General features: G+C 31.2%; 1 pseudogene across 1 annotated transcript; it reads right to left on the bottom strand.

Moving 5' to 3' along the window:
- Positions 1–34,803: 34,803 nt before the first annotated feature.
- LOC114169646 (protein BREVIS RADIX-like) lies at positions 34,804–40,274 on the bottom strand (annotated as a pseudogene). The gene is made up of 5 exons (XR_014986592.1): positions 39,816–40,274; positions 39,255–39,651; positions 38,847–38,976; positions 38,287–38,355; positions 34,804–35,021 (listed from the first exon to the last, which is right to left on the bottom strand). The product of XR_014986592.1 is annotated as a protein BREVIS RADIX-like (transcript).
- Between the last annotated feature and the right edge of the window lie 22,247 nt (positions 40,275–62,521).

The following is a 62,521-nucleotide window of genomic DNA, read 5'->3' on the forward strand; positions in this document are numbered from 1 at the left end:
TCATCAGGTGCATTCGAATGGTTAAGCGGATCATCAGTAATCCTTGTAATCTCATCTTGTGAGCAAAAATTTTCACCTGGTGTTATTGACTCTGTTGCTTCATCATTAACCAAGTCAGTTATAATAGTAGATGCTTCAGCTGCATCTTCGAATATTGTTGGCTCTTCAACTGCACTTGGTTCCTCCATTGTATTGTTCTCACAACTTTGCTCTTGAAAATGATCATTTATACTCATATCCTCATCAACGGGTACAACTTTATATTCACATTGAGCATCGTCAACATATCCATCAGTAGATATGTTTTTGTGAGAATCTTTAATTTTTTCATCAACTTCAGCAACATCCTTAATATGTTCATCAGTAGACATATTACTATGACAATCATTATATCCATCAGTAGATATATCAATGTGATGTGATTCCGCTATTGGTTTTTCAGACTGACTCTGCAAGCTTTGTGTAGCGGCATTCATCATCTCTTTCTGATCTGTCTGATTCATCTTCATCATTTCAGTTATCATATTCATCATATCTTCCAAAGTGACCTTTCTCACTACATCATTCATTAGCTGACTCAAATCTTCAGACATTTGTTCAGCTCTGATGGCCAATTTCAGAAGCACATCTTTGATTTCATGACGAAGTGTATTAAAATCTGGATTTTCAGGAAATCTCTGATGGGGTTGAGGGGTGGTATTAACAGTTACAAGTAATTCTATGAAGTTGTTCTTACTTGCATCCCTCAACATATCAGACAGTATTTGCTTATTTTCATACCACTCTTGCTCAATATTTCTGCATCGTTGATCAACTCGCAACCTTTCATCGATGGACTCTAATTTCTCTATAACTTCACCCATTAGTATCATAACTTCCCTGTAGGATGGTCCATTGGTTGCTTCAACTTGTTGTGGTGGTACATATTGTTGCTGAAAACTATTTTGAACATATGGTTGCTGAGGTGGACACTCAGAATATGGTTGTTGCTCATATCCCAAAAAAGATGATCTAGGATATAGATAATTAAATTGTCGTAAAGTTAACCCACTTATATCAGGTGCAGAAGTAGGTGTGACAATTTGTTGTTGATAATCATATGAATCACGTGGTTGTTGTGGATAGTAATCATAATTCACTTGAAAATCACACTGTTGATTATTTTCATATGAAAAACTATTTTGCATTTTTGAAAGAGGTTTTCTGAGAAGAAATAAGTTGAAAACTTGTTGCGTAGACTTCCAGGAAAGAGAGGTGCGTCTCAATGGACAACTTAAGTACCTTGTCTTTCCTTAGCCAAAGTGTTTCCCAACTAGTTTCACAAATTTCCCAACAAAATCCCTCAAACAAAAATTATGCTTAAAAAAAATAAAGTAACTAAAAAAAATAAAATAACTAAAGAAAATAAAATAAATGTTAGGAAAAAAATGAGAGAAAAAAAATGTTAGTGATAAAAAAATAAAAAATAATAATAATAAAAAAATAAAAAATAAAAAATAATAAAATGAAAAGAACAAAAATAAGAACTAAAATGATAAAAATTCTAACCGTGTTCCCCAGCAACGGCGCCAAATTTGATAACGCTATCGTTAACGCGTTCAAATTAATACTACTAAACTATAGCAACTTCAGTATTGCTAAGATAGTAGTCAAGAAAATAGAAAGGGTAAAGTAACCCTAAGTCGTCTCCCAACGAACACGGAATTGATTTTTAACAAATTAGTTCTTATAAAACTATACAAATGAGTTAGTCAAATAAAATAAAAAATATAGGGGATTAATATAAACAAAGATAGAAATAAAGTTTAAAAGATAAAAAGAAATAAAAACAATAGTAAAGAAAATAGATTGATTCCATTGCTTTTTTCAAAATAGATTCATCATCGGTTATCTAAAGATTATTGCTCAATTAATTATTGTTATAGATTTACAAATTAATCAATGTAAAGTCTCAATGAATTTGTTGGCGTTCTCACTTTTAACCAAAGTACAGTCTCAATTAAAAGTGAGAACTTTTAGATTATCCACAGTAAATTCAACCAAAGTACAGTCTCAATCAAATTTTACTATGCCTAATCATGTCTATTCTTTTATCTCCTCACCAAATAAAAAGCTTAATTAATCAAAGTAAAGTCTCAATTAATTTTCGTTAGAGTAAATACCTTTAATCAAAGTAAAGTCTCAATTATTGGTAAAAACTCATTTAATCATATGAAAGTTTCTAAATAAAATCAAAGTAAAGTCTCAATTAAATTTAAAAACCCTTGAACTCATATGATCAACATGCATATAGATTTTAAATCATTACTTTTTACGTGATTCAAAGATAAAAGACATAGATGAATTAAAACCTCAACAATAATAAAAAGAACAAAGAAATTAATTCATTCTAACCTCAAAATCCATAATGAAATTACAATAAAATCAACCCAAGAAGTTTAGCAATTCATGCAATACAAAATAAAAAGAAGAATAGAGAGAGAAAGGAAACGAAATTAGGCACCCCTAAGGGTTCCAAGACTCCGAAGTCTCGAGCTTGTCCCTTCTGCTTCTCCCTTGGTCTCTTTATATAGGAATTGGACTGGGCTTTTCTGTTGCTAAAGCCTCTCAAATATCTTTTAAAATAAAGATAAAGATAGTTGGTTAATAATTTATGATATAATTAAATTAATTAATTATTTAAAGATATCTTATAAATTATCACCAAATAATATTTGTATTAATTTTCTAAATAGCCTATTTTCAATTTTGTAGTCCAATTTTGCAAAGGCATCCAAAAATATCAATATTTGCAGTTAAACCCTTCTCCTTTGACCAGTCTTTGACCAGAGTTGACTGTTTGACCAACTTTTGAATGCTTGACCAGATTTGACCATTTGACCGTGCAATAGCAGACTGACACATGGCAGCTCCTTCTCTCTTCAGAATTAGGGTTTCACTCTCTTACTCTTCTCCAACAAAGCTACTACCTGATGACGGCTGCGGCTGCCGTTTTCCGGTGACGAAGGCGCGGTGGTGGAAGTGATGAAAGCCTGCTGGTTCAGATGCGCGCTGGTTCTGTTTCGCCTTCGCAGGTTAAGGTTTTCGCTGCTATGGCGGTGCGGAGACGTTGCTGTGACGACGTGAGGAAGTGGTGCTCGTCGCGATGCTGCACGTTAAGTGTGGTGGTCGGAGGCGCGCTGCAGTTGCGGATGCGCTGGTCTCGCGTCTCCAATGGTGATTGGATGCGTGATGTTGCTGTGATGTGCAGATGCGAAACGGAGAGGCAACATATGCGTGAAGAAGAGGACACGATCTGCATGGAGATGATGAGGGAACTGTGGTGGCTGACGGTGGTTCGGCGACGGAAACATGGTGAAGATGGTGGTGCGGAGCAGTGGCTGCCGGCCATGGTGCAAGAGGAGAGATTAGGGTTTCAAGAGAAGATGATGATGTGTCAGTGTTTCATTGGTGTAGATGTGTTTGCAAGGATTAATGCCATGTGGCTTGTTCTGGTTGGCCAATTTTAAAAGTTAAGGATTGCCACATGGCAATATCTGGTTACATCTAATTTAAATGGTAGGAGGGGGTGTAAATAGACATATTAGGGGGTCCATAATAGGTTTTTTTGGTGAGACCCATTTAGAAAGATGGGAGTGTATAAGTAAAAGCTGGGGTGCAGAAGTGATTTTTCCAGAACTTGCTAATTTTAGCCTTATTAAAAGGTGTTTGTAATTTCAATCAATTTATTTTCCCACCTTTAATGAGCTTAATCTTAACTTCAGCTGCATCAACAAACGTTAAAATATCCAAAAATAATTTATGCAGCTAAAAATCACTTTTTAATACATTTTTATCACACACGCTCAAAGAGCTTAATTATCAGAATTATCAATTAAATCACTCTTTAAGCAGATAAATTCAATTAAACACCCAGAATTAAACACTGAATGAGGGCAAAAATACGCACTCATCATACCCACACACTTATCCTTTTGCACTCCTTGGCAAAATCAAGCAATTTCAAAACTTCTTCTGAGGTATTTTATTTCACATCAACACTGGATTAAAGGAATGAACCTTACTTGAGACAATCAATATTCTAGAAATTAAGTTACCATGCATAAACAAACGGAAAGATTCTATTTTTCACACATGAGTTAATCTTTTGAATTCATAAGACAATCAATTATGAAAAAAAACACTCACATTAAATGTGTATTTTATCACCAAAATTCTCTCAAGTGTTTTGGCTTGTGTTTTCACTCAAAATACTCATGTAAGTAAAGTCTCATATACTTAACAAGACTCTAATATTCACAAACTTTCAAAAAATATGCAATCAAAGATCATGAGGACTTTTCACAGGTTATAATGGGGCTAAGGCAAAGGTAGGAAAAATTTTAAGATTTTTGGGTTTTTGAAATTAAAATATAGAAAGAATAATGGAGCATAATTTCAAAAACAACTCTTTTTCGTTTATTGCTTTGTTGCTCTCTCTTTTTTTTAGAAAGCAATTATTTCAACACTTTTTCATCAACAATTTTTCCTTTTGCCATTTTTATTAATTTGTGGGTGAGGTACTCACCCACACACTTTATTCCTCAACCATTCCTAAACACAATCCATTAGCTCCTTCTTTCTTCCTAAGGTAGAATATGGTCTTTTTCTTTTCAAGGTTATGCAATAGGCTTAAAACAAGAAAAAGAGGTTTAAAAGCTCAAAAGGGCTACCAATGGATTAATATCAAGGTGGGCTTATTTGGCCAAGTAGCTAAAAACAAGAAATGCCTCAATCATATCAAATCATGCATATTCACCTAAGATGAAAAACAAAAGAGTCAAGCTAAACATTTGAGTATAAACAAACATGAGCAAGTCACTCAAGAAAAAATAGGAATGGCACATGATAAACCATCCTTTACATTAAGGCTCAAGACTCACAAGGTCAAACCCTTTCACAAAAGATTTAATCAAGAAATTCTCAAATGAACTCAATTAGCAAATCATAGAAACAATCCACTCATATCAACATGACTTTTATTTTTCTAGAATTATGATCATCCCAATTACTGAATCAAATCCTAAAAATCCAATGTCAATATGTTTTATTGAAAACAGGGAAATATTTTTAGTGGATTTCTTATGAGACATATTGTTTAAAAGTTTCACTTAGTAAAAAGTTAATACTTTCACAATTTTCTCAAAAAGAAATCACAATTTTTTTCTTTTTAAAGGAAAATAAAAACAAAAAATTGAAAAATAGAAAAAAGAAAAAATCCTACCTATAGTTTGTCTCCCCCACACTTATATAAAAAAAATGTCCTTAATGGACTTATTTTGGGGAGGAAACGAAAAATCTTGTGACTATTGGCTCAATCTGGCCATATGTCAAAATTTATTTTCTTTAATTTTATAAAGTACAAGTCATCTTGTACAATTTTATTAAAGAAAACAAAAACACATATTTTTGAAATTTTTTTAATATTTTTAAAATTAAAAACAGAAACAAAAAACAAACATGCATGCAAATTAACTTTTCTATCAACAATGATTTCAAAAGAATTTGAATCTAAGCTTTTTACCTGTTGCAGCAACCTTTCTTCTTTTTCTACAGCCATGTCAACAAAGATAACCACTGAAAACTTATTTGCATCATTCACATCAACAAACTTGATGTGTGGAGTGTGTGGCTTCAACTCAACTTGAGCATCATCAGGTGCATTCGAATGGTTAAGCGGATCATCAGTAATCCTTGTAATCTCATCTTGTGAGCAAAAATTTTCACCTGGTGTTATTGACTCTGTTGCTTCATCATTAACCAAGTCAGTTATAATAGTAGATGCTTCAGCTGCATCTTCGAATATTGTTGGCTCTTCAACTGCACTTGGTTCCTCCATTGTATTGTTCTCACAACTTTGCTCTTGAAAATGATCATTTATACTCATATCCTCATCAACGGGTACAACTTTATATTCACATTGAGCATCGTCAACATATCCATCAGTAGATATGTTTTTGTGAGAATCTTTAATTTTTTCATCAACTTCAGCAACATCCTTAATATGTTCATCAGTAGACATATTACTATGACAATCATTATATCCATCAGTAGATATATCAATGTGATGTGATTCCGCTATTGGTTTTTCAGACTGACTCTGCAAGCTTTGTGTAGCGGCATTCATCATCTCTTTCTGATCTGTCTGATTCATCTTCATCATTTCAGTTATCATATTCATCATATCTTCCAAAGTGACCTTTCTCACTACATCATTCATTAGCTGACTCAAATCTTCAGACATTTGTTCAGCTCTGATGGCCAATTTCAGAAGCACATCTTTGATTTCATGACGAAGTGTATTAAAATCTGGATTTTCAGGAAATCTCTGATGGGGTTGAGGGGTGGTATTAACAGTTACAAGTAATTCTATGAAGTTGTTCTTACTTGCATCCCTCAACATATCAGACAGTATTTGCTTATTTTCATACCACTCTTGCTCAATATTTCTGCATCGTTGATCAACTCGCAACCTTTCATCCATGGACTCTAATTTCTCTATAACTTCACCCATTAGTATCATAACTTCCCTGTAGGATGGTCCATTGGTTGCTTCAACTTGTTGTGGTGGTACATATTGTTGCTGAAAACTATTTTGAACATATGGTTGCTGAGGTGGACACTCAGAATATGGTTGTTGCTCATATCCCAAAAAAGATGATCTAGGATATAGATAATTAAATTGTCGTAAAGTTAACCCACTTATATCAGGTGCAGAAGTAGGTGTGACAATTTGTTGTTGATAATCATATGAATCACGTGGTTGTTGTGGATAGTAATCATAATTCACTTGAAAATCACACTGTTGATTATTTTCATATGAAAAACTATTTTGCATTTTTGAAAGAGGTTTTCTGAAAAGAAATAAGTTGAAAACTTGTTGCGTAGACTTCCAGGAAAGAGAGGTGCGTCTCAATGGACAACTTAAGTACCTTGTCTTTCCTTAGCCAAAGTGTTTCCCAACTAGTTTCACAAATTTCCCAACAAAATCCCTCAAACAAAAATTATGCTTAAAAAAAATAAAGTAACTAAAAAAAATAAAATAACTAAAGAAAATAAAATAAATGTTAGGAAAAAAATGAGAGAAAAAAAATGTTAGTGATAAAAAAATAAAAAATAATAATAATAAAAAAATAAAAAATAAAAAATAATAAAATGAAAAGAACAAAAATAAGAACTAAAATGATAAAAATTCTAACCGTGTTCCCCAGCAACGGCGCCAAATTTGATAACGCTATCGTTAACGCGTTCAAATTAATACTACTAAACTATAGCAACTTCAGTATTGCTAAGATAGTAGTCAAGAAAATAGAAAGGGTAAAGTAACCCTAAGTCGTCTCCCAACGAACACGGAATTGATTTTTAACAAATTAGTTCTTATAAAACTATACAAATGAGTTAGTCAAATAAAATAAAAAATATAGGGGATTAATATAAACAAAGATAGAAATAAAGTTTAAAAGATAAAAAGAAATAAAAACAATAGTAAAGAAAATAGATTGATTCCATTGCTTTTTTCAAAATAGATTCATCATCGGTTATCTAAAGATTATTGCTCAATTAATTATTGTTATAGATTTACAAATTAATCAATGTAAAGTCTCAATGAATTTGTTGGCGTTCTCACTTTTAACCAAAGTACAGTCTCAATTAAAAGTGAGAACTTTTAGATTATCCACAGTAAATTCAACCAAAGTACAGTCTCAATCAAATTTTACTATGCCTAATCATGTCTATTCTTTTATCTCCTCACCAAATAAAAAGCTTAATTAATCAAAGTAAAGTCTCAATTAATTTTCGTTAGAGTAAATACCTTTAATCAAAGTAAAGTCTCAATTATTGGTAAAAACTCATTTAATCATATGAAAGTTTCTAAATAAAATCAAAGTAAAGTCTCAATTAAATTTAAAAACCCTTGAACTCATATGATCAACATGCATATAGATTTTAAATCATTACTTTTTACGTGATTCAAAGATAAAAGACATAGATGAATTAAAACCTCAACAATAATAAAAAGAACAAAGAAATTAATTCATTCTAACCTCAAAATCCATAATGAAATTACAATAAAATCAACCCAAGAAGTTTAGCAATTCATGCAATACAAAATAAAAAGAAGAATAGAGAGAGAAAGGAAACGAAATTAGGCACCCCTAAGGGTTCCAAGACTCCGAAGTCTCGAGCTTGTCCCTTCTGCTTCTCCCTTGGTCTCTTTATATAGGAATTGGACTGGGCTTTTCTGTTGCTAAAGCCTCTCAAATATCTTTTAAAATAAAGATAAAGATAGTTGGTTAATAATTTATGATATAATTAAATTAATTAATTATTTAAAGATATCTTATAAATTATCACCAAATAATATTTGTATTAATTTTCTAAATAGCCTATTTTCAATTTTGTAGTCCAATTTTGCAAAGGCATCCAAAAATATCAATATTTGCAGTTAAACCCTTCTCCTTTGACCAGTCTTTGACCAGAGTTGACTGTTTGACCAACTTTTGAATGCTTGACCAGATTTGACCATTTGACCGTGCAATAGCAGACTGACACATGGCAGCTCCTTCTCTCTTCAGAATTAGGGTTTCACTCTCTTACTCTTCTCCAACAAAGCTACTACCTGATGACGGCTGCGGCTGCCGTTTTCCGGTGACGAAGGCGCGGTGGTGGAAGTGATGAAAGCCTGCTGGTTCAGATGCGCGCTGGTTCTGTTTCGCCTTCGCAGGTTAAGGTTTTCGCTGCTATGGCGGTGCGGAGACGTTGCTGTGACGACGTGAGGAAGTGGTGCTCGTCGCGATGCTGCACGTTAAGTGTGGTGGTCGGAGGCGCGCTGCAGTTGCGGATGCGCTGGTCTCGCGTCTCCAATGGTGATTGGATGCGTGATGTTGCTGTGATGTGCAGATGCGAAACGGAGAGGCAACATATGCGTGAAGAAGAGGACACGATCTGCATGGAGATGATGAGGGAACTGTGGTGGCTGACGGTGGTTCGGCGACGGAAACATGGTGAAGATGGTGGTGCGGAGCAGTGGCTGCCGGCCATGGTGCAAGAGGAGAGATTAGGGTTTCAAGAGAAGATGATGATGTGTCAGTGTTTCATTGGTGTAGATGTGTTTGCAAGGATTAATGCCATGTGGCTTGTTCTGGTTGGCCAATTTTAAAAGTTAAGGATTGCCACATGGCAATATCTGGTTACATCTAATTTAAATGGTAGGAGGGGGTGTAAATAGACATATTAGGGGGTCCATAATAGGTTTTTTTGGTGAGACCCATTTAGAAAGATGGGAGTGTATAAGTAAAAGCTGGGGTGCAGAAGTGATTTTTCCAGAACTTGCTAATTTTAGCCTTATTAAAAGGTGTTTGTAATTTCAATCAATTTATTTTCCCACCTTTAATGAGCTTAATCTTAACTTCAGCTGCATCAACAAACGTTAAAATATCCAAAAATAATTTATGCAGCTAAAAATCACTTTTTAATACATTTTTATCACACACGCTCAAAGAGCTTAATTATCAGAATTATCAATTAAATCACTCTTTAAGCAGATAAATTCAATTAAACACCCAGAATTAAACACTGAATGAGGGCAAAAATACGCACTCATCATACCCACACACTTATCCTTTTGCACTCCTTGGCAAAATCAAGCAATTTCAAAACTTCTTCTGAGGTATTTTATTTCACATCAACACTGGATTAAAGGAATGAACCTTACTTGAGACAATCAATATTCTAGAAATTAAGTTACCATGCATAAACAAACGGAAAGATTCTATTTTTCACACATGAGTTAATCTTTTGAATTCATAAGACAATCAATTATGAAAAAAAACACTCACATTAAATGTGTATTTTATCACCAAAATTCTCTCAAGTGTTTTGGCTTGTGTTTTCACTCAAAATACTCATGTAAGTAAAGTCTCATATACTTAACAAGACTCTAATATTCACAAACTTTCAAAAAATATGCAATCAAAGATCATGAGGACTTTTCACAGGTTATAATGGGGCTAAGGCAAAGGTAGGAAAAATTTTAAGATTTTTGGGTTTTTGAAATTAAAATATAGAAAGAATAATGGAGCATAATTTCAAAAACAACTCTTTTTCGTTTATTGCTTTGTTGCTCTCTCTTTTTTTTAGAAAGCAATTATTTCAACACTTTTTCATCAACAATTTTTCCTTTTGCCATTTTTATTAATTTGTGGGTGAGGTACTCACCCACACACTTTATTCCTCAACCATTCCTAAACACAATCCATTAGCTCCTTCTTTCTTCCTAAGGTAGAATATGGTCTTTTTCTTTTCAAGGTTATGCAATAGGCTTAAAACAAGAAAAAGAGGTTTAAAAGCTCAAAAGGGCTACCAATGGATTAATATCAAGGTGGGCTTATTTGGCCAAGTAGCTAAAAACAAGAAATGCCTCAATCATATCAAATCATGCATATTCACCTAAGATGAAAAACAAAAGAGTCAAGCTAAACATTTGAGTATAAACAAACATGAGCAAGTCACTCAAGAAAAAATAGGAATGGCACATGGTAAACCATCCTTTACATTAAGGCTCAAGACTCACAAGGTCAAACCCTTTCACAAAAGATTTAATCAAGAAATTCTCAAATGAACTCAATTAGCAAATCATAGAAACAATCCACTCATATCAACATGACTTTTATTTTTCTAGAATTATGATCATCCCAATTACTGAATCAAATCCTAAAAATCCAATGTCAATATGTTTTATTGAAAACAGGGAAATATTTTTAGTGGATTTCTTATGAGACATATTGTTTAAAAGTTTCACTTAGTAAAAAGTTAATACTTTCACAATTTTCTCAAAAAGAAATCACAATTTTTTTCTTTTTAAAGGAAAATAAAAACAAAAAATTGAAAAATAGAAAAAAGAAAAAATCCTACCTATAGTTTGTCTCCCCCACACTTATATAAAAAAAATGTCCTTAATGGACTTATTTTGGGGAGGAAACGAAAAATCTTGTGACTATTGGCTCAATCTGGCCATATGTCAAAATTTATTTTCTTTAATTTTATAAAGTACAAGTCATCTTGTACAATTTTATTAAAGAAAACAAAAACACATATTTTTGAAATTTTTTTAATATTTTTAAAATTAAAAACAGAAACAAAAAACAAACATGCATGCAAATTAACTTTTCTATCAACAATGATTTCAAAAGAATTTGAATCTAAGCTTTTTACCTGTTGCAGCAACCTTTCTTCTTTTTCTACAGCCATGTCAACAAAGATAACCACTGAAAACTTATTTGCATCATTCACATCAACAAACTTGATGTGTGGAGTGTGTGGCTTCAACTCAACTTGAGCATCATCAGGTGCATTCGAATGGTTAAGCGGATCATCAGTAATCCTTGTAATCTCATCTTGTGAGCAAAAATTTTCACCTGGTGTTATTGACTCTGTTGCTTCATCATTAACCAAGTCAGTTATAATAGTAGATGCTTCAGCTGCATCTTCGAATATTGTTGGCTCTTCAACTGCACTTGGTTCCTCCATTGTATTGTTCTCACAACTTTGCTCTTGAAAATGATCATTTATACTCATATCCTCATCAACGGGTACAACTTTATATTCACATTGAGCATCGTCAACATATCCATCAGTAGATATGTTTTTGTGAGAATCTTTAATTTTTTCATCAACTTCAGCAACATCCTTAATATGTTCATCAGTAGACATATTACTATGACAATCATTATATCCATCAGTAGATATATCAATGTGATGTGATTCCGCTATTGGTTTTTCAGACTGACTCTGCAAGCTTTGTGTAGCGACATTCATCATCTCTTTCTGATCTGTCTGATTCATCTTCATCATTTCAGTTATCATATTCATCATATCTTCCAAAGTGACCTTTCTCACTACATCATTCATTAGCTGACTCAAATCTTCAGACATTTGTTCAGCTCTGATGGCCAATTTCAGAAGCACATCTTTGATTTCATGACGAAGTGTATTAAAATCTGGATTTTCAGGAAATCTCTGATGGGGTTGAGGGGTGGTATTAACAGTTACAAGTAATTCTATGAAGTTGTTCTTACTTGCATCCCTCAACATATCAGACAGTATTTGCTTATTTTCATACCACTCTTGCTCAATATTTCTGCATCGTTGATCAACTCGCAACCTTTCATCCATGGACTCTAATTTCTCTATAACTTCACCCATTAGTATCATAACTTCCCTGTAGGATGGTCCATTGGTTGCTTCAACTTGTTGTGGTGGTACATATTGTTGCTGAAAACTATTTTGAACATATGGTTGCTGAGGTGGACACTCAGAATATGGTTGTTGCTCATATCCCAAAAAAGATGATCTAGGATATAGATAATTAAATTGTCGTAAAGTTAACCCACTTATATCAGGTGCAGAAGTAGGTGTGACAATTTGTTGTTGATAATCATATGAATCACGTGGTTGTTGTGGATAGTAATCATAATTCACTTGAAAATCACACTGTTGATTATTTTCATATGAAAAACTATTTTGCATTTTTGAAAGAGGTTTTCTGAAAAGAAATAAGTTGAAAACTTGTTGCGTAGACTTCCAGGAAAGAGAGGTGCGTCTCAATGGACAACTTAAGTACCTTGTCTTTCCTTAGCCAAAGTGTTTCCCAACTAGTTTCACAAATTTCCCAACAAAATCCCTCAAACAAAAATTATGCTTAAAAAAAATAAAGTAACTAAAAAAAATAAAATAACTAAAGAAAATAAAATAAATGTTAGGAAAAAAATGAGAGAAAAAAAATGTTAGTGATAAAAAAATAAAAAATAATAATAATAAAAAAATAAAAAATAAAAAATAATAAAATGAAAAGAACAAAAATAAGAACTAAAATGATAAAAATTCTAACCGTGTTCCCCAGCAACGGCGCCAAATTTGATAACGCTATCGTTAACGCGTTCAAATTAATACTACTAAACTATAGCAACTTCAGTATTGCTAAGATAGTAGTCAAGAAAATAGAAAGGGTAAAGTAACCCTAAGTCGTCTCCCAACGAACACGGAATTGATTTTTAACAAATTAGTTCTTATAAAACTATACAAATGAGTTAGTCAAATAAAATAAAAAATATAGGGGATTAATATAAACAAAGATAGAAATAAAGTTTAAAAGATAAAAAGAAATAAAAACAATAGTAAAGAAAATAGATTGATTCCATTGCTTTTTTCAAAATAGATTCATCATCGGTTATCTAAAGATTATTGCTCAATTAATTATTGTTATAGATTTACAAATTAATCAATGTAAAGTCTCAATGAATTTGTTGGCGTTCTCACTTTTAACCAAAGTACAGTCTCAATTAAAAGTGAGAACTTTTAGATTATCCACAGTAAATTCAACCAAAGTACAGTCTCAATCAAATTTTACTATGCCTAATCATGTCTATTCTTTTATCTCCTCACCAAATAAAAAGCTTAATTAATCAAAGTAAAGTCTCAATTAATTTTCGTTAGAGTAAATACCTTTAATCAAAGTAAAGTCTCAATTATTGGTAAAAACTCATTTAATCATATGAAAGTTTCTAAATAAAATCAAAGTAAAGTCTCAATTAAATTTAAAAACCCTTGAACTCATATGATCAACATGCATATAGATTTTAAATCATTACTTTTTACGTGATTCAAAGATAAAAGACATAGATGAATTAAAACCTCAACAATAATAAAAAGAACAAAGAAATTAATTCATTCTAACCTCAAAATCCATAATGAAATTACAATAAAATCAACCCAAGAAGTTTAGCAATTCATGCAATACAAAATAAAAAGAAGAATAGAGAGAGAAAGGAAACGAAATTAGGCACCCCTAAGGGTTCCAAGACTCCGAAGTCTCGAGCTTGTCCCTTCTGCTTCTCCCTTGGTCTCTTTATATAGGAATTGGACTGGGCTTTTCTGTTGCTAAAGCCTCTCAAATATCTTTTAAAATAAAGATAAAGATAGTTGGTTAATAATTTATGATATAATTAAATTAATTAATTATTTAAAGATATCTTATAAATTATCACCAAATAATATTTGTATTAATTTTCTAAATAGCCTATTTTCAATTTTGTAGTCCAATTTTGCAAAGGCATCCAAAAATATCAATATTTGCAGTTAAACCCTTCTCCTTTGACCAGTCTTTGACCAGAGTTGACTGTTTGACCAACTTTTGAATGCTTGACCAGATTTGACCATTTGACCGTGCAATAGCAGACTGACACATGGCAGCTCCTTCTCTCTTCAGAATTAGGGTTTCACTCTCTTACTCTTCTCCAACAAAGCTACTACCTGATGACGGCTGCGGCTGCCGTTTTCCGGTGACGAAGGCGCGGTGGTGGAAGTGATGAAAGCCTGCTGGTTCAGATGCGCGCTGGTTCTGTTTCGCCTTCGCAGGTTAAGGTTTTCGCTGCTATGGCGGTGCGGAGACGTTGCTGTGACGACGTGAGGAAGTGGTGCTCGTCGCGATGCTGCACGTTAAGTGTGGTGGTCGGAGGCGCGCTGCAGTTGCGGATGCGCTGGTCTCGCGTCTCCAATGGTGATTGGATGCGTGATGTTGCTGTGATGTGCAGATGCGAAACGGAGAGGCAACATATGCGTGAAGAAGAGGACACGATCTGCATGGAGATGATGAGGGAACTGTGGTGGCTGACGGTGGTTCGGCGACGGAAACATGGTGAAGATGGTGGTGCGGAGCAGTGGCTGCCGGCCATGGTGCAAGAGGAGAGATTAGGGTTTCAAGAGAAGATGATGATGTGTCAGTGTTTCATTGGTGTAGATGTGTTTGCAAGGATTAATGCCATGTGGCTTGTTCTGGTTGGCCAATTTTAAAAGTTAAGGATTGCCACATGGCAATATCTGGTTACATCTAATTTAAATGGTAGGAGGGGGTGTAAATAGACATATTAGGGGGTCCATAATAGGTTTTTTTGGTGAGACCCATTTAGAAAGATGGGAGTGTATAAGTAAAAGCTGGGGTGCAGAAGTGATTTTTCCAGAACTTGCTAATTTTAGCCTTATTAAAAGGTGTTTGTAATTTCAATCAATTTATTTTCCCACCTTTAATGAGCTTAATCTTAACTTCAGCTGCATCAACAAACGTTAAAATATCCAAAAATAATTTATGCAGCTAAAAATCACTTTTTAATACATTTTTATCACACACGCTCAAAGAGCTTAATTATCAGAATTATCAATTAAATCACTCTTTAAGCAGATAAATTCAATTAAACACCCAGAATTAAACACTGAATGAGGGCAAAAATACGCACTCATCATACCCACACACTTATCCTTTTGCACTCCTTGGCAAAATCAAGCAATTTCAAAACTTCTTCTGAGGTATTTTATTTCACATCAACACTGGATTAAAGGAATGAACCTTACTTGAGACAATCAATATTCTAGAAATTAAGTTACCATGCATAAACAAACGGAAAGATTCTATTTTTCACACATGAGTTAATCTTTTGAATTCATAAGACAATCAATTATGAAAAAAAACACTCACATTAAATGTGTATTTTATCACCAAAATTCTCTCAAGTGTTTTGGCTTGTGTTTTCACTCAAAATACTCATGTAAGTAAAGTCTCATATACTTAACAAGACTCTAATATTCACAAACTTTCAAAAAATATGCAATCAAAGATCATGAGGACTTTTCACAGGTTATAATGGGGCTAAGGCAAAGGTAGGAAAAATTTTAAGATTTTTGGGTTTTTGAAATTAAAATATAGAAAGAATAATGGAGCATAATTTCAAAAACAACTCTTTTTCGTTTATTGCTTTGTTGCTCTCTCTTTTTTTTAGAAAGCAATTATTTCAACACTTTTTCATCAACAATTTTTCCTTTTGCCATTTTTATTAATTTGTGGGTGAGGTACTCACCCACACACTTTATTCCTCAACCATTCCTAAACACAATCCATTAGCTCCTTCTTTCTTCCTAAGGTAGAATATGGTCTTTTTCTTTTCAAGGTTATGCAATAGGCTTAAAACAAGAAAAAGAGGTTTAAAAGCTCAAAAGGGCTACCAATGGATTAATATCAAGGTGGGCTTATTTGGCCAAGTAGCTAAAAACAAGAAATGCCTCAATCATATCAAATCATGCATATTCACCTAAGATGAAAAACAAAAGAGTCAAGCTAAACATTTGAGTATAAACAAACATGAGCAAGTCACTCAAGAAAAAATAGGAATGGCACATGGTAAACCATCCTTTACATTAAGGCTCAAGACTCACAAGGTCAAACCCTTTCACAAAAGATTTAATCAAGAAATTCTCAAATGAACTCAATTAGCAAATCATAGAAACAATCCACTCATATCAACATGACTTTTATTTTTCTAGAATTATGATCATCCCAATTACTGAATCAAATCCTAAAAATCCAATGTCAATATGTTTTATTGAAAACAGGGAAATATTTTTAGTGGATTTCTTATGAGACATATTGTTTAAAAGTTTCACTTAGTAAAAAGTTAATACTTTCACAATTTTCTCAAAAAGAAATCACAATTTTTTTCTTTTTAAAGGAAAATAAAAACAAAAAATTGAAAAATAGAAAAAAGAAAAAATCCTACCTATAGTTTGTCTCCCCCACACTTATATAAAAAAAATGTCCTTAATGGACTTATTTTGGGGAGGAAACGAAAAATCTTGTGACTATTGGCTCAATCTGGCCATATGTCAAAATTTATTTTCTTTAATTTTATAAAGTACAAGTCATCTTGTACAATTTTATTAAAGAAAACAAAAACACATATTTTTGAAATTTTTTTAATATTTTTAAAATTAAAAACAGAAACAAAAAACAAACATGCATGCAAATTAACTTTTCTATCAACAATGATTTCAAAAGAATTTGAATCTAAGCTTTTTACCTGTTGCAGCAACCTTTCTTCTTTTTCTACAGCCATGTCAACAAAGATAACCACTGAAAACTTATTTGCATCATTCACATCAACAAACTTGATGTGTGGAGTGTGTGGCTTCAACTCAACTTGAGCATCATCAGGTGCATTCGAATGGTTAAGCGGATCATCAGTAATCCTTGTAATCTCATCTTGTGAGCAAAAATTTTCACCTGGTGTTATTGACTCTGTTGCTTCATCATTAACCAAGTCAGTTATAATAGTAGATGCTTCAGCTGCATCTTCGAATATTGTTGGCTCTTCAACTGCACTTGGTTCCTCCATTGTATTGTTCTCACAACTTTGCTCTTGAAAATGATCATTTATACTCATATCCTCATCAACGGGTACAACTTTATATTCACATTGAGCATCGTCAACATATCCATCAGTAGATATGTTTTTGTGAGAATCTTTAATTTTTTCATCAACTTCAGCAACATCCTTAATATGTTCATCAGTAGACATATTACTATGACAATCATTATATCCATCAGTAGATATATCAATGTGATGTGATTCCGCTATTGGTTTTTCAGACTGACTCTGCAAGCTTTGTGTAGCGACATTCATCATCTCTTTCTGATCTGTCTGATTCATCTTCATCATTTCAGTTATCATATTCATCATATCTTCCAAAGTGACCTTTCTCACTACATCATTCATTAGCTGACTCAAATCTTCAGACATTTGTTCAGCTCTGATGGCCAATTTCAGAAGCACATCTTTGATTTCATGACGAAGTGTATTAAAATCTGGATTTTCAGGAAATCTCTGATGGGGTTGAGGGGTGGTATTAACAGTTACAAGTAATTCTATGAAGTTGTTCTTACTTGCATCCCTCAACATATCAGACAGTATTTGCTTATTTTCATACCACTCTTGCTCAATATTTCTGCATCGTTGATCAACTCGCAACCTTTCATCCATGGACTCTAATTTCTCTATAACTTCACCCATTAGTATCATAACTTCCCTGTAGGATGGTCCATTGGTTGCTTCAACTTGTTGTGGTGGTACATATTGTTGCTGAAAACTATTTTGAACATATGGTTGCTGAGGTGGACACTCAGAATATGGTTGTTGCTCATATCCCAAAAAAGATGATCTAGGATATAGATAATTAAATTGTCGTAAAGTTAACCCACTTATATCAGGTGCAGAAGTAGGTGTGACAATTTGTTGTTGATAATCATATGAATCACGTGGTTGTTGTGGATAGTAATCATAATTCACTTGAAAATCACACTGTTGATTATTTTCATATGAAAAACTATTTTGCATTTTTGAAAGAGGTTTTCTGAAAAGAAATAAGTTGAAAACTTGTTGCGTAGACTTCCAGGAAAGAGAGGTGCGTCTCAATGGACAACTTAAGTACCTTGTCTTTCCTTAGCCAAAGTGTTTCCCAACTAGTTTCACAAATTTCCCAACAAAATCCCTCAAACAAAAATTATGCTTAAAAAAAATAAAGTAACTAAAAAAAATAAAATAACTAAAGAAAATAAAATAAATGTTAGGAAAAAAATGAGAGAAAAAAAATGTTAGTGATAAAAAAATAAAAAATAATAATAATAAAAAAATAAAAAATAAAAAATAATAAAATGAAAAGAACAAAAATAAGAACTAAAATGATAAAAATTCTAACCGTGTTCCCCAGCAACGGCGCCAAATTTGATAACGCTATCGTTAACGCGTTCAAATTAATACTACTAAACTATAGCAACTTCAGTATTGCTAAGATAGTAGTCAAGAAAATAGAAAGGGTAAAGTAACCCTAAGTCGTCTCCCAACGAACACGGAATTGATTTTTAACAAATTAGTTCTTATAAAACTATACAAATGAGTTAGTCAAATAAAATAAAAAATATAGGGGATTAATATAAACAAAGATAGAAATAAAGTTTAAAAGATAAAAAGAAATAAAAACAATAGTAAAGAAAATAGATTGATTCCATTGCTTTTTTCAAAATAGATTCATCATCGGTTATCTAAAGATTATTGCTCAATTAATTATTGTTATAGATTTACAAATTAATCAATGTAAAGTCTCAATGAATTTGTTGGCGTTCTCACTTTTAACCAAAGTACAGTCTCAATTAAAAGTGAGAACTTTTAGATTATCCACAGTAAATTCAACCAAAGTACAGTCTCAATCAAATTTTACTATGCCTAATCATGTCTATTCTTTTATCTCCTCACCAAATAAAAAGCTTAATTAATCAAAGTAAAGTCTCAATTAATTTTCGTTAGAGTAAATACCTTTAATCAAAGTAAAGTCTCAATTATTGGTAAAAACTCATTTAATCATATGAAAGTTTCTAAATAAAATCAAAGTAAAGTCTCAATTAAATTTAAAAACCCTTGAACTCATATGATCAACATGCATATAGATTTTAAATCATTACTTTTTACGTGATTCAAAGATAAAAGACATAGATGAATTAAAACCTCAACAATAATAAAAAGAACAAAGAAATTAATTCATTCTAACCTCAAAATCCATAATGAAATTACAATAAAATCAACCCAAGAAGTTTAGCAATTCATGCAATACAAAATAAAAAGAAGAATAGAGAGAGAAAGGAAACGAAATTAGGCACCCCTAAGGGTTCCAAGACTCCGAAGTCTCGAGCTTGTCCCTTCTGCTTCTCCCTTGGTCTCTTTATATAGGAATTGGACTGGGCTTTTCTGTTGCTAAAGCCTCTCAAATATCTTTTAAAATAAAGATAAAGATAGTTGGTTAATAATTTATGATATAATTAAATTAATTAATTATTTAAAGATATCTTATAAATTATCACCAAATAATATTTGTATTAATTTTCTAAATAGCCTATTTTCAATTTTGTAGTCCAATTTTGCAAAGGCATCCAAAAATATCAATATTTGCAGTTAAACCCTTCTCCTTTGACCAGTCTTTGACCAGAGTTGACTGTTTGACCAACTTTTGAATGCTTGACCAGATTTGACCATTTGACCGTGCAATAGCAGACTGACACATGGCAGCTCCTTCTCTCTTCAGAATTAGGGTTTCACTCTCTTACTCTTCTCCAACAAAGCTACTACCTGATGACGGCTGCGGCTGCCGTTTTCCGGTGACGAAGGCGCGGTGGTGGAAGTGATGAAAGCCTGCTGGTTCAGATGCGCGCTGGTTCTGTTTCGCCTTCGCAGGTTAAGGTTTTCGCTGCTATGGCGGTGCGGAGACGTTGCTGTGACGACGTGAGGAAGTGGTGCTCGTCGCGATGCTGCACGTTAAGTGTGGTGGTCGGAGGCGCGCTGCAGTTGCGGATGCGCTGGTCTCGCGTCTCCAATGGTGATTGGATGCGTGATGTTGCTGTGATGTGCAGATGCGAAACGGAGAGGCAACATATGCGTGAAGAAGAGGACACGATCTGCATGGAGATGATGAGGGAACTGTGGTGGCTGACGGTGGTTCGGCGACGGAAACATGGTGAAGATGGTGGTGCGGAGCAGTGGCTGCCGACCATGGTGCAAGAGGAGAGATTAGGGTTTCAAGAGAAGATGATGATGTGTCAGTGTTTCATTGGTGTAGATGTGTTTGCAAGGATTAATGCCATGTGGCTTGTTCTGGTTGGCCAATTTTAAAAGTTAAGGATTGCCACATGGCAATATCTGGTTACATCTAATTTAAATGGTAGGAGGGGGTGTAAATAGACATATTAGGGGGTCCATAATAGGTTTTTTTGGTGAGACCCATTTAGAAAGATGGGAGTGTATAAGTAAAAGCTGGGGTGCAGAAGTGATTTTTCCAGAACTTGCTAATTTTAGCCTTATTAAAAGGTGTTTGTAATTTCAATCAATTTATTTTCCCACCTTTAATGAGCTTAATCTTAACTTCAGCTGCATCAACAAACGTTAAAATATCCAAAAATAATTTATGCAGCTAAAAATCACTTTTTAATACATTTTTATCACACACGCTCAAAGAGCTTAATTATCAGAATTATCAATTAAATCACTCTTTAAGCAGATAAATTCAATTAAACACCCAGAATTAAACACTGAATGAGGGCAAAAATACGCACTCATCATACCCACACACTTATCCTTTTGCACTCCTTGGCAAAATCAAGCAATTTCAAAACTTCTTCTGAGGTATTTTATTTCACATCAACACTGGATTAAAGGAATGAACCTTACTTGAGACAATCAATATTCTAGAAATTAAGTTACCATGCATAAACAAACGGAAAGATTCTATTTTTCACACATGAGTTAATCTTTTGAATTCATAAGACAATCAATTATGAAAAAAAACACTCACATTAAATGTGTATTTTATCACCAAAATTCTCTCAAGTGTTTTGGCTTGTGTTTTCACTCAAAATACTCATGTAAGTAAAGTCTCATATACTTAACAAGACTCTAATATTCACAAACTTTCAAAAAATATGCAATCAAAGATCATGAGGACTTTTCACAGGTTATAATGGGGCTAAGGCAAAGGTAGGAAAAATTTTAAGATTTTTGGGTTTTTGAAATTAAAATATAGAAAGAATAATGGAGCATAATTTCAAAAACAACTCTTTTTCGTTTATTGCTTTGTTGCTCTCTCTTTTTTTTAGAAAGCAATTATTTCAACACTTTTTCATCAACAATTTTTCCTTTTGCCATTTTTATTAATTTGTGGGTGAGGTACTCACCCACACACTTTATTCCTCAACCATTCCTAAACACAATCCATTAGCTCCTTCTTTCTTCCTAAGGTAGAATATGGTCTTTTTCTTTTCAAGGTTATGCAATAGGCTTAAAACAAGAAAAAGAGGTTTAAAAGCTCAAAAGGGCTACCAATGGATTAATATCAAGGTGGGCTTATTTGGCCAAGTAGCTAAAAACAAGAAATGCCTCAATCATATCAAAATTTATTTTCTTTAATTTTATAAAGTACAAGTCATCTTGTACAATTTTATTAAAGAAAACAAAAACACATATTTTTGAAATTTTTTTAATATTTTTAAAATTAAAAACAGAAACAAAAAACAAACATGCATGCAAATTAACTTTTCTATCAACAATGATTTCAAAAGAATTTGAATCTAAGCTTTTTACCTGTTGCAGCAACCTTTCTTCTTTTTCTACAGCCATGTCAACAAAGATAACCACTGAAAACTTATTTGCATCATTCACATCAACAAACTTGATGTGTGGAGTGTGTGGCTTCAACTCAACTTGAGCATCATCAGGTGCATTCGAATGGTTAAGCGGATCATCAGTAATCCTTGTAATCTCATCTTGTGAGCAAAAATTTTCACCTGGTGTTATTGACTCTGTTGCTTCATCATTAACCAAGTCAGTTATAATAGTAGATGCTTCAGCTGCATCTTCGAATATTGTTGGCTCTTCAACTGCACTTGGTTCCTCCATTGTATTGTTCTCACAACTTTGCTCTTGAAAATGATCATTTATACTCATATCCTCATCAACGGGTACAACTTTATATTCACATTGAGCATCGTCAACATATCCATCAGTAGATATGTTTTTGTGAGAATCTTTAATTTTTTCATCAACTTCAGCAACATCCTTAATATGTTCATCAGTAGACATATTACTATGACAATCATTATATCCATCAGTAGATATATCAATGTGATGTGATTCCGCTATTGGTTTTTCAGACTGACTCTGCAAGCTTTGTGTAGCGGCATTCATCATCTCTTTCTGATCTGTCTGATTCATCTTCATCATTTCAGTTATCATATTCATCATATCTTCCAAAGTGACCTTTCTCACTACATCATTCATTAGCTGACTCAAATCTTCAGACATTTGTTCAGCTCTGATGGCCAATTTCAGAAGCACATCTTTGATTTCATGACGAAGTGTATTAAAATCTGGATTTTCAGGAAATCTCTGATGGGGTTGAGGGGTGGTATTAACAGTTACAAGTAATTCTATGAAGTTGTTCTTACTTGCATCCCTCAACATATCAGACAGTATTTGCTTATTTTCATACCACTCTTGCTCAATATTTCTGCATCGTTGATCAACTCGCAACCTTTCATCCATGGACTCTAATTTCTCTATAACTTCACCCATTAGTATCATAACTTCCCTGTAGGATGGTCCATTGGTTGCTTCAACTTGTTGTGGTGGTACATATTGTTGCTGAAAACTATTTTGAACATATGGTTGCTGAGGTGGACACTCAGAATATGGTTGTTGCTCATATCCCAAAAAAGATGATCTAGGATATAGATAATTAAATTGTCGTAAAGTTAACCCACTTATATCAGGTGCAGAAGTAGGTGTGACAATTTGTTGTTGATAATCATATGAATCACGTGGTTGTTGTGGATAGTAATCATAATTCACTTGAAAATCACACTGTTGATTATTTTCATATGAAAAACTATTTTGCATTTTTGAAAGAGGTTTTCTGAAAAGAAATAAGTTGAAAACTTGTTGCGTAGACTTCCAGGAAAGAGAGGTGCGTCTCAATGGACAACTTAAGTACCTTGTCTTTCCTTAGCCAAAGTGTTTCCCAACTAGTTTCACAAATTTCCCAACAAAATCCCTCAAACAAAAATTATGCTTAAAAAAAATAAAGTAACTAAAAAAAATAAAATAACTAAAGAAAATAAAATAAATGTTAGGAAAAAAATGAGAGAAAAAAAATGTTAGTGATAAAAAAATAAAAAATAATAATAATAAAAAAATAAAAAATAAAAAATAATAAAATGAAAAGAACAAAAATAAGAACTAAAATGATAAAAATTCTAACCGTGTTCCCCAGCAACGGCGCCAAATTTGATAACGCTATCGTTAACGCGTTCAAATTAATACTACTAAACTATAGCAACTTCAGTATTGCTAAGATAGTAGTCAAGAAAATAGAAAGGGTAAAGTAACCCTAAGTCGTCTCCCAACGAACACGGAATTGATTTTTAACAAATTAGTTCTTATAAAACTATACAAATGAGTTAGTCAAATAAAATAAAAAATATAGGGGATTAATATAAACAAAGATAGAAATAAAGTTTAAAAGATAAAAAGAAATAAAAACAATAGTAAAGAAAATAGATTGATTCCATTGCTTTTTTCAAAATAGATTCATCATCGGTTATCTAAAGATTATTGCTCAATTAATTATTGTTGTAGATTTACAAATTAATCAATGTAAAGTCTCAATGAATTTGTTGGCGTTCTCACTTTTAACCAAAGTACAGTCTCAATTAAAAGTGAGAACTTTTAGATTATCCACAGTAAATTCAACCAAAGTACAGTCTCAATCAAATTTTACTATGCCTAATCATGTCTATTCTTTTATCTCCTCACCAAATAAAAAGCTTAATTAATCAAAGTAAAGTCTCAATTAATTTTCGTTAGAGTAAATACCTTTAATCAAAGTAAAGTCTCAATTATTGGTAAAAACTCATTTAATCATATGAAAGTTTCTAAATAAAATCAAAGTAAAGTCTCAATTAAATTTAAAAACCCTTGAACTCATATGATCAACATGCATATAGATTTTAAATCATTACTTTTTACGTGATTCAAAGATAAAAGACATAGATGAATTAAAACCTCAACAATAATAAAAAGAACAAAGAAATTAATTCATTCTAACCTCAAAATCCATAATGAAATTACAATAAAATCAACCCAAGAAGTTTAGCAATTCATGCAATACAAAATAAAAAGAAGAATAGAGAGAGAAAGGAAACGAAATTAGGCACCCCTAAGGGTTCCAAGACTCCGAAGTCTCGAGCTTGTCCCTTCTGCTTCTCCCTTGGTCTCTTTATATAGGAATTGGACTGGGCTTTTCTGTTGCTAAAGCCTCTCAAATATCTTTTAAAATAAAGATAAAGATAAATATTCAAAGATATTTGGAGAGATATAGACTATTTAACAAATATAGTTGGTTAATAATTTGTGATATAATTAAATTAATTAATTATTTAAAGATATCTTATAAATTATCACCAAATAATATTTGTATTAATTTTCTAAATAGCCTATTTTCAATTTTGTAGTCCAATTTTGCAAAGGCATCCAAAAATATCAATATTTGCAGTTAAACCCTTCTCCTTTGACCAGTCTTTGACCAGAGTTGACTGTTTGACCAACTTTTGAATGCTTGACCAGATTTGACCATTTGACTGTGCAATAGCAAACTGACACATGGCAGCTCCTTCTCTCTTCAGAATTAGGGTTTCACTCTCTTACTCTTCTCCAACAAAGCTACTACCTGATGACGGCTGCGGCTGCCGTTTTCCGGTGACGAAGGCGCGGTGGTGGAAGTGATGAAAGCCTGCTGGTTCAGATGCGCGCTGGTTCTGTTTCGCCTTCGCAGGTTGAGGTTTTCGCTGCTATGGCGGTGCGAAGACGCTGCTGTGACGACGTGAGGAAGTGGTGCTCGTCGCGATACTGCACGTTAAGTGTGGTGGTCGGAGGCGCGCTGCAGTTGCGGATGCGCTGGTCTCGCGTCTCCAATGGTGATTGGATGCGTGATGTTGCTGTGATGTGCAGATACGAAACGGAGAGGCAACATATGCGTGAAGAAGAGGACACGATCTGCATGGAGATGATGAGGGAACTATGGTGGCTGACGGTGGTTCGGCGACGGAAACATGGTGAAGATGGTGGTGCGGAGCAGTGGCTGCCGGCCATGGTGCAAGAGGAGAGATTAGGGTTTCAAGAGAAGATGATGATGTGTCAGTGTTTCATTGGTGTAGATGTGTTTGCAAGGATTAATGCCATGTGGCTTGTTCTGGTTGGCCAATTTTAAAAGTTAAGGATTGCCACATGGCAATATCTGGTTACATCTAATTTAAATGGTAGGAGGGGGTGTAAATAGACGTATTAGGGGGTCCATAATAGGTTTTTTTGGTGAGACCCATTTAGAAAGATGGGAGTGTATAAGTAAAAGCTGGGGTGCAGAAGTGATTTTTCCAGAACTTGCTAATTTTAGCCTTATTAAAAGGTGTTTGTAATTTCAATCAATTTATTTTCCCACCTTTAATGAGCTTAATCTTAACTTCAGTTGCATCAACAAACGTTAAAATATCCAAAAATAATTTATGCAGCTAAAAATCACTTTTTAATACATTTTTATCACACACGCTCAAATAGCTTAATTATCAGAATTATCAATTAAATCACTCTTTAAGAAGATAAATTCAATTAAATACCCAGAATTAAACACTGAATGAGGGCAAAAATACGCACTCATCATTACCCCTTTTGAAATATCACCAATGATGTTGTCTAGAGATAGTCCTCTTGGTGACTTCCAGCATTTTTCAAGATCTTCAGATTGATAAGGTGGATTCTCATTTAAATACATCTCATCAAGGGCCTCCTGAATATATTCTTCATCACCTGTAATTTGCTTATTTGACTCAAGAGGGTTCACCTCAAGGTCTATAATTTCATCAAAGACAACATGCATGGATTCTTCAATATTCAAAGTTTTTCGATGAAATACTTTATATGCTTTACTAGTAAGAGAATATCCTAGAAATATTGCCTCATCAGCTTTAGAATCAAATTTTCCTAAATTTTCTTTTCCATTATTTAAAACAAAGCACGTGCATCCAAAAATTTTAAGATGAGCAACATTTGGCTTTCTACCTTTAAATAACTCATAAGGAGTAATTTTTAAAATAGGCCTAATAAGCATTCTATTTAAAACATAACATGCAGTACTCACAGCATCAGCCCAAAAATATTTAGGAACATTATATTCATTTAGCATTGTTCTAGCTAGTTCCTCTAAGGATCTATTTTTCCTCTCTACAACTCCATTCTGTTGAGGTGTCCTAGGTGCAGAGAAATAATGCAAAATTCCATTTTTATCACAAAATTTTTCAAATGACTCATTTTGAAATTCCCCACCATGATCACTTCTTATAATCTTAATTTTCAAATCTTTTTCATTTTGAACTAATTTTGCAAATTTTTTAAATGCTTTAAAGGCTTCACTTTTTAAGGTAAGAAAGAAAGTCCAAGTAAACCTAGAGTAGTCATCCACAATAACAAGAGCATAATAATTTCCTCCATAACTCTTAATCCTAGAGGGACCAAATAAATCCATATGCAAGATAATTAAACTATTCTACAATACACTTATTTTATTTTACAAGATAACATTTTGCATAATTGAACACTTTGTCTTCATTAGTGCTTGATCATCATTCAAAATCACTCGACTTCCTTCTTTTTGCCAACAATATAGTATTAGAATATTGAATAAATAAATCCACTACATTTTCATTTCTTGAAGCATCTTCCTTATCCCCGTTTACAATATATATATATATATATATATATATATATATATATATATATATATATATATATATATATATATATTATATCCATCTCCTGAAACATGTCTACAAAATAAATAAATAAACATATATATATTATGTATATATATATATTATGTTATATATATATAATATATATAATATATAATATATATTATATAATATATAGTATATATTATATATATATAATATATATATATATATATATTATATATATAATATATATTATATATATTATATATACTATATATATTATATATTATATATAATATATGCATATAATATATATATATATATATAATATATACATATAATATATATATATATACATATAATATATAAATATATAATATATATATATATATATATAATATAATATACATATATAATATATAATATATATATATATATATATATATATATTAATTTAATATTTAAAATTTATTGGTGGGTTGGTGAGTCGGCTCATCACGGGTTCAACCCGAATGAACCAAATTTTTAGTGGGCAAGTTCAATTTTAACCCGTACAGAAATTTGTAATTTTTTTTCAACCCAACCCGATCCGAACCTGTGATGAGCCGGGTTGGCTCGCGGGTTGTAACCCATTTTGATGGCTCTACCTGATGATGATCAAATTTTTATTTGATATTTAATTTTTTACTTCATTTTTTTCAAATAATTTCACTTACAATTAGTTTATTATTTAATTTTATTTTTCTAACAAATTATACTAAAATTTTAACAAATTAAATAATTTTATCATATACATTTGCTAAAATTAATTCAAACCAAGTCATTTTTTGACTTTATTCATTGTTTGCTACACATCTATTACTAATCTCCAAAACTAAAATTTTATTACTAAGTAATTTATTTTTTTAATTATTAACTTTAATTTAAATAAATAATAACATCAACAAATAATTATCTAATTTGAATTTGAATTTGAATTTTTTTAATTTTATAAGTTTTGTATTTTAAAATTTTTATAAAATTTCATTAAGAATTTTTATACTTCCTTGAAAAAAAAAATTCAATCCAACAATTTAGAATAAATAAAAGAATTTTGTATTGATTGATTCTTCAAATGACAAGTGAGTCCTTTCAAGTAGTGATTTTATTAAAAGTTTAAAACTTCAAGTAAGAAGTGTTTTTTAGAAAGAAATTCAAAGTAAAGCTAATCCTTTAAATATTATTAAAAATATTAAGGCTTTAAATATTTTAATTAAAATTATTTTAAATATTAAGACTCATGTAATAGATAGATTCTAACATAATTAAAAATATAATCTATATTTTAAAAACTTATTTTTAAAATCCTTTAAATATTAAAATCTGCTTAACTATGTACATATATGCACGTTCTAGTAAAAAAAAACCAACAAAAAAATATGATGAGCTCATTTTTCTAATTTATAATATATGTTAACTTACAATAATAAAAATAAATATAAATGGATTGAGAATAAAACATGTGATTTCCACTATTTTGAAAACATTTAAGTTAAATTTTAAATATGAATTTTTAAAAATTTGAAATCATAAAACACCGAATTGTTATTTTTTTTTCTAATACTTTTTTTATCCATCTTTGTATACTTTTCACTTTTTATCATTACAGTATTTAAATAAGAGAGGGATGTCAACGAAATATATGAATTTGTAATCTTAAAAATATATTCCGTCAAAAGAATTTGTAATTTTAAAAATATATTCCGTCAAAAGAAAAATTTAAATGTTGGACTACATCAACTTCATTTTTTTTTCAAATTTTTATTATATATTTAATTTTTTACTTCATTTTTTTCAAATAATTTGCCTTACAATTAGTTTATTATTTAATTTTATGTTTCTAACAAATTATACTAAAATTTTAACAAATTAAATTATTTTATCATATACATTTGCTGAAATTAATTCAAAATCAAGTCATTTTTTGACTTTATTCATTGTTTGCTACACATCTATTACTAATTTTCAAAACTAAAATTTTATTACTAAGTAATTTATTTTTTTAATTATTAACTTTAATTTAAATCAATAATAACATCAACAAATAATTATCTAATTTGAATTTGAATTTGAATTTTTTTAATTATATAAGTTTTGTATTTTAAAATTTTTATAAAATTTCACTAAGAATTTTTATACTTCCTTGAAAAAAAAAATTCAATCCAACAATTGAAAATAAATAAAAGAATTGTGTACTGATTGATTCTTCAAATGACAAGTGAGTCCTTTTAAGTAGTGATTTTATTAAAAGTTTAAAAATTCAAGTAAGAAGTGTTTTTTTAGAAGAAAATTCAAAGTGAAGTCAATCCTTTAAATATTATTAAAAATATTAAGACTTTAAATATTTTAATTAAAATTATTTTAAATATCAAGACTGGTGTAATAGATAGATTCTAACATAATTAAAAATATAATCTATATTTTAAAAACTTATTTTTAAAATCCTTTAAATATTAAAATCTGCTTAACTATGTACATATATACACGTTCTAGTAAAAAAAAAATATGAACACATTTTTCTAATTTATAATATATGTTCAAATAAAGTAATGAAAATAAATATAAATGGATTGAGAATTAGATATGTGATTTCCACTGTTTTGAAAACATTTAAGTTAAATTTTAAATATGAATTTTTGAACATTTTTTATTATTTTTTTTATCCATCTTTATATACTTTTCACTTTTTTTCATTACAGTATTTAAATAAGAGATGGGTGTGAATGAAATATATGAATTTGTAATCTTAAAACTATATTTCGTCAAGAGAAAAACTTAAAATGTTGGACTACATCAACTTCATTTTTTTCAAAGAATTTCATTTACAATCAGTTATTATTTATTTTTTTTCTAACAAATTATACTAAAGTTTTAACAAATTAAATTATTTTATCATATATATTTGCTAAATTTAATTCAAATCAAGTCAATTTTGACTTTATTTATTGTTTGCTACACATTTATTACTCTTTTTTTTTCTATAAATATAAATCCTTTTTTAGAAGAAACAGTGGATAGAATATCAATTTAGAACACAAATAAAAAAAACTAACTAATAGATACTATACAATCTAAAAAAATTATCATCATGTACATTACATGTACATGGGCAAACATTTGGATATAAAACAACCATTTTAAACTTTAAAAAAAAAATAAAACATTAATATGCATAACTGATATAATTAAGAATGACATAACTTTTGGACACCTTAATTTTGAGTAGAATATAAAGAAAAATGTTATCATTAAGTTTCATTTGACGCCTAAAAATATAAACAATAATGGTTAAACCATACCAAAAAGTAAAAATAAAACCTAATTGGCTTTCCAAATTTAAATTACATACATGATTATTTGTTCTCATATTTGACCCAAATGGTACTCATCTCCAAAATGATTTTTTAAATCCACAATAATAATATTAAAATTACCTTTTGAATTAAATATATAATTTTTAGTTATTTTTATATACAATTTTTCAACTCCTCTTCAACAGAATGTATTACAAAAGTATTAAAATTACATTGATTTTCATGAAAAACAATGAGTTAATATACGAAAAAAGAAATTTAAAATATTTAAAATATTAATTAAAATAATTAACACAAGAATAAAGAAGAAATGTAAATAAATACCTTTTAGAGAGAAAAACTGTAGAAATTATACTTCATTGAGTAGTAATTTAAAAAATATATTTATAATAAAAATATTACTGAAATATAAAATTATACGCTTATATAAATTATTTCAAATGGCAAATAAATCTTTTATTAATGAGTTGTTAAAATGAAATAAAATCTTTAATTAAGAATTAAGAAGGATCATGAGAAAAGTTTTCGGTTGTAACTAGGGATGTCAACGGGGTGCGGGCGGGTAAAGTACATGTAGTAGCTCTCTCATACCTTACCCGTTGGATAAATATGTGTCATGTACTCGTATCTATATTTGTCGGATATCCGTTATGCGGGTACTTGCATAATTTTTTAATATTTACACGGGTACCTGCGGGTATTAAAATAAAATAAAAGTGAATATTTAAAAATAGATTTTAATTGTAAATTCAAATAAAATACAATACATAACATTCATAAATTCTAAACAAAGTCCATAAAATAAATAAATTTCCTTAATTTTTATGTTTTTTTATATGTACTATGTTTTTTGTAATACGGTGTAACCTTCTCAAATAAATATTTTTATCTTTAGTTATTTTTACATATATCAAATTTTTAACTCTACATTTATTAATATTTTGAAATCAAAATGTAATACAAAAGAATTAAAGTCATACGGAATTTGATAAAAAACAACGAGTTAATATATTAAAAGAGAAATTTAAAAATATTTAAAATATCAATTAAAATAATATTGAAGATAAAATGTAAATAAATATGTTTTAGGGAATAAAATATTGAAAATTCTAATTCACATGGTTTCCAATTTAAAAATATATATTTTATATAAAAAAATATTTATTAATAAGATTCTATACTTATTATTCTTCAAATAGTAATGGAGTCTATTTTATTAGTGACTTTGTTAAAAAATTTAAACCTTTAATTAATAAATTTTATGAGAGAAATTATCTCTTGTAATAATTTTATTTTTAATTGTGGTTTTGTTAACTTAGAAGTCTAAGATGACAATATTTTGTTCTTTCTATATGTATTTCATACAATTCTATGACCACACAAAATGTAACAGAGCATATAGCAAAGTAGAAAGCAAAACCGTGTAATCTGTTACTTGCCAATCTGTTCTCGTTCCTTGTGCTTTTCCTAAAGTATTCTTATTGTCTTTTTCCTAAAGTATTCTTATTGTTGAATCTCAAAAATGTCTCTAAAATGCACTTTCGAATTGCTTTTTTTAGATCATGACTCTTAATTGAACTCTCAATTGAATTGAAAAGGGATGAGTAAATTAATGTTGATATGAGGATGAACTTTTTTGGACCAAAATGTTAGTGAAAAAATGATCCTATTCCCTTGAATGTTCTTCCTTTCTTCCCCTCCCTTCAGAATGGTTGTTCCTTCCTTTCAAAACTTTTAATTTCTCTTTAGTATATTAAATTTCCTCTACTTCTCACAGTACTGTATCCATTCTCTCTAACACAGCGTTACCACTCCTTCGCGCAAAGACCGAGTTTGTTGCGCAATGAATATTAGTGTATTTATTAATTTCTTTTGATGATACGTAGAGCAATTAAGAAAACTGATTAATCATATATATATATATATATATATATATATATATTATATTTATAAAACATTCTATCAATAAAATTAAATTTCTATATAAAAAAACCAATGTATTATATTATAATGAATACATACCAGTGCTTTACAAATAGTCAAAACAATGTTTTACAATTGAACTTCTTTCTCTACAACTTAGTTGAAGAAAGAACATTAATATGCAAAAGTGAATAATAATAATTGAAGAAAATGTATCAACTTTAGAAAAAAGAAGAAGAAGCCTGCAGACTCTACCTATTCATTCTGTAATAAAAAAAGAGAAATTAATCGAAGGAATCGTTGAATTTTATATATTTGAGGATAATATTAAAAGAACATTATTTAATATTACTAGGTATTTAGAAGTTGTAAATTAATAATTTAGAAAAAAAATAAAAATAAAATAGTATCAGACAAAAATAAACTCTTAATTATAAAATCAAGCAGTAACATAAAGTATATAAAAAAATATTAAAAAAATAAAAAAGTCACATAAAATCAGTTTCTTAAAACCTGTGATACTGCAGGCAGGCCAAACATTCATATCGGCAATGGTAACTGTGAATTACTTTTTTTCGGAAAGCCAAAACCAAAGACTGTATTTCATTCCTTTAAAAATATCTTACCTAAAGAGAATTGTTTGGTTTGCGGCGTGTGTGTTCTTATTAAGGTAAGTTATCTATACCCTATCCTTAATTCTGGGATGAATATGTTTCATTTTTTCTTCTTGTTTCTTTTGTAAAATATTGGAAGAAAATAGTGGCAAGATGACAGAAAGATAGATTGTATTGAAAGTTCTTCTGACTGCAGTTTTTAACGGAGGGTCAAAATGTTCAAGGGACTTTTGAAAGATACTTTATTTTTTCTGTATGCGATAATTCTTTGTTGGAGTTTATAAAGAATATTGACAAAATATAAATGTCTTTAATATCTCCAAATATATGAAACTTTGATGTATGAATTAGTGTATGAATGCATGATGAAAGTTCCTTTGTTTTTTAATTTTTTTTCTTTTCATAAATATGAATGATGTATGTATGATTAGGTATGAATCTATGCATGAAGCATGCCCTCATGTATTTTTTCACTTTTTACATTGTATGAAACTTATTTCAATTGATTCCCAATTTGTTGTTATTTTTAGATTTTTGGAATCTTTCTGTTTTGATTTTTTCTTTGAAAAGTATCCTTTGGTCTGATCAGTTTATTGAGAAACTTTTTCCTGAATCATTGCTTTTTGAACACTATTTGAGTGACATACATGAAATTGCCAAAGATCTTAGAAGGGATAAGATGAGATAATTGACTAAGGAGTTGCCCCAATTTGATAGTTAAGAGTTAACTTCAGGACATGAGGTGTGTTTGGGCTTGTCTACTTATTGATAAAAAAGATGGAGACTTCAAAATTTGCCCCAGTTTGAGGGTACAGATTGGTCTTGGGGTGTAAAATGTGTTTGAGCTTGCCCCAGTTGTTGAAAATAATGGGAGACTTCATACTAATTGTTGCAATGTAAGCCTGACAAACAAAGTCAATAATTGTCCAAATTAAAGATATCTGACTATAACGTAGGAACAATAAGTGAAATGTCTCTCCAATTTATTTCAAGGTGAGAATAATGAGTAATGGTAGGAGAAAGATAGATCAAAGCAGAAAATATGATAGAAAACACATGAAGAAGGAAAGAATGAGAAGGCATGACCTTGATTTAACTTGACTACTCGGGCTAATTTTGATCTCTATGGAAACATGTCAACCAAAAATAAACTGCCCCAATCACTACAAAAAAAAAGTTAAATTGCGGAGGTTTTAATTTCGTTTAGCGGGGGTTTTTACCCTCACAAAATATTTTGCAGGGGTTTTTCAAACCTCAACAAATAGAGTCCCCACAAGTTATTTGTGGAGGTTTTCTACAACCTCTGGTACCAAGTTTATATTGTGGAAGTTTTTTAATGGAGGGTTATAACCTCTCCTATTCATGACTATTATTTTGTGGAGGTTTAAAACCTCCTTTATTTCCATAAACCTATTTGATTCCAAAACTCCTGTTTTTCATTTTTTTTGTGGGGGTTAATACCCTCCACAATTTGAGAATTATAAAACCTATTTTATTTGTATTATTTAATTTGTGATTTTATTACTGTATTTTTCTTGCATTATTCAAATCTCATAAAAAACAATATTTTGTTTGTAATTAGAATTTCCTACTATACTTGACAATGTATGTAACAATTTGAGATACTTATATTTTTATATCAACAAAATTTTTCTATAAACTTCAACCAAAGTGCTCAAATATATATCATTAGAACTTTTGATTCTCAAAATCAACATATTAAGCAATTTAAATTGAAATAATTACAACTTAATCCATACTTACTCAAAGTTCATAATACACTAAAATAGTTTCATCCTAAAAAACATCATCAACATCCTAAATGTTGCTACCACCAGATGATCCTTTTGTACCCATAGAAGACTGTGGCTCATTTGCATCACTGGTTTGCTGAAATTATAAAAGATAAATATTAGCTGCAAGAAGGACGTCAACCTCAAATCATGAAATCAACATGCATATACTAAAATAGTTTATTACTAGATCATTGACCTACACAAAAATCATGATTATTTGGTATCGATGATTAACTCACACCGATACAATATAATTCTTGTATAAAAAATCACATCACAAATAAGTACCAAGATAATTAGTTTCCAAAGGGAAAAATTCTAGGATTTCAAGCAATTGGATTAATAAAATTGAAAAAAATTCAAATTTCACACTAAACAATCTTATATAACTAAAGAATCACTGCGAAATCAAATCAAGAATTTGAAAGATTTGGAGGTCGAGTTATTGCTCCCATGAAGAGAACAACATTTGGATGCCTCAATCTTTTCATTATTTTGACCTATTGAAATTAACATCATAAGCTTTCTGGAATTTAATTTATAGAATAGATGTTGGCATTCAAGGTAAAAATGTACATTAACTTGATGAAAATCACAAAAAGTAGCTCTAATCACAGAAAAATTTTCATTAGAAAAGATGTTACTTTTAACAGAGGAGAAAGACAATATATTCTCATCAATAAATAAGCTAGAAAATAGATAATCTCTTGGATTATCTCATTTTTTTATATTTAAAAGGGTTTTAAGAAACTTATGTTGAATTTTAAATTAGTTTGCTTTGAACAAAACAAATTTTAGAAAACTAGTGTGAAGGAGATATTCTGTAAAATTTAGTTAGGATTTTCATTTATTTCTCAATATTTTCTTTATAATTTTAGTTAAGAAATAAATAAGAGAAATTGAAGTTTTAAAAGAATAAAGCATTTAAAAGCATTGAGCCTGGACATCTAGACCATGCATAATAGGATTAAAGAAAGAAATAGGGAGGGTATTTTGATCTTTTTCACTCACTTTTAAGAGCATTCATCATATCTCCAGAAGCTTGGGTATGAGAAAGGACAAAAAGGGTGGAAACTCAAGTCTAATTCTCTTCAAGGGTCTATAGAGTTTTTTCTTTATCCCTTCTCTTTATTTTTGCTTCTATTTTCCCTGTGTCTAGCTTTACCCTTTTTGTTAGGATTGGGTGAATTTCAATATAATTCTAATCCCTGAATCTCTAATTAGGATTGGGTGAATTTCAATATAATCTCTAATCAGTGCACACAACATACTTATCATTAAAATCAATATGATTATTAACCATGCTTTCAAAACAATCAACAATAAAATTATGAGAAGTAATAGTTATGAAATTTCTAAAAAAATGCAGGTACAAATGATTAGATGCACTCTGTTTTCCAAACCACTTCAGTAGACATATATAGATGCAAAGTACCAAAATCCTTGTACAGTGAAATACATGAAAAATGTAGCAAATGAAATCAAATCATCATTTAAGTTGAACCCCCTTCCCTTGTTTCCTCCTCTATTGGCTTAGCAGTGGGCACAGGTGATGGAGAGGACTCCACTCCCATCTCTGCTCTTAGATCATTGATGCTTTGCTCCAACACATTTATACGGTTTCCCATATCATCAAGTGAAGTAATGTCAAGAAAAACATTTTTTTTTCAGAATTCAAGTATTTGGCAAGTAATAAAACTGGAAGCACCACACATACACACAGATTGTGCCCATTGGCACAGGTGGTCGCATTGTGTTCATAAGAAAAAGGTCAAGATGCAGCTGTGCACAGTTGCAATTTATTTATTGGGGTTACTGTGTATGTCAGGGTATTATTACCACTCCCAATAGCTTAAGCTATTAGGTGACGCCACATAACTGGATCCTAACAATGTATACATGCAATCATGTCATTGGCGTGAGTACTGATGGCGTGAACCCATTTTCATGGCCATTGGAGTGTTTTCAGTGATTTACAAAACAAAAGTAATAGATTATATATTGGTAACAAAACAACACAAATAATCAAATGAAACAATATGAACTTAAATGAATGGATCACAACTCAACATTGTACAAATCACAATTCATGGACATTGGGGCGTTGCCAGGGATTTCCAAAAACAAACATATTTTTGTATTGGTAAAGAAACAACACATTATCAAATGAAACAATGAGAACTGAAACTAGCAGATCACAGCTTAACATTGCATAAATCACAGTTTACGGGCATTGGAGTGTTGCTAGTGATTTACAAAACAGAAATAGATTTAAATAATGGTAACAAAACAAAAAAAATTTATATATTGGTAACAAAACACAAATAATCAAGTCAAACAATGTAAAATGAAGCTAACAGATCACAGTTTAATATTTATATAAACAAACTTTGAAAATTTATTTAATTCCTTAACTAACTACCCAATGTGATTCATAGCAACACTGTTCAGTAAAATATAGGTAAATTGTTAACAAAATGTATGTCACCTTAGGGCCTTCATATGACTAAAAGCTTTTCTTATTTCATCCACTATTTTTACTCTTGGTTACAAAAATATTATTCCTGCTTTTAAAAGTTTTGAACAAGAAATGATAGAACAGAAAATAAAAACATAATTAAAAAAACTGTTTTCACTATTTCCTATAAAAACTTTTGAAAACAGGAAAAAAATGAATTTTCCTAAACCAAGCACCCCCTTGATCTCCTATCCTCCACCCACCCCAGCCCTTTGAATCAAATCTCACTTCATTAAATTCATATTGTTCTGCATATATGTTCATGATGTTCACATGCATTTTCAAAAAATTAAATGATGCATCACAGATTTGGAATTATTATTAACAGAATTCAAACCAAAATTTAGACCAGTGAGATGTGAATAAGACTATACAATGGCAGAAAGATTTGGATTCTCAACCAAACTAAAGTTTAGTGATAAACTGACAAACATCAAAGAAAACATAGCAAAAAGGAATGTATGTGGAATTAAAGGTGCAATACAACTAAACAACTCATAACCCAGAATAAAAAAAAAACTTGTTTTTTTATTGGCATATTGAGTCAAAAACTATCTCAAGAAGACATCTTGCAACATCCAGGCCCACTTTGGGGTCCTATAGGTCTCAAAAAAAAACCAAACGGTGCAGCTTTTAACATTCAACATTCCAATTAAATCAAGACTTTAGAATCTAAATGAAAAGAACACATAACATGAATAGAACCTAAAAGTCACACTGCACATGCTCTAGATCTCACTGAACTATGAAAGCAACTGAAAAAATAAACCACTAGATCTCACTGAAAAAATGAGTAAACAATCCAAAAGAAATACAGTGGGGAAGTAGAGATGACGCGTACTTCAGTTTTTAACTCTTCAAGTGATTCACCAGATATATCTTGATCTAGAAACATCTTTACAGTAACTTCCTACGAACCAAAGAGCATAAATGAACTGTCAGTGTAATAATTCTATAATCTATAACATAGCAGAAAATTATCCTAACAATATAGACAATAATAAAATGGGAAGTAAGCTAGCAGTAAATATAGCAAAAAAAATTATTTTATTCAGATTAGAATGCAACTAAAGCCCGGAGAATTCTTGGCATTGGCACAGACACATTCAATTCATAAAAAAAATGCATTTTATAGATGGTAGCACATACCTAGGTGTGCAAGTGCATCAGTAATAAGTCTTGACATTGTTCATCTCATTTTGAAAAAAGCATAATAAAGTTGCATACCACATGCCTTAGTGAAAATAACACAATCAATATTTTCAAGTTCAAGAATATAAGAAACTCATTATTCGACGTCATTCACCACGATACACCTCCCCGTATGATCCTGCATGTCAAACGTGCAATGAACTATTGTTAACAACTTAACATCATACTGGTGTAGAAGTAGTAGATTACCTCATTCTCAGATCTGGAAGGAGTGTTAAGATCTTGTCGATTGAATCTCTGGACATTGAAAAGCTCCATGATTCTGTCATAATTCTCACCCAACCATTTTTGAGCTTGCCATTTGTCAAAAGTCTCTCGGCTTCAAATTTAAATGGTAGGTGCTTTCAGTCTCTAACTTCACTAAAACAACTAATAATATTCTCTGTATAATAATAAGTCCTCATAATAGGTACATATTCTTTCACAACTTTCAATTCAAATCTATCTTTTACAAATGAAATTGTGTCAAGGGCAGTGGTAACAATGTAGAGTTAGGTCAAAAATTAACTATTAATTAATGCTCTGAATAAAGATTCATATATCTAACATTAGTAAAACAATTCACTATCAAGGCTTGTGAGTGATTTCTTAACATACCTGAAGCGACTTCTTTTGAGATCATTTCCCTCATTAGGAGAGAAACAAAGGTTATATGAACCCCTGGTTCCACCTGTGCCATCCAATCCTTGGTTTCATCCTCTTCCTCAACAACTACATCACATGCTGGTGTTGACTCTGGCCCTCTAGAGGTCCTATCACCATTCAATCCACCCATAAATATTTGGTCTGGTCTACCACCAGGTAAATAGGAGCTTGTGAAGTCCCAAGCAGGGGTTGAAGCTGAGCTTGCTCCTCCAATATAGGGGTATGAAACCCCTTCTGAAATGGTGTCGAAGTCAGGATATGGCCTCTGTCCTTTCTTGTAGGTACTGGACCCTGTGCAAGGTCTGCACTGCTTGTAAGAAGCTGAAAACTTAAGTACCATATCCTTTAACTGCGAATGTAGAAAAGGGAAATAAAGAGTCAGATTAACAGCAATGCATTAAACATTTTGATTCAATTACGTACATGTGCAAACATAGCAATATCAATGAATCGCAAATTAGGTTTCAACATTCTCCTATGTGACAAATTAGATAAAAGTGTGAATCGCGGTACCATGAGTGCAGGCGAATTTGAAGTGGAATTCTGGAAAGTTAATCGGAAGTGCAGGCTCCTAAGCTGCGAACAACTACGATGGAGTGATAGAGTGATGAAACAGGGCGAACAACTCCGATGAGCGATAGGGTCGCCTACGACAGAGTGAGAGAGTGGGCATGACGGAGTGACTGAATCGCTGCTCTGGCTATGACGGAGACTACCAAGGAGGCTACGACGAAGACTGAATCGTGATTAGCTACTGAGACTGAATCGTGATTAGCTACTGAGGCCAACGGAGAGGGTGTGACGGAAAGAGCTACGACGACGGAGTGAATCAGAGAGCGAAACTGATTTGAGAAAAAACTTAGGTTTTCGAGAGGGACGAACAATATTTTCGTGGCTGTGGAGGTTTAAATTTTCTAGGAAGGAACGTGTGAATACATTGAAGGAAAAATGTAGATTAATTTGCAGAGGTCATAAATCTCTTCAAAATAAATAAAATCCCTATATTATTAGCACTTACAGAAACCATTATAATTAATCTATATCATATTTATTTGTAGAGGTTTATTTGAACCTCTGAAAAATGACCTCCTCTAAATAACTTTTTTTTTGTAGTGAATGTTTGAAAGCAAATCTTTGAACACTTTTTCAATCTTTTTTTTTTTAACAAACCTCTTAACATGACAAAATATTTTCCTCTAAATTAAAGTTTTGGAAAAACAACAACCAATCATTGATTTGTGTGGACTTTATTAGGCTTGTATTGTGGCCAAGGCTAAGGGATATAAAAAAAATGGATAATGAAGGCTCAAAGTAAATGGTATAAAGGTTATTTAAAACAAGGGTCTTTAACTAAGGTTGCATCTAAAATTCATTTGACTACCTTTCTTCACCATTTTTTTTCACTTTCCAACTCTTGTTTCTCATTTTTTTTTTGCAAAACCAATTTTTTTGTCTTTCCAAACTTTTTATTTTTTTTATTGGTGAATTACAAGTCAAATGAAATAGATGCAAACATCATGTTAACTTTAGTGGGAAGGTGACCCTTGTTAAGGGTAACTGAAAAGAAATTTTAATTTTTTTTATAGGCTCAAAATGGGTAACAAAGGAATATCATTTTTTCTTGATAAAGAAACATGGCCACACATCATTTCAACTCATGATTGTTTTAATTTCAAAAGCTTTAATCCAAAAGGAAAAAAAAAATTCAATCACATCAGAGGTTGCCCCTACTTTGCCTTTACTTTTTTTTGTATTATTTTCTATTTTTTTGTTGTCTTACTTTTTGCCTAGACCGCCCTTTTGGGTTTTCACTCTAGCAGACTTTTCTTCATTTTTTCCTTTTTTTTGTGTTCAAAGGCTTACTTCAATTTTAATTCATTTTAAGGCACATGCCCTTTATGATGATCCTCCATGGAATACAAAGAAAAGGTTTATTGGAGAAAGGTGACTGGAAATGGGATGGGAAAGGAAGTGAATTTTAGCAATTCCATGTACCCAAATTAGAGCAAAGTTTCAAAAGTGTGTCACTTTTCATAAAAATTATCCATTTATTCAACAAACTAATTTGACCAAAGAATAATTTATTTTCTCTTATTTTTTTTCACTTTTCGCAAAATTCCATGAATTTATTAACAAAAAATAGGAAACAATTAATTTTTAAAATTATTGTAGTGCAACCTTTTTTCAAGATATGTTGATGCATGTTATGTGTTATGCAAAGTGACATGAAAATGCAAGATGCTACAAATTTGGAAACTACCTATACACATGCATGTGAGTGTATGTATGGTATGTACTATGCAAGGTGGCATGAGAAAACAATGAGATGAATATTATGCATTATACATTGTGACATGAATCCAAAGTGAATCCATGCTACATGTCAAGTACATGCATGTGAGTGCATGTATGGTATGTACTATTGATGAGTGCGTATTTTTGCCCTCATTTAATGTTTAATTATGGGTATTTAATTGAATTTGTGTGCTTAAAGATTGATTTAATTGGGATTTCCTATAATTGGGTTTATTGAGCATGAGATACAAAAACATGTTAAAAATAGCTTTTTAGTTGCATAAATGTTCTTTGGATATTTTGAGGTGTGTTAGTGCAGCTGCAGCTAAGTTGAGCTCATGGAGGTGCGGAAATAAATTGATTAAAGCTTCATGACACCTTAAAGATAAATCCAAGAATAAGAAATTATTAAAAGCACAAAAATCCAAGCCAAGCATTGCATGAAGACGATAAGAAAAGCTTGAAAAAATGAAGAAGTTTGGCTAAGCCAAAAAGAGAGCAACAAAAAATTGGACCTTGCGGTTTTCTTTATCTTTATGATAGAAGATAATTTGGGAAAAATATATCTTTAGATATTTTATTTGATATTTTTAAATAATTATCTTATTTAATTATATCATAAAATATTAAAAGATATTAACTACCAAATCTTTTTAAATATGACAAGATATTCTTGAATCTTTTTAGATCCACAACAAACAAATATATCTTGAAGATATTGGATTATTTAGAAGATAATTTGAGGAGATTGCAAAGGGTTGATTTTGAAAATTAATACAAATATTAATTGGTAATAATTTATCATATATCTTTAAGTAATTAATTTATTTAATTATAATAGATATTGATATTATCAACCAATTATATTTGTCAAATAGTCTATATCTCTCCAAATATTTTTAAATATTTATAATTATCTTTATTTTAAAAGATATTTGAGAAATTTTAGCAATAGAAAAGCATAGTCCAATTCCTATATAAAGAGACCAAGGGAGAAGCAGAAAAGACAAGCTCGGGACTTCGAAGTTTAGGAACCCTTAGAAGGCCTAATTTTGTTTCCTTTCCCTCTCTATTCTTCTTCTATTTCTATTTTGTATTTCATGGAGTGTTGAACTTCTTGGGTTGATTCTATTGTAATTTCTTAATTGGATTCTGAGGTTAGATTAATTAATTTGTTTGTTCTTTTGATTCTTGTTGAGATTTATTTTCATCTATGTCTTTTGGTTCTTAATTTAGTAAAAGTAATGATTTTTACATTGTAGCAAGTTAGCACGGTGTTAAATCTACATAACATAACAATCGTATGAGTCCAAGGGTTTTTAAATTTTAATTGAGAAGTTACTTTGATTAATTTTAGAAACCTTCATATGATTGAATGAGTTTTTGCTAATAATTGAGAAGTTACTTTGATTAAAGGTGAAAACTTAGATTAGAATTAATCAAGAAGTTACTTTGGTTAATTAGCTTTTTACTAGATATAAGAGGTAAAAGAATGGACATGATTAGGATTGGTAATATTTAATTGAGAAGTTACTTTGGTTAAATTTACTAAGATTAATCTACAAATTCTTTACTTTTGATTGAGAAGTTACTTTGGTTGAAAGTAAGGATGCCAACAAATTAATTGAGAAGTTGCATTGATTAATTTGAAGTCTTAAACAAGAAATCAATAACAATAATCTTTAGAAAACCAATGATGAATCCTATTTTGAAAAAGCAGTGGAATCGACTTATTTTTTTTTACTATTGTTTCTGTCTTATTTTATCTTCTTATCTTTATCTATTATATTTTTATTATTTTATTTGACTAACCATTTTGTAAAGATTTTATAAGAACTAACTTGTCAAAAATCAAATCCATGTTCGTTGGGAGACGACTTAGGGTTAACTTAACCCATACTATTTTTTTTGGCTACTTTCTTAACAATACTGAAGTTGTTATAGATAAGTAGTATTAATTTGATCGCTTGACGATAGCGTTATCAAATTTGACACCGTTGTCGGGGAACACGGTTATAATTTTTATCATTTTAGTTCTTATTTTTTTTCTTTTGATTTTATTTTTTGTTTATCACTAACATTTTTTTTATCTTAATTTTTTTTCTAACATTTATTTTATTTTCTTTAGTTATTTTTTTTAGTTACTTTTTTTTAAGCATAATTTTTGTTTGAGGATTTTTGTTGGGAAATTTGTGAAACTAGTTGAGAAACACTTTGGCTAAGGAAAGACAATGTACTTAAGTTGTCCATTGAGACACACCTCTCTTTCCTGGAAGTCTACTCAACAAGCTTTCAACTTATTTCTTTTCAGAAAACCTCTTTCAAAAATGCAAAATCATTTTTCATATGAAAATAATCAACAATGTGATTTTCAAGTGAACTATAATTATTATCCACAACAACCACATGATCCATATGATCAACAACAAATTGTCACACCTACTTCTGCACCTGATTTAAGTAGGTTAACTATACGTCAACTAAATGATCTATATCCTAGATCATCTTTTGCGGAATATGAGCAACCATCATACCATGAGCAACAACCATATTCTGAGTGTCCACCCCAGCCATCATATGTTCCATTTGGTTCTCAACAACAACAACATGCAACATCACAACAAGTTGCAGCAATCAATGGACCATCCTATAAGGAAGTTGTGTTATTAATGGATGGACTGAGAGAGAAATTAGACACCACAGATGAAAGGTTGCGAGCTGATCAACGATGCAAAGATATTGAGCAAAAATGGTATGGAAATGATAAAGTATTGTATGACATGATGGAGGATGCAAGTAACAACAACTTTGTAGAATTACTTTGTACTGTTAATACCACCCTCCAATGCCATTCAAGATTTGCTGAAATCCCAGAAATTAGAGCACTTCGTCAAGAAATAGAAGATATGCTTCTAAAGTTGGCCATTAGAGCTGAACAAATGTCAGAAGATTTAAGTCAACTAATGAAAGACAAAGCTATGGAGGCCACCTTAGAAAAACTTATGAAGACGATAATTGAGCAAAGGGATGAAATGATAATGTTCAGGAGCATGAATCAAAGGATGGAACAATTGAGCACTGATGTGAATGAGTACACAATTCAAATGTTAGATCAACCAACACCAGAATCACATCACACTGATATATCTACTGATAGATATAATGATGCTCATAGTAATATGTCTACTGATGGACATATCAATTTTGCTAAAAATGTTGCTGATGAAGAAATTGAAGATTCTCACACATACATATCTACTAATGGATATGTTGATGATGCTCAATGTGAATATAAAGTTTTATCTATTGATGATGATATGAGTATAGATGATCTTTTTGAGGAGCAAAGTTGTGAGGACAATACAATGGAGGAACCAAGTACAATTGAAGAGCCAACGATATTCACAGATGCAGCTGAAGCATCTACTACTACAACTGACTTGGTTAATGATGAAGCAGTAGATTCAACTACTTCAAGTGCATATTTTAGCTCACAAGATGAGATTACAAGGACTACTGATGATCTGGTTAACCATCTGAATGCACCTGATGATGCTCAAATTGAGATGAAGCCACATACTCCACATATCAAGTTTATTGATATGAATGATGAAAATAGATTTTTAGTGGTGATTTTTATTGACTTGGCTGCAGAGCAAGAGGAAAGGTTGCTTCAAAAGGAAAAGAGGTTAGATTCAAATTCTTTTGAAAGCATTGTTGATAGAAAAGTTAAATTGCATGCATATTTGTTTTCTGTTTCTAATTTTAGTGAAAAATTTAAAAAAAATTCAAAAATATGTGTTTTTGTTTTTAGTTTTTATAAAAATAAATATGTAATAATTAAAAAAATGGTACAAGCTGATTTGTACTTTGTAAAATTAAAGAAAATAAATTTTGACATATGGCCAGATTGAGCCAGAAGTCACAAATTTTTTTGTTTCCTTCCAAAAATAAGTCCATTAAGGACATTTTTTTTGAAATAAGTGTGGGGGAGACAAACTGTAGGTAGAATTTTTCTTTTTCTTTTTTTTGTTTTTGTTTTTGTTTTCATAAAAAAAATTGTGATTTCTTTTTTAGGAAATTGTGAAAGTATTAACTTTTTACTAAGTGAAACTTTTAAACAATATATCTCATAAGAAATCCACCAAAAATATTTCCTTGCTTTCAATAAAACATATTGACATTGGATTTTTAGGATTTGATTCAGTAATTGGGATGATCATAATTCTGGAAAAATAAAAGTCATGTTGATATAAGTGGATTGTTTCTATGATTTGCTAAATGAGTTGATTTGAGAATTTCTTGATTAAATCTTTTGTGAAAGAATTTGACCTTGTGAGTCTTGAGCCTTAATGTAAAGGATGGACCGCCATGTGCCATTCCTATTTTTTCTTGAGTGACTTGCTCATGTTTGTTTATACTCAAATGTTTAGGTTGACTCTTTTATTTTGCAACTGAGGTGAATATGCATGATTTGATATGACTGAGGCATTTCTTATTTTTAGCTACTTGGCCAAATTAGTCCACCTTGATATTAATCCATTGGTAGCCCCTTTGAGCTTTAAACCTCTTTTTTCTTGTTTTAAGCCTATAGCATAACCTTGAAAAGAAAAAGACCATATTCTACCTTAGGAAGAAAGAAGGAGCTAATGGATTATGTTCAGGAATGATTGAGGAATAAAGTGTGTGGGTGAGTACCTCACCCACAAATTAATAAAAATGGCAAAAGGAAAAATTGTTGATGAAAAAGTGTTGAAAGGAAAAAAATAATTACTTTCTAAAAAAAGAGATAGCAACAAAGCAATCAACAAAAAAAAGTTGTTTTTGAAATTATGCTCCATTATTCTTCCTACATTACTATTTCAAAAACCCAAAAATCCTAAATTTTTTCCTACCTTTGGCCCCATTATAACCTATAAAAAATTCCTCATGATCTTTGAATGCATGTTTTCTGAAAGTTTGTGAATATTAGAGTCTTGTTAACTATTACGAGTGTTTACTTGCATGAGTATTTTGAGTGAAAACACAAGCCAAAACACTTGAGCGAATTTTGGTGAGAAAATACACATCTAACTTGAGTGCTTTCTTTCATAATTGATTGTCTTGTGAATTCAAAAGATTAACTCCTGTGTGAAAAATAGAATCTTTCCATTTGTTTATGCATTGTAACTTAATTTCTAGAATATTGATTTGTCTCAAGTAAGGTTCATTCCTTTGATCTAGTGTTGATATGAAGTAAAACACCTCAAAACAAAGTTTTGAAATTGCTTAATTTTGCCCAGGAGTGCAAAAGGATAAGTGTGTGGTTACGTGTCAAGTACATGCATGTGAGTGTATGTATGGTATGTACTATGCAAGGTGGCATGAAAAAACAATGGGATGAATATTATGCATTATACATTGTGACATGAATCCAAAGTGAAACCATGCTACGTGTCAAGTGAATGTTAAAATGTTATTTACCTTAAAACTATATGCATGGTACCATGCATGAATGAAAAGAAGATGTGGATGTAATGCATGTATGCACCTCAAGAGACCCTTATTTATATGTTGATGCAAATATGACACGGTTGAAAATTAACTACTTAATTCTATAAAAATGAAATGATTAAAAAAATAAAGAAATAATGCATGCTGCCTTTGTGTCCTAGGAGGTGTAGAGAAAATCTATTTTCTGGTCTATGGGTTTTTATATAATTCTTCCAAGGATAGCTCTAAATTATCTCACATGCTTCTAGAGCTTAAGTCAACCTCAAGACATAATGCACAACGATAGGCGACCTAACAAATGTGACATGTCAAGAGGAAGCAAACTCTAGATGAAGTCTTCCCAATAATCAAGTAGATCAGAGATCTAGCATAACAATTGTTGGACCTCCACTCCTTACGACTAACTCAAGTCCGGGTATAACACCCTAATATTAAAATGAATGCATTAGCCTACCATGTGTAGTGTGTGAATGGAGCAACCTAAGACTACCTAAACCCACACATCCAAAATAACCAGAAAATTCCTAGGATATAACAATTGTCTTCTACCATAGGGTTCAATAATTTTAACAATATAATTATATGAGGACATTAAAGAGTAAACATGGCATCAAGACAAACAAAGATAGATAAATATACATGAAATAAAACGAAAAAGGGGTAAACGAATATATAAAAACAACATACCTTTCGCATACTTAACCAATAGGATTGACTCTCCAAAACGTCCCCAGTGGAGTCGCCATCTGTCGCAACCGAGATCACGGCGGGATGGTGAAAATCATTTTAAATAGTACAGAGGAGTCGCCACCATAGTTTATTATGGAAAACTATAGAAAAACCTTAAAAGAATGGTCTTCGAAACCAAATTTGGGTTCGGGAGTCGGTTACGTGTGGGGAAGGTATTAGCACCCCACAACGCCCGTCTTAAGACGGTTCCCTCTTTAATTAAGTGTGAAAAGTAGAATTTTGATGTTTAGAATATTTGTTATTCCCCAAAAAAATCAAACAAAATAAAAAAACACATAAGAAAAAATTAAAGATTCAAACAAAATTATTTTTTTATTTTTTTGGCCCGACGAGGATTGTACCTCGCTCCTACGTATTTCCATTTGGAAAATCAGGGATAACGTAGTTTGTAAGACCCGTGAAAATTAAATAATTAAATAAATAATTATTTAATAAATACGGGTAGGGGAGCCTTTATGGCATTTAATGGAGATTGTTATGATGTGGAAAAGTACTAGCTCAAGTGGTTGAGAGTACTTTAAATATGTGAGAGGACTTAGGTTCAAGTCCTATGTATGCTATTTATGTGTTATTTAATTGTTATTATTTAATTATGTGCATGACCATGTTGAGTTATAATTATAAGAATTATCACGAAACATGAATTGGTTGAGTGGTTGTGCATTAGGATGACATTGGTTTGGTTATGAGTTCAAACCTTGGTAGAACCAAAGTAAACTTTCTTTTTGCAAAAATTAGTTTTGGCTTGAATGTGAAAGGGCAAAGGAAATCCTAGCTGAATTGGCAGCCAAGTAAGGGCTGAAAAATTAACTCATAATTCATAGTCTAAGCAAAGGAAATTCCAGGTTAGGGGAGCTGATTAACGTCATTTTAATTGGTTAATAATTAAATGTATGTTGTATCGTATGTTATTGCATGATCAATGTCTATTTTTGTTGAATTTCGCGTTTCTGGGAATTTTTCCAGAAACCGCCTGGCGGGTGATGAACTACCGCCAGGCGACACATAAATTTTGCCTATTTTTCTGAGTTCCTAATAGGAATCGCCTGACAGTGAGCTTAGTGCCACCAGGCGACGCAAGCCCCGCCACCCAGTTTTCTGGGTTGATCATGAATTGCCTAGCGGTGAAGAACACCCGTCAGGCGATGCTTTTCGTTTTGGTTCGATTTTCGGGTTTTGCATGTTCTGGGTTGCTTTGGTTCGGTGGAAAAGGCATTTTAACAACATTTGGACGAAAAGGAAGGGATTAATTGTGAAAAGTCATGGTAGTGCGAAGGAATCAAATGAGATTGGCTATGAATGAATGTTAGGGTGGAAGAATTGGGGTTTTCGGAAATTGTATAACAAATTGCGTAATGAACTACAAACTTATTGGATGAATTGTGATCCTAAACCTTTGAGTGGTGAGTATTGAGTCGAAACTGAAGGAAATTAGGATGGTTGGGCTGATTGAGGTTTGTAGGCGCAAGGGAAGGGTTGTTGGATTCTTGAAACTGCAGGAACCGTTTGGCGGCACCCAATTGGCCGCCAGGCACCATACCAGAGACGTGCATGGTGTTCTGTTCACAAAAAATTTTGTTTTTCGTACTTTTCGTGGTACAGGAACCGCCAGGCGCCTGTTTTGCACCGCCAGGCGCAACCTTCGTGATTTTTGGGCGCTAGGCGCCACCATTTTTTTCTGGTTTGCGCAGTTTTCGTAAAACTGCAATTCTCGATTCGTTAACCGTTCGATTTAGGTGAAATTTTGACAGGTGGTCCATAACATGAAGTTCTTCACTTTGAACGGTGGAGATTGATTTGGAGGACAGTAGCTAGAGATATACGTTACTCAATATTGCTGATTTTTGAGTTTTTGAAATACATGATTAAGCTCTTGATAATTTCAAGTAACTTCTAATGAAGCATTATTGGGTTATGTGGTAAGTTTATATCAATTTGAATGTTCCTTTAGATTAGTCACATGTGGAGAATTGGTTATTGATGAAGGCTTGTGTGTCAATATTAATTTGCATTGGTGCCTAAGATCATGTGATTAAATTGTTAGAATGATGTTGCTTATACTTGTTTGAGCATGCGTTATTCATAAGTTAGAATTGAATGCTAGAATGAGTTTAAAGGTGGAGAATATATATGAAATGTGAATGGACTGATTTTACTTTGTTTTGGGTGCTTAAAAACCAGTATTATGCAAGTACTGGTGTAGCGCCTGGCGGTGCTGTTTGATCGCCAGTAGAGAATTGAAGTGTGTTGCGCCTGGCGATAAGGGTTGTCCCGCCAGGCGATGCTTGTAGAAACAGTAGCATCAGAGGCACTTGGCGCCTGACAGCACGTGTACCCCGCCAGACGGTCTGGAAACCTTTTGCGTCTGGCGACTCGTGTGGAGTGCAAAGCGATTTTTGATGAAGCAGACATCGTGTTTTGCTTGCTTTGGATGTGCGTGGTCTACGAGGCTTTGGGCGATATCTCAATGGTAAAATGTTGGAGTATTCATGGAGTTGTGGCTCAAGATGGAGGGTAATACGAGCATTCTTTGAGTTGTGGCTCGGAGTAGCGAGTGTTCCTGCATGTGTCCTACGAGTGGTGGCTTGTAGGTTGGCAGCAACGATATATTGAGACTATCAATCAAAGATGTAAAACATGGATTACATGTTGGCGTCCAAGTTAGATGAGATCAAAGGATGGAGTTCCTTGGATTGTGTGTGTTTTGTTATATAAATTGATGCATATATTTTATTCTGTTAGCTCACCCTATATGCTTGTGTTTGGCGATGATCATGTACGCGGTACACGGGAGCAGACGATGTTATAGGTGGATCTGGTGAGGCATAGAGCCGGAGCGGGGCTAGTTGGGAGAGGACATTCTCAGAGTTTTATATTTTATGAGTTTTTAAAGAATTTGTAATATTTCATATTACTACCCGTAGACATTGTAATTGAGTTTTAAATTTTATGGATTTGAGTTAACTTCGGATGTAATAAAAGTTTTATATTTCCCATGTTTTGAAAAATGGAGCTTAATAAATGAGGATTTAATATTATTATCTTATTTTATTAAGTAATTTTGTAATATCCGGACGAGATGTTACATAGTTCTTTATAAAAAATTTGTTGTTTGATAATATTATTTTATTTTTTTAATTTTCTATACTTTTATGTATATGTATATTTTATTAATAATATCAAAAGAACCCAAGATTCTACATGATAAATATTTAGTTATCAAGCAAATCTGAGATTTGACATGATATTTAAGATGATTTTATAATTTTTTTATTTTTTGTTATTTCTAATTTTCTTTCAAAAAAAAAAAGAATTAAAAGCCTATAAAAAGTGTTTTGATTATCAAGCAAGTCCGAAACTTGACATGACATTCACAACTTATATAAAAGAAAATATAATTTTTTATTTTATTTATTTATTTATTATTTTTTTTAGAGAACTAAAGTCTACGAAAAACACCTTTTTACAGTATTGATTATAATTATTAACTAAATATTGCCTGTAATTACTAGAATCATATTTTCTGTCACAAAAAGATCGTAATCATAACATATTATTCATATAATTGATTATAATTATTATCAGGAATACTTTCTTCCAAATATTAAAATCGTACCATTCTCTAAAAGCATTATTATCAAAAATACTTTTTGCTTCTAATTAAAATAATATCTTTCGCCGACTGACAACGGAAAGAGACACATAAGTGTAAATACAAGATATTTATTCAAATTATTATAAAAAAATGGCTCCTAATATTATACCCTTTTCTAAAAACAGAAAATATGAAACGTTCTCTTCTGTCATATCATGTGGAGAGTGTAAATAGAAAATAGTGGGGGTGAAAATATGTAAAATATTTGGGCTCATAAAAAGAGTGTGATAATAAATTAGATTCTCCTTCTCTAGGTTTTTCTCTTTTTTTCTTTTTTTTTCTTTTTCCCGTGGTAGAATTAAAGTTAAAAAAAACCTACCATCAATCCAAACATATTATTTTATTTTATTTTATTATTATTTATTATTATTATTATATTATATATTATTTATATTCTTCTTATTATTACTCTTTTAACCAAACAAATGCATTTACCCGGACGAAATTGGGTGTTGACATTAAATTTTCATTCTCCTCTTCTAGTTGCTTTATTCTACTTTCAAGCCATTTAATTTCTCCTCTACGTTTATTATTTGACTTTTGTAGTTTCGTGGCTTCCTTATGTAATTCATTAAAGGCATCAAACAATTCATAGTAGTTATTTTCATCATGTTCATATTTGAAACTACTCACACTACTTTTAGAGGATCCTGTTCCAGCCATCAGACACATTGTTTTCCTCCTCAGTGCTCTCATTCGATTCACTGGATGTGCTGGAATCATTGTCTTCTACAGGCAATATAAGCTTTCTTTTTCTTCATGTGCTTCTTTGCCTTGGTATTCTCTTCCAGCTTCTGTTTCATCTTGAGTACAGGGCAATCTGGTTTGATGTGTCTTGTTTTGCCACACTCATAGCAGGTTGGAGTGCTAGAGCGTTCCTGCTTTCTAGACTGTCTCTTATTGTCTGCATAGTTATTGTTAGTCTTATTTTTAAACTGCAAGAATTTATAGAACCTTTTTACCATTAAACTCAAGGCTTCACTAGAATTTCCATCATTTGAGTCATATGCAAATTATGTTTTCTTAAGCTTTGTTCTAGATTTCACAACACTCTTCAAGGCTATAGTATGCCTCTTTTCTCCATCCTCTTCTTCCTTGAGTCTTTCAAGCTCTAGTTCATGTTCCCTCAGTTTTCCAAAGAGAGTGGCTATGTTCATACTGGTGAGATCTCTTGATTCAAAAATTGTTGTAACTTTAGGCTGCCATGTCCTATTTAAGCTCTTCAAAATTTTGATATTGAGTTCCTCTTTGTCAAAAGTCTTGCCAAGGGCTAGGAGGTGATTTACTATATGTGTAAATCTTTTCTGCACATCACATATACTTTCTCCAGACTTCATCCTGAACATCTCATACTCCTGAATGAGAGTGTTCTTCCTTGCCCTTTTGACTTCATTCGTGCTTCATTCGTGCTCTCATGGGTCACTTCCAAGACATCCCACATTTCTTTGGTTGATTCACACACAGATACCTTGTAAAATTCATCCAAAGTTAGTGTAGAAGATATAATATTTTTGGCTCTAACATCATAGTGTGCCTTCTTGTTCTCGTCAGGAGTCCACTGTGAGAATTCTTTGGGGACATTTTTGCCTTCCACAACTTTAATTGGTTGAAAATGTCCATTTACCACAACATCCCATACCCCTTGTTCACTGATTCAAGAAAAATTTTCATTCTAATTTTCCAAAAAGGATAGTTTTCACCAGCAAACAACGGAGGCCTATTGATGGATGCCCCTTCAGCAAAAGTTTGAGATGTATTAGACATATCAGGATCTTTCTAATCGATTAGCGTGCGATTAACCAACTCTACTACCAATTGTTAAAACAAATCTATCTAATAGAACTCAACCAAGATAGAGGTGAATTGGTTATTGAATCTTTACTAATTTTAAATGAATCTTGAAAGTTTCTTTAAGGCTTGAATATACATTTGGTCCTTATTTTTGTTGTTTTTATTCAATTTGGTCCCCATTTTCATTTTGTGTTCAATTAGGTCCTCATTTCGTCAAATTTTGTTCAATTTGGTCCTTTTCACCAACGGTGTTTAAATAGTTAAAGTTTTTGAACAGTACATACCACGTGTCAGCACCTGATTTTTTTGATTTTTTTTTTAATTTTTTTAATTTTTTTTTAAATTTGTTTAAATCTTTTTAATTTCAAAAAAATTGTCCACGTGTCAAGTCACAATTGTGCCACGTGTCAATGCTAGTGCCATGTGTGAATTTGTGGTAGTATCTTTTTGATTCAATTTAGTCTTAATTTTTGTTAAAATAAATCAATTTTGCCCTTTCAAATTAACACTAAATTTAATATCTTTTATACATATTATATTAATAATTTTTCTAAAATTGACATTTGAATTTATAATTTTTTAAATTCAATTATAAATTATTAAATTTAATTATAAATTGAATAAAATTATTATGTTTAATTGCTAAATAGAATATAATTATTAAATGTTTATTCTAAAATACTTTTAAAAATTGATATTAGAAATATTTTAAATATTCAAAATATTTTAGAAAAGTTTTTATCGCAAGATCGCTATAGTTTAGTTGTTTCTCTAATCTTGAATGGTTATCACTAACTTGAATCTAATTGTTATATTAAAGGCATGTGATAAATGATTATGCATGAGTGATGTGATTCATGGATTGTGGATGATGGGTTTGGTATGAACTTGGCATGTGATTTAAATGAGATGGTTGGTATCAAGGAGACATGGTATTGATATGAAATACAAATATATATTCACTATTTGGGAAGGATGAGTTGGTATGGATTCAACATTTGGTTATGAATGAGAATGGGTTGTAAAGGTTGACATGAGATATTGTGTATGGTAAACATTACTTGATTGATTGAACATGATTGGTATGTGGTCAGTGCGTAATTCCTTGAAATCTCTAAGTAGGATTTTAGGGTCGTACTTTAATGGTCGGGACGTAATTCCATGGACCCTGTTAGTGGGTGTCTATGGTGGTGCCCCATCTATATAATTTGGTAAGGATTCAAGGTAAGGATTGCATCCTGACACTCTAAGGAGTCAATCAGTCTCACTTAAAGCGGACTGACTCATATGGTGAGAGTAGCAGGAGGCCTGAAATTCATTAAGGGTTACCCTTGTGTGTGAGGAAATTGATTCATTGTAACACTTGTAACACTTGTAACATAGAGCTCGGGGGTGAGCAGAGGTATCCACCACAAGTGCGAGCATCCGCTGAATCCGACCAGATTATATGTATCCAGATGAGTCAAGTCGAGTCTTAGTGTATTGATTGGGAGGTCATAACATGCTTGGATGATGTATGTATATTGGACTGTGAAAGTATATCTGATTGCATGATAAAATCGTTTTGGCTCTAGCTTACCCTTTTGCTTGTTTGATTGCCTTGTATGTTGTTCTTCTACCGTTGTGATGATCATCAATTTATTGATGGGAGCAGATGCAAGAGGTACTCGAGGTCAATGGAGAAGGGATGGTTCCACTGCACAGTCTACCTGTGTTGGACTTCATGTCTCTTTGGGCTTTTCTTTAGGGCGAAGGCCCGTGTATTGTATTGCCCTAAGGCTTTATTTCGAATACTAGCTATCTCTTACTCATTTTGGGTTGTAGGCATTGTAGTGAGCTTTAGTATTTCCTTTTCAGTACCTTGGATAACTGTAAGGAGTGACTTTATACTCCGCAACTTGGCTCTTTATATTATCCGGTGTAAGATTTCCTTTAATTATGTTATTATTTAAATGGGATGTTACAGCTGCAACCTGTACAAACTTAAAAAGAAAAGGAAGTATTGTCCTGTATGTCTCCGAACTAGGTCAGTTTAGCATTATAAATCTAGATTTTTTTTATTTAAGATGTTTGTTTTTTTTTTTTGTAAAAGTATGATATGCTTAGCACCACTATTGAGGAAGATATCTCAACTTGGTTTAGGTTTATTACTGTAGTCTCACCTATCACAAAGATATATATATATATATATATATATATATATATATATATATATATATATATATATATATATATATATATTTGATATGCTGCATATGATAGTTAGGGTTATAGCAGTCAACTTAGTTCAGATTTTTTCTGCAAGTGCCAAGTATATCACAGTTTTATGAAAACTACAAACATCTAAAATAAATTAAAACACAAAATTTATAATACTGAATTGAGCTAGTAAAAAAACACTTGTACTAGAACTTCATCTAAAAATTCTTCCATTTCTTTAATTTATTGCAAGTTGCAGCAAAATTCTCATTTATGTTTTTGTATACAAGGATTAATTGTGAGAATCAATAAAATCATACTTTAGGAGTGATTGTGTTTAAAATAATGAGATCTTAGTGTTATTTTAATAAATAAACCATTTATATATAAATAGAAATTTCATAAAAGATTTCATTATTTAGAAAACAATATCTCTTTACAACTCTGTTTCTCTAAATTTTCTTTAATTTCTTTCTAAAACTTCTCACTGTGCTCTCATCCTTTTGAAGATCAGAGGCTGCCAGAGTGATTATTGCGGCGAAATCTTTGAGTCTGTCCGATCATTTTTCATCGATTTAGGTCAAAATATTTTGGTGTGGTACAAAAATCCATGGTTGCAAGTTATCCAAGTTGTAAACAAGTAGTTATTAGCACAAGAATTTGAAAGCAAAAATAAAATGTTGGTTTTGTTGTATGACCACACTAGGACGAAAAAGAACTTATATGTATGGCAAACAACTGTTGCTACATAGGTTTAGTGTTGGGTTTCATTATAATTTTTTTTGCATTATATATTGTCCATTGCTTTTATCATTTGATGTCTTGCTTCTTTTTTCATTCCTCGATTTTGTATTTTTCTAAACATTTAGCTAGGTCTTGGTTTGATAAAGAAATAAATCTAATTTGGCATCTCTAAATTGTTTTTTCCAAGTTTCGCCACTGAAAAATAGATTTCATGAGGAAAAAGTAATTTGTAACCTATTTAGAGAGAGAAGAGGAACATCAAACACAGTGTTCTTCTTCAATGTAACTTATCTATATTTTTACCTTATTAATAGTTTTGTCATAAATATATTTTCTCTTTATTTCTTTCCTTTCTTTTTTTTTTTTCTTGGAGAGAATTGGAGGAAGTAGTGGCAAGGGAGAAGAAAGTTTGATAGAAAAATAATTTTTTCGGTTAGGTCAGTTTAGCAATATTAATTCAATTGCATATGAAAGATATAATTAGAGCGGTAAATTTAGTTTCGATTTTTTTTTTCTCAATAATCGTGCTAAGCATATCACATTCATCTAAAATAAAAATAGAACCCAAATTTATAATGTTGAACTCAAGACGTACTTATGCAAGAATTTAATTTGACAATCCTTCTCTTTTTTTAATTTATTGCATGTTACAACAAAATTCTCCTTTTTTTATTTTGTATATAAGAGACTTTTGTGATCATGATATATTAATTTTTTTTTTGTATTTTATTATAATGGAATAGGAAATGTAATGACTTTTTAATTTAGTTACTATTTATAGTTGTATTTTATTTTACTTAACTAGTTAGATGTTCATTAAAAAGTCATGTATATATTTTGAATATTTCTAGTAGTTACAATTTAAGAATTTTAAATCTTTTGTATTAACCAAATGTTAGCGATGTAGATTTTTAGATTTTTATTTAGTACGACCTAGTGTTGCTATTTTCCATAACTTTATAATCCCTTATTAGAAATATATGTAAAATTATTTAAAGAATTTGTTCGTAGTAAATATATGTAACCAACCCCCCAGCCTTCCATGAAGTCCTAGTTTTCCTCTGCATCAAACATGTGCTAGTTCCACATGTCAAACCTGATGAACGGTTTCTAGTTGGTTGTGTTGGCCCGAGAGAGTTCATTGATTATTGAATCACTCAAAATTAAAGTCTAAAATTAGTTCTGAATGTCATTAATCAAGATAATGTGATAAGGTTGAAAAATAAATACACTGCACACAACCATTCAAATACATCTCTACACTTCTAGCCCACAAAAATCCCATATATTTAATCTTCAATAACAAAGATCAAGTATATAAAGTAGTGTGAGAATTGAGGTATGCATACCCCGAGCGAAATGTAGTTCCTCGATTCAGACAACCTTTAGCCGATATTTTAGTAACAGTCAAGGTTTCCTCCATGCTAGCTCTGGATGCAATCACAACACAGACAAAATTTCAGCTCTAGGTGTAGAGTATGAGCGACACACATTGCATTTCTAACCATAAACCCATACTTAGTCGTCATTAGGGTTTTAGTGGCAAAATGAGAGAAATCAATAGAATTAAAAATTACAAACCATGAAACTAAATCAAAGAGTTCAGTAAAATAGAAAATTACCACTTTTTTACGAAGACATCATCAAATAGGTCATGTTGCAATTTTGAGGGAGATGTGAAATCTCACATACTTTGAATTTTGAAAAATTTACCAAAATTGCACACCTCTCTCTAAACGCTTTAAGAAATTTCACAAGCTTTTTGGAAATTTTGTACAGCAAATTGAATAAAGAAATGATTGGCCATTGCTTATTAGCATACAAGAACTAGAAATCACGCAAAAGAGATGGTGCTCAAAACGAAATAAAAATTCAAATGACATCTTAATAAAAAGTTAAAAATATTAAAATAATAAAAATATGTTGCAGTTAGAATAAAATAAAAAAATTAACAATTTTTTAGTGGTTTAATATAACCACAACAAAATACCCGCTAATAAAAATAATTATTTTTGTAATGGAAGAACCGTGTTAAGGATAGGGAATGAACGAAAGAAATGGGAGATGGGAAAGATATTATCTCGGTTTCAAGGTTAACAAGTATAATATCTTTTTTAAAATTAAAATATATATATATATATATATATATAATTTATACCAATTTTAGCTATAATTGGTATAAAAAGTCTTTTTCAATATTACAAAAATGTCACTGTATTAATTTTTATACCAATTGAAAATATAATTGGCATAAAAGATCTCACGTTATTTATAAAATTATTGTCCGCCTCTTATTTTATACCTGGTGGATTTGAATAGGTATAATAATGTAGGTATAAAAAACTTATTTTGCACTAGTGTTTATTAGGTCAATGTGCATGGATTATTTATACATTTTAAGTTTGAATATCTAAATTAATATTATTTGCTTATTTCTTATTTCTTTTATATTTTAATACAAATTTTATTTTATTGTTAGAATGTTTTATAAATAATATATATATATATATATATATATATATATATATAGGTTAAAATACTCCGATGGTCCTCGTTTTGGTTCAAAAATCTCAAATTGGTCCTCGAATTTTAATTGATCTCAATTTCGTCCTCATTTTTGTAAATGTGTTTTAAATTAACCCAATCGTTAACAGTGTGAAAATTGTTAACGTTAACTTCATTTTAATTATCTGACATGGCTTGATTCATTAATTTGATGACTGAAAAATTTGTATGTGGCGTTATTCATTAAAATAAGCATTTGTATGGAAACCCTAAATTACTGAATTAGGGATTGAAACTGAGTGTTGAAGAATCGCGACTGTGAGGGCGACTCCCACTGCCTCAATGCCGTGAACGTCGACGAAGGTGAGATTCAGTGTCGTCGAAGGTGAGCTCGAACATTTCAGTGTTCGATTTTCGAGCTTTAGTGTCGTTGATCGTAGTCGTTCTTGAGCGCCACACCGTGAAGGTGAGTATCGGACCTCCTCACCGCACCTCCATGAGAAGAAAAGCTGGAATTTTTCATTTCCCAAGCATTGCAAGTGTAGGATGAACAAGAATGAGAGGGAGACATTACCACTCTTACCAATTCAGAACGCAAGAGACAGCTTCACCTCACCCTTTTCAAACCCTAAGATTCAAATGTTATGAAAATAATCTCTTTTTAAAAGAGAAACTAAGAACATATGTGCCAAAACAAGTGAATGACACGTCAAAATACACAAAACAGCTACATCATCAGGAATAAACGCCGTCTGTGAACTGATAACGGAAAGGGTTAATTTAAAACACATTTACAAAAATGAGGACGAAATTGAGATCAATTAAAATTTGAGGACCAAATTGAGATTTTTGAACCAAAACGAGGACTATCGGAGTATTTTAACCTATATATATATATATATATATAATTTCATAATTAATCATTTTTCTTTACCGTTCTACGTATCATCAAATATCATTAAAAGAAAAAATAAATAAATACACTAATATTCATTTATAGATAAAAAAAACCTAAAATTAAAATATTTAATTTAGAAGGCACTGTTGAAAAAAAAAAGTCAATGAAACTGAATATGTAAATGATATACATATTAAAAACATAAAAGATGCAAATTTGAATGGATTTATATTAGCTTAGATTCACTTGTTTTTTTAAACAATTGTAAAAAAGTCGTGAGGTCATTGTGCATGTATTTTGTATGGAAGCATGTGTGACTTATGGGTGGGACTGTTATATGTACATCATAATATAGCAGCTTCACATTTCATTCAGTTTGAACTCCAAGGTATGAATAAAAATTGCAACAAATTGTGGCACTGTATATGGGTGGCCATTATATGGTGCATTTGAAATCAAAGAAACAAAGGGTTGATGCTGATGAAGTGTTCACTCTAGCCCAACTTAAATCATGGTCTTGGATAGTGTACAAAAATCCTAAAGCATTATTTTCATACTCTGATTGGTGTTTGTGCCCAACCATGTGTTTACAATCTTTGTGCTTTTAGCAGATATTAGGCTTTTCTGTTTAGGTTGGTGGTGGACTCATTTTTTGTCCCTCTATTAGTAGACTGTTATATTATCTGATGGGGTGGGGACGTGAAGGTAATGTTCTTTGTTTACAATAGGTTCAGAATGAAATTCTATCTGTGTATGGTTTTGTGTTGCTTAAGTCTTGTTCTTTTGGTATTGAAATCTATACTGGTGTGTGGTGTTGTGCTTATGATTCTATGCAGGATCTGGGGATGTCAAAAATATTCGTACCTGCGGGTATCCGCGGATAAAACCTGCAATGGGTAGGAAACGGATATTAAAAATGGATACTCGCTACCCGTGGGTACGGGTGATGAGTACGTATTTTTGCCCTCATTTAATGTTTAATTCTGGGTATTTAATTGAATTTGTGTGCCTAAAGAGTGATTTAATTGATAATTTTGATAATTAGGTTGTTTGAGCTTGTGTGATAAAAATGTCTTAAAAAGTGATTTTTAGCTGCATAAATTATTTTTGGATATTTTAACGTTTGTTGATGCAGCTGAAGTTAAGTTTTAAGCTCATTTAGAGGTGTGGAAATAAATTGATTAAAGCTTCATGACACCTTAAAGATAAATCAAAGAATAAGAAATTATCAAAAAAGCACAAAAATTCAGGCCAAGCATTACATGAAGACGGCAAGAAAAGCTTGAAAAAGTGAAGAAGTTTGGCTAAACCAAGAAAAGAGGAAAGAAAAATTGGACCTTGCGGTTTTCTTTATCTTTATGATAGAAGATAATTTGGGAAAATATATCTTTAGATATTTTATTTGATATTTTTAAATAATTATCTTATTTAATTATATCATAAAATATTAAAAGATAATAACTACCAAATCTTTTTAAATATGACAAGATCTTCTTGAATCTTTTTAGTTCCACAACAAACAAATATATCTTGAAGATATTGGATTATTTAGAAGATAATTTAAGGAGATTGCAAAGGGTTGATTTGGAAAATTAATACAAATATTAATTGGTGATAATTTATCATATATCTTTAAGTAATTAATTAATTTAATTATATTAGATATTGATATTATCAACCAATTATATTTGTCAAATAGTCTATATCTCTCCAAGTATTTTTAAATATTTATATTTATCTTTATTTCAAAAGATATTTGAGAGATTTTAGCAACAGAAAAGCCCAGTCCAATTCCTATATAAAGAGACCAAGGGAGAAGTAGAAAACAAGCTCGGCACATCGGAATTTAGGAACCCTTAGGGGGACCTAATTTCTTTCTTCTCTCCATTCTTCTATTTTTATTTTGTATTCCATGGATTGCTAAACTTCTTGGGTTGATTCCATTGTAATTTCATTATGGATTTTGAGGTTAGAATGAAATAATTTCTTTGTTCTTTTTTATTATTGTTGAGGTTTTAATTCATCTATGTCTTTTATCTTTGAATCACGTAAAAAGTAATGATTTTAAATCTATATGCATGTTGATCATATGAGTTCAAGGGTTTTTTAATTTAATTGAAACTTTACTTTGATTTTATTTAAAAACTTTCATGTGATCGAATGAGTTTTTACCAATAATTGAGACTTTACTTTGATTAAAGGTATTTACTCTAACTAAAATTAATTGAGACTTTACTTTGATTAATTAAGCTTTTTATTTGATGAGGAGATAAAAAACTAGACATGATTAGGCATAATAAATTTGATTGAGACTGTACTTTGGTTGAATTTACTGTGGATAATCTAAAAGTTCTCACTTTTAATTGAGACTATACTTTGGTTAAAAGTGAGAACACCAACAAATTAATTGAGACTTTACATTGATTAATTTGTAAATCTATAATAATAATTAATCGAGCAATAATCTTTAGATAACCGATGATGAATCTATTTTGAAAAAGTAATGGAATCAATCTATTTTCTTTACTATTGTTTATATCTTATTTTATCTTTTTATCTTTATCCCTCCTATTTTTATAATTTTATTTGACTAACACTTGTATAGTTTTATAAGAACTAATTTGTTAAAAATCAATTCCGTGTTCGTTGGGAGACGACTTTGGGTTACTTTACCCTTTCTATTTTCTTGACTACTATCTTAGCAATACTGAAGTTGCTATAGTTTAGTAGTATTAATTTGATCGCGTCAACGACAGCGTTATCAACGGGTATTTTTGATACCCGCATGTTAACGGGGCGGGTACGGGTATCATAGCATCCGTACCCGTGGATACCCGTTTCCGCTAAACTTTAATTCACAAAACTACCCTTATATATATAAATATATAT

The sequence above is a fragment of the Vigna unguiculata genome, chromosome 11 (genome assembly GCF_037176805.1).
Source record: "Vigna unguiculata cultivar grain cowpea cultivar isolate G323 ecotype 2 chromosome 11, ASM3717680v1, whole genome shotgun sequence".
Lineage (NCBI taxonomy): Eukaryota > Viridiplantae > Streptophyta > Magnoliopsida > Fabales > Fabaceae > Vigna > Vigna unguiculata.